The sequence below is a fragment of the Benincasa hispida genome, chromosome 3, assembly GCF_027475165.1.
Source record: "Benincasa hispida cultivar pf3 chromosome 3, pf3_genome.v1.1, whole genome shotgun sequence".
Lineage (NCBI taxonomy): Eukaryota > Viridiplantae > Streptophyta > Magnoliopsida > Cucurbitales > Cucurbitaceae > Benincasa > Benincasa hispida.
In genome coordinates, this window is record NC_143480.1 from 1,342,787 (window position 1) to 1,414,875 (window position 72,089).

Consider the following 72,089-nt stretch of genomic DNA (forward strand, 5'->3'; position numbering starts at 1 on the left):
TATCTCCATATTTTTCCCTAGATCTAATGAGTATTTTGTGGGTTTTTTGTCCCTGAGGTCTAGCAAGGTTCTTGAGAATTTTTTCAGATTTCGTCGCTTCAAAGGTAAAAATCTTTAGCCATTCTTGTTTATTATTGCATATTTATAGTGAATGGTTGTAAGAAATCTGTTTTTGCCTAAATTGTTGCTTGAATCTTGTACGGGTTTGGAGATTTGGATGTGGATAATATTGAATATCATGAGAATTATTGGGTTTTTCTACGTGCAGGTTGAAACTTGGAAGAGTTGTTGAAAGTTGGGGGTAGGTTTGGTATGTTGGGATTAAAAGAAGAGTGTTGGGAATTTACCTAGGAATCCAAATTTTGTGAGCCCAACCTTTTGTCTTGAAAAAAATTTAGAATGGGTCCTAAGAGGGTAGGAAGAAATGAAGCGAGCACTAGTGGGCAGAACCCCGAGCCAGAATTTGAACATCCTAGGTTTAGTTCTAGGGAAGCCCTAGATAAATACAACTTCATTGTTTCTTCTAGGAGGTTAGTCCCCAAAAGAGCCCTAAACCTAGAGGCGAACTACTACCCCCACTTTACCGAGCAGATCCATGAGCGAGGGTGGGAGTCTTTAGCTAGCCGTCCTGGCGAGGCGGTTATACCAGTAGTCAAGGAGTTCTACGCTAACATCAACAAGAGTAGGGATATCTTGTTGGTTAGAGGTGTTAGGGTCCCCCCCCCCCCCCCCCCCCCCCTTTTTTTTAAGAAATGTAAGAATTTGCTTTTCTTTTTTTTTTCTTCTTCTTCTTCTTCTTTTCTCTACATACATAGGCCATTTTTTTTATATCCACTTTGTCTAATTTTTCTTTAAAACAAGGATAGTTACTTTTAAGCCAAAGGTGGACCTTTTGGGGTGACAACAGAAATATAAACCAGATAACCCAATTCTAAGTATGCAAGGCTTTAATGTCGCAAAACAATGATTTAAAGATGCAAATGATAAGAAAAAAATAATAAATTTGGGCTAAAAATCTTGATCATGCTATCCTAACATTCTTTCATGCAAATTTCATTATAGAAAGAGTGCATCATAGACTATCATGATAACAACAGAGCAAATAGGCTAGCAAGGCAATAAAAGCACACAACATAGTCTAAGCACAACGCTCAAGGACCCCAAGCTAATATATAGAAAAACTACCCAACGGGTACCCCACCCCCAACTTAAAATCATACATTGTCCCAAATGTATCACAAGTAAGGTAAAAAAGAATAAAGACAAGGGAATAGAAAACCTCCCTTGATACAATGTCACGCGTGGGATGGCAGTGGCATTGGGCTCTCTTGTTTGCTCAAAAATAGATAAGGCTCTGAAGAGGCCTACAAAAAAGAAAAGAAAACAAAAGGAAAACTACGAAAGAAAACCTACAAAACTAACAAAAAAAAGTTAACAAAACAAAAAAAGGAAGAAAAATAACTATACAACCTAGGGCATAAAAATAAAATAGAGTAGGAAGGAAGAAGAAACAAGGCCCAGTCGAAATCGGGAGAATCGAGGTCCCTCTGAAGGCCACTTTGGAAACCGATGCTGACATCGTAGAGACGGTTCTCTTTAGCAATGAAGTTCACCGTTCTCTCCATACGCCTCACTCGTGGGCGGTCTCCTGACTCATTCTAAGTGACTTAGCTGACATCATGTATGCTTGCTCTGCGTAGGACTCCCCTGCCACTAGAACGTCGTACGGATCCTATGGATCAACACGGGGAACCTTTTTTACTGCTACAGGAATCTGATCCTCATCTCTGTCATCCTCGTCGTCATCATCATCAAGCTGGTCCACTCCTCTCCCTCGGAAGGCTGAGATCGATGACCTACAAATGGGAGTACAACGCCTCATATTTTCCTCGTTGTTGGGAATCTCCACTCTGGGCCTCCGGCATAATTCAGTAATCAGGCTCAGGTGACCTAAACTACCAATGGTGGAACATCGCCCATAATGACAGATCGACGCCCTAATTACTCGACCGACGTTAATGGATATCCCTTGAAAAAGGCAATAAAGAAGTTTGGCTCAGTCCTTCGTGACGTCTGTGAGACACAGCACTGGCATCAATCTGGAGCATAAAACTGCGTGCCAAATCTAACCAGAGAGGAAAATATCTATGCTTCTGAATCTCACAATGACCTAGACTTGGCCCACCGAACTCCTAGCCCACATAAGGTCTGAATAACCTCTTCTTCCGAGAACTACCCGGAGCAAAACCTGTCATACTCATCAGTGAAGTCATGTAAACTACAGACTTCGTTGATGTGGGACAATGAAAAGGGGACACTAACACCTCTAACCAACGAGATATCCCTACTCTCGTCGATGTTAGCGTAGAACTCCCTAATTACTGGTATAACCACCTCACGAAGATGGCCAGCTAAAGACTCCCACCCTCACTTATGGATCTACTCGGTATTGTGGGGGTAGTAGTTAGCCTCTAGGTTCAAGGCTCTCTCGAGAACTAACCTCCTAGAAGAAACAATGAAGTTGTATATATCTAGGGCTTCCCTAGAACTAAACCTAGGATGGTTAAATTCTGGCTCGGGGTTCTGCCCACTAGTACTCGCTTCATTTCTTCCTACCCTCTTAGGCCCCATTCTAAATTTTTCAAGACAAAAGGTTGGGCTCACAAAATTTGGATTCCTAGATGAATTCCCAAAACTCTTCTTCTAATCCCAACATACTTACAAACCACCAACTTTCAAAAACTTCTCCAAGTTTCAACCTGCATGTAGAAAAACCCAAACATTCTCATGATATTCAATATTATCCACATCCAAATCTCAAACCCATACAAGATTCAAGCAACAATTGGGCAAAAATAGATTTCATACAACCATTCACTATAAATATGAAATAATAAACACAAATGACTAAAGGTTTTTTATCTTTGAAGCGACAAAATCTGAAAAAATGCTCAAGAACCTTGCTAGACCTCAAATGGAAAAAAAAACCCACAAAATACTCACTAGATCTAAGGGAAAATTTGGAGAGATGGACGAAATAGGGTGACAAATCATGCGAATGATGAGAAACGGTGAAGAAAATTGAAGAAATCGAGAAAATATGGCTCGAGTTTGAGAGAAATCGGTGATAAGATGAAGAAAAATGGGACAGACGCAACGTTTTAACCCTGTTCTGTCTCGCAGCGTTGTAACACTACGATTGCAGCGTTGAGACATTGTGCCCTAATTTCGGTTTTTTTTTTTCGAAAATTAACCTAAAATTAAAAAAACAAAAATAAAATAAAAATATAATCTAATAAAATAAAACAAAAAAAAAGGAAAATATTTTTGAAACCTGGCTACCTCCAGGAAACACAAATTTTTAACGTTGATTGCTCAACGTGACCTGTCCCCTGTTAAGGAACAATGAAATTCTCGTATTTCTCCGTTCCTTTCTTGGATGAGTCGATATGGCCGAGTAGGGCCACAAGGGTTCCCATCTTCTAAAAAGAACCAGACAGGTCGAATTTTTTATTTTTTATTTTTGAAAATGGCAATAAAATAAAAGACTCTAAAACCGACTTAACTAAAAAGAAAGACTCTGACTCAACTGACTCGTGAGGTGAAGGCAAGCAAAATTCAAAAATAAGAGGAATATCGGTACAAAGAACAGGGCGAGGCTTGGGAGCCTCTAACTATTTTACCTGTAATTCTTCCAAATTAAGCCCATACTCATACTTAACCTCACTGACTCGTTACTCATATCTTCGCTGCTCACCTCGGCATCCTCAGAGAGTGATTCACAAGATTCCTTCAGTTTCCTAACTAATTCAGAAATTTGAGTGATTTGGTCACTCAAATTCTGAATTTCAGCTCTGACCTCACGTTCAAAATAGAGGTCGTTCTGCTGGAAATTGATGGGTTCTTGATAATAGTAGGAGCGTTCCTGCACAAACTCACTAGAGTGATTAGAAAGTTCTCTAACTATATCCTCCAAAGAAATACCTATGTGGGAAGACTGATATAATATTGGCAATGGTGCTTGGCCAACCAACTCCCAAGGAGAATAATATATGTACTTAGGGCCGTGCGAATTCTGAACCTGCATATTTGCCAAAGCTCGCACAAAATAGGTTAGTTCAGAAATTTGATCTCTAAGGCCACCAATCTCCCTTACCTCTGGTGATTCTCCTTGCTCCGTATATTGAAAACCATACTTGTTGATATTTCCTACCATAAAAGAACAAATAGACACAAAAAAGGAAAATATACACATACACACACCCACACACACACATATCTGTGTATGTGTGTGCGTGTGTGTGTATATATATATATATATATATATATATATATATTTTTAAAGTTTAACAGTCAACTCTAACTAAAAGATATTAATTGGCTTGCCTCCCTGGCAATGGCGCCATTTTGGTCAGATCGAAAATCGATGTCGTTAATTCGACTCCAAACCGAAGCAAAAGAAAAATTTGTAAATCACCGAACTACTCTTATCACTACTAAAAGGTAGCAACAGTGGTAAGTGTGGTGTCGAACCACAAAGAAGCGAAGAATTAATTTCTTTTTGTGTTAGATTTAACTACGGGAAAAACAGTAAAAACGGATTTTGGTTTTGATTTAGGAAAATGCAAGAAACCTTGTGACAGGAGTAGTTGGTTTATAGACTATTTGTACTATTTTTGCATATATCCCTTGCAATTTACCTTTCTTGCATCTTCCTAAATCGAAACCAAAATCCCATTTGTACTATTTTTCCCGTAGTCAAATCCAACACAAAATGAAAATAATCAAAGTATTCTTTAAATCTAGATTAAACGTGCAATGCAAAGATTCAAGGTCAGCCTATACATCTAAGCATGCTCATCTAATCTATGCTACAGGGATAAATTCAAAGCATGGACGATTACAAGGATATGTGCGAGCCTAAATTTAACTAGCAAAGACATGCAATTTTGATAGGGTCGTCAGTCCAACATACAAAAGCAAATCTAAATCATTCAAGATTAAAGAAAAAACATAATTCTAGATTGAAGCACAAAATTGAACATATAACTCATTAAATTGCAAAGAACACTCAATCCAAGAACTAATCGAAAATTATCTCATTGATTCATAGACAAACCAATGGGATACAATCCAATACAAATCCATAATCCAGAAAAGTAAATCTAACCTATGATACTGAAAACATAAGGGAAAAGAAGAAATCAAGACCTCTCCTCGGCCTCCATGAAGAGTGTCGGTTTTTTTTATGGGGAGGCCTTTTTAGTCTTTCATATCTAGTATATTTTTTACCTAGCAAAAGAAGATATTTATAGAAAATCATAGGGTAGCAATGTAAAGCTCACTCGCGCGTGCACCTCTCCTCTGTCCGTCAAATGTCGTAGCATTGCAACGCTGCGCAACTATCTTATAGCATCAAGTTGGAGCGTTACGCGACATTGTAACGCTAACGATGGGTGATATCCAAAATGTTGCCACATTGTGGCCAGCATTGCAATGCTCCCCTGTGCTTCGATCCACAGCCTTCAAGCGTCAGGTTAGCGTTGGACTTGGCCAATCTCGAGCATTGTGACAGGAGTCCTTTACCATTCCATATATCCCTTGCAATTTACCTATCTTACATCTTCCTAAATCGAAACCAAAACCCCATTTGTACTATTTTTCCCGCAGTCAAATCCAACACAAAAAGAAATGTATTCTTCGCTTCTTTGTGGTTCAACCCTGCACTTACCACTATTGCTACATTTTAGTAGTGACAGGAGTAGTTCGGTGATTTACAAATTTTTCTTTTACTTCATTTTGGAATCGAATTAACGACATCGATTTTTTATCCGACCATACATCAAACTGCCCACGGAAATTGCAAAGGAGACTCGTCTCATTTCCTCAACCTCTTGAGGTGTCTTAGGATACTGTTCCTTAGACAATGTAAGTCCATGTCGAAAAGGCAAAGGGCCTATTTTGGAGTTCTACATCGAGTACTTGATCAACATCTTGTCAATGTATGATGCCTTAGACAGTGATAACGTTTCGTTCTTTCGATCCCGAAAGATTTGAATCCCAAGAATAAACTGAGCCTTTCCCAAATCTTTCATTTGGAATTGGGTCGCTAGCTAGTGCTTAGCTGAAGTTAGTAAACCTACGTCATTCCTGATGAGTAGGATATCGTCTACATACAACACTAGAAAAACTATTAAATTGTTAATGATTTTCTTATAGACACAAGGCTCATCAACGTTTTGGTCAAAGCCATAAGATTTGATCACAGTATCAAACCTTATGTTCCAAGATCGAGATGCCAGTTTTAGTCCATAAATGGACCAATTCAGCTTGCAAACCTTTTGCTCTTGACCTTGGGCTATGAATCCCTCGGTTGCACCATATAAATGGTCCCCTCAAGATTTTCATTCAGAAAAGCAGTCTTGACATCCATTTGCCATAACTCATAGTCATAATATGAGGCACTGGATAGGAGGATGTGGATAGACTGGAGCATGGCAACATGTGAGAAAGTCTCCTCATAGTCAATTCCGTCTACCTGGGTATAATATTTTGCCACAAATCTAGCCTTGAAGGTTTTCACCTTCCCAGCAGCACCCCGTTTCCTCTTGTAGATCCATTTACAAACTGAGTTGAAGTACAACCATGGATTTACAAAAGGAAATGGGGTGCTGATGGGAAGGTGAAAACCTTCAAGGCTAGACTTGTGGCAAAAGGTTGATCTACAAGATGATCTACAAGATCCCAAACTGAGTTGAAGTACATAGACTCCATCTCGAAATCCATGGCTTTGACCCATTCATCTCTGTCAACATCCTCCATTGCCTTCTTATAAGACAATGCATCCTCAACCTTGCCGTAAGCTACCATAGCTAGGATTTATGTTAAACCCATATAGCGAATAAGTGGGTTAACAACCCTCCCACTACATCGAGGTTCCCTTAACTCTTGCAGTGGATTTAACCTACTAGATGAACTTCCATCAACAACTCTTGCTGAGGTAGCAGGCTTTTCAACTACTCTTGTTGAAGTTTCAGTAGTTTCTTTGGAAAGTTCACTCAACACAACTTGACTTCTTGGACTGTGCTCCCTCATATGATCATCCTCAAAGAAAGTAACATTTTTCAACACAAACACCTTGTTTTCCTTAAGATCACAAAAGTAACCCCCTTGTGTCCCATTGGGGTAGCCTACAAATAGGCATATGGTTCCAGTTTCTTAGGATTAGCCTCAAGCATATGTGCTGGGCAACCCCAGATGTGGAAGTGACGTAAACTAGTGATGCGTTGTGAATGTGATGAAATAATGGTGTACATTGCGATGGTGGTGTATACGTTGCACATGCAAGTTTTCCTATTAAAATCCAAGTATAAATTCTACTAGGTTGCCTGGTAAGCCCAAAGTCGAAGACAAGGACTACTAAGTTACTTATGCAACGGTAAATTCTGATTCCTTTGCGGTGACAAAAACAATAAGTTGGTTGGTATATTGTGTAAAGTATAAATCTTATGCGGCAGAATTGAGTAAAGAGTTAATGACAGCAAAAGTTACAATGAGTATCCGGGAAACGGGTTGAAAAGGGATTTAGCTAACACTTCCTAAGATTGCGTTCAAGTTATGCAATCATGCTACACGCACACAACAGCATGTCATCTCTCAATGCAAATGCCATAGTTCCTAACTTTAGGACACATGCGATGTATACGATAATGTCTATAGGACTTATGTCTAAGCCTCTATTCTTGTCTATGCGATGATGAATGATACACACATACACAAGGCGACTGCATACTATTATATCCTATTTCTAGGGTGCATGGATGCATGACAGCAAACAGAACTTATCTCTAAGTCTCTATCTCTCGCTTATGCAGTTCTAATCTGACCTTCTCAAGCCTAGATTCTAACCTGACTCTCTCATGTCTAGGTTCTTTCTTTAGACTACTCTCTCAAGTATCTCTAAAGGGTGAAGGACGCATACATAATATAAGATGATCACATAAAATGAAGAGCTTAGGTCATGCTAGCTAAGTGCTTCTCAAACCATTCGGAAGTTTAGTTACTCATGCACAATGTGAAGAGATTGAACAGATGTATAGATGAAAATTCCATTTTATAAATAAAATCAGAATACAGAACGATAATGGAAAGTAGGGATAGGACGCCAGGTAGCAATGTCTTGCTCCCCGAGGCTTTTACACTGTATTTTACTTTACTCTGCCCAAAAGAATATTTTTGTTTTCGCAAGAGTCGACCCGCTCTCCGTTCTCAGCGCTTCCCAACGGTCTCTCGAGCTAACCAGAAGTGATCTTTTGGTGTAGTGTCTTTTCCTCGCCTCCGCCTTCTAAGTATATAAACACTACAGACTAACGACTATCTATGATTTATCTTCTACGTATATGGAGAACTATGTATATATCGAACTAGAACTATTTTTGAACTCCAAAGCTTCAAACTCCTTTATCAGTGGTGGCCTTCGGTAATTATAGAGCTTCAAGGTGAAAAAGCTTTTCTCTTAAATGATTGCAATGATGGGAGGTCATTAAATCTTTGTCTGATGCGCCGATTAATGGTCACCGAAAAGTTGAATGTACTTTCTACAGTGTGTCGTTAACGGCTTGTCAACTATATTCGGACTCGACACATCAGCTTTTCGTCCCATCATGATTTATTATGCTTTCCCCTTGATTCGTCGTCTTTATGCAACCATCTTCTTGAGCAGATCTTCGCGAGCGCATACGATCGCATAGCTTTACAGTCACAATCTTCAAATGCGATCGGGCGACGAATTCCTTGGATCGTAATTTGCTTTGCACCAATGCATTTTCCTACAAAAAATAAATAAATTAGCTGCTTTAATGCGATGGGCACATGCGATCACAATGTTCTCAACTTAATGTTTTTGGACACGATTTTATATGTTTTTATCGTCGCATTCCCACATTTTTTTATATCTTTACGTTGTAATAACGTTAATTTATGCCCGTTATCACACCCCCAAATTTAAAACAATGCTTGTCCTCAAGTATAAACTAAAGAGTTTCTTTAGAGAGTCAGCCACCTTCTCCTTACCTAGATTTCTCGAGGTGCCTTATTCAATTCTTATGAACCAAAATCTCCTTAATTTCTATTCTGGTCTCTTCTTAAAATATTTCTAAGACTTAAAAAAGACTTTACTTGTTTCCAGGACATCGCATGATTTATTTCAAGAACTTCTTCCAAACAGGGTGTTTCTAAATGATTTTTATTATTGTGTAGTTTAGATATTCTTTTTATGACCTTGCGCTGATCCAAGTGCATAGCCTTTGTTTTGGCTTGCTCCCACGGGTGTCATGCGAGCATCCAATTACAAGCACGACGCTCTTTCTCAGTCTAAACTCATGCCCATTTAGCAGCGGAGTTGCGATCATTTTATTATGCATTGATCACAATTTCTACCTTCGTTTTGGCTTGCCCCCAAGGCTTTCATGCGGACATCCAACTACGAGTAGGATCCGATCTTAACGTAATGTTTTTTCTTTATTAGAGATGTCTAAAAGTAGCAAGGTTGAAAATAAATACTGACCCTTAAATTTAAAAGCAGCAATGTCCTCATTGTTGATAGACTGAAAAAATTCATGCGATGCTCTTAGGAAGTTTCGTAAAAGTCGGTTTGAAAAAAAGTTGGTGAACCACTAACTTCTATAAATGTTTCATGAAGTGACTGTCCTGAAATTGAGTTGATTCTAGTACATGCGATAAGAAATGGAGGCATGCATTTCATAATTGAAATCATAATTGGTACAGAAAAAAATGTGGTGACTAACTAAAGTAATCAACATTTAATGATTGCATCAACTAAAGAGGATGCGATGATAAAATTATCAAAGTTAAAAATGAGATGCAAGGATGCAAATTTTGGAATAAACAAAGTCAAAGAAAGATACAACCCCAAATTTCTATTGCCCGCATCATCTGTGATCGCATCCTTCTTTGCAGTGAGCCGATTTCTTGTGATGGCTAGGGTTGGCAAAAAAACCTGGAGACCCACCCCGTTCGAGTCGGGGATTCCCCAGTTTGACCGGGGATGCGGTCAAACCAGGGAATTTATTTGGGGCTCTATCCGAGGATGGGGCGAGGACGGGGACAATATCCCCGCCCCGACCCCGACCCCGAATTTATATATATATATATATTATAAATTTTATAAACTTATATATAAAAAGACCCAAAAATGTAAAAGCCCAAAACTCAAAAGCCCAAACCCAAAAATCCCTAAATCCCTAAACTTATTACTGAAAATTGAAATGAAAAAAAATAAAAATTCCTAAAATCCCATCCCTCCCCTCTCTATCTCTTCTACAGCCGACTCACTGCCTCCCCTCTCTGTCTCTGTCTCTATACTCTACAGCCGAAGTTGCCGACTCACTGGTGCCTGCCGACTGCCGAGCCTCAGCCTACATCCACTGCCTCTGTGCCTCAGCTCCACTCCACAGACCATAGCGACAGCCTCCGGCTTTCCATCCACTGCCTCTGTGCCTCAGCTCCACTCCACAAACCATAGCGACAGCCTCCGGCTTTCCATCCACTGCCTCTGTGCCTCAGCCGACTCACTGTCGAACCCACGTCTCACACACGTGAAACCGCACCCTATCCACTGCTTCAAAAACTGCGCCCCGACTCCATCCTCTGTTGAAGTCTTTTAGCTCTAGTTGAGAAGTCCGTCCGGCGGCGTTTCATGTGAAGATCTAACTTCTGTGTTTGGCCGTTTGATAACGAGTCTTTGTTTTTTATACCTATTTGATTGTTCTAACTTCTATGTTGTTTTTCTATTGAAAAAAACAGATTTCTGCTATTTCGAGATCTATCCATTCAACTTTCAAGACTTCAAAGTTCAAGCCGGTGCCGGTAAAAATTTCCTTTCATTCTCTTGTTTGGCCATTTGATATTTCTGAAAAGTATGCTTGAAATTAGTAAATAATATGTTTGAGATTCTGAGAAATATGTTTTTTGTATGTTTGATATTTGAATGTTTTGATCTTTAGGCTTGAATATGTTTGAAAAATATGTTCGTGTATATATGATATTTCAATGTTTTAAATTTTAGGCTTGAATATGTTTGGAAAATATGTTTGTGTATGTTTAAAATTTGAATGCTTTCAATTTTGGGCTTGAACCGTTGAATGCTTTGAATATGTTTGAATACTTTAAAAATGAAGTCCAAGTCTGAAGAGGGGTTTTTAAAATTTAAATTAAATTTTTGGTAGGTTGAAAACAATGTCGTCATCACCTTCTACAAATAAAGATTCTTCAAATCCAATTCTAAGTCCAATCCCAAATCCAACCCCAGATTCAACCCCAAATTTAACTCCATTCTCATCGAATGATGATAATTTGAATGTTGATAATTGTGTTGTTCTTGATGATGATATTGAGAAGGGATCTTTAAAGAGGAGATTGACATCGGTTGTTTGGAACCATTTTAAGAAACAAAAAATAGATGAAGTAGACAAGGCGATTTGTAATTATTGAAAACGAAAATTAGGGGGTTGAAAGTAAAAATGGAACCAAACATTTACATGATCATATTAAGATATGCCCATATAAAGGACAAAAGGACATACAACAATCCCTATTGAATCCTAATAGAGAGAAGAACAATACATTGGGCTTATACAACTTCGATCAGGAAGCTGCAAAGAAAGCATTAGCTAGGATGATAATAAGATATGAATATCCTCTCTATATAGTTGAGCATGAAGGTTTTAGGGAATTTTGTAATGTCATCCAACCATTATTTAAGATGGTGTCAAGAAACATAATAAAGAAGGAGATTTTGAAAACTTATGAGTCTAAAAGTTGAAAACCATGGCATTGTTGAATGAGATCAAAGGAAAGATTGCCCTAACAACGGATATGTGGACTTCCAACCACCAAACAAAAGGTTATATGGCTGTCACTGCTCATTTTGTTGATGATAGTTGGGTTTTGCAAAACAAAATAATCAGGTTTATATATATCCCTTCTCCACACACTTCTGAGATGCTTCATGAAGAAATAATGGAATGTCTGTTAGATTGGAATATTGATCGAAAATTGTCATCAGTAACTGTAGATAATTGTAGTACCAATGACTCTATGGTTAATATGCTTGTTGACAGTTTGGGTGGAAACTTAATATTGGATGAGAGTTTATTTCATATGTGGTGTTGTGCTCATATTCTGAACTTGATTGTGAAAGATGGGTTGGCAGTGATAGGAGATGGAATCGAAAGAGTATGTAGTAGTGTGTCTTTTTGGATGCATACATAAAAAAAAGAAAGAGAAATTTAAGGAAACTGCTCGAAAATTGAATGTTTATGATGGTACGATGTTGAGTCTTGATTGTTGTACTAGGTGGAATTCTACCTATTTTATGTTAGCCACTGCATTAAAGTACAAAGTGGTTTTTTATCGATTAAAACATCGAGAACCAAAGTACAAGTGTTTTCCTTTGGATCAAGATTGGGCATTAGCAAAAGAGATATGTGAGAAACTGAAAATATTTCATCACGTGACTAAAATATTTTCTGGATCCAAATATCCTACCACTAATCTTTTTTTCCCAAAAATTTGTAAGTTGAAATTGGCTATTTCTGAGTGGACTAATTCTGGCATTCAAGAGATTAAAAACATGACTTCAAATATGATATCAAAGTTTGATAAGTATTGGAAGACAATTCATGGAGTAATGGCCATAGCTGCAATTTTAGATCCACGTTATAAATTAAAGTTGATTGAGTTTTACTTCCCTAGAATTTATGGAGATGGTTTTTTTCTTGAAATGGAAAGGATTAAAAAAATTTGTTCAGATTTGGAAACAGAATATCAGCTGAAGCATGAAGGTGAAAGTGATGATTATGCTAGAAATTTAGATGGAACCTCACAGAATATCAAATTTGATGATTTTAATGATTATGACTTGTTTGTATCAAATTCTAATAATATGAATCAGAAGCAACAGTTTGATGCATATTTGGATGAACCTGTCTTACCTCGAACATCCAATTTTGACATTTTGAGTTGGTGGAAATTGAATGGTGTCAAGTATCCAATTTTACAAGAAATTGCAAGAGACATACTAGTCATCCCATTATCTAGTGTTGCATCAGAGTCTGCTTTTAGTACCTGTGGTAGGATTGTAAGCCCACATCATAACAAACTTCATCCAAAGACGATAGAGGTTTTGATGTGCACTCAAAATTGGATTGCAACTGAAGTTTTGTCAGGTTAGTTTGTTTATTTTGTTTTACATCTTTCTATCATTTAATAAATTAATAAATATTTTCTTTTATTACAAATATTTGACAATGTAAGGTACTAGCACGGGAAAAGAAATGGTTACACATTTAGCAACTGTTCTAGAAGATGCAGACGATTCTGATGAAGTTGGCGTGGTGACTAAGGCATATGTTCAAGGATTAACATTATTTTATGGTCTAGTTTTTTTTTTTTTTTTTGTGACATTATTTGTTTATTACATTTTAAATGTAGGAATGAATACAACTAAGGATGGGAAGGTGATGGTGAAAGATTTGATTGTGAAGTCGTTGAAGAGAGAAGGACGAGTTTTATTGAATTTTAAGTTGTATACTTATTTGAATGTATAAGACGTTTGCCTTTAATTGACTTCCTTATTCAAACTTTATTGAATTTTAAGTTTTAAAGTTATCTAATGGATTTGTTAGCTTTTAAATTGTCAATTGTGTTTATTTCATAGAATAGTCAATTGTTTTTGTTCATTTGTTGTGCATTAGTCAAATTTCAAATAAAATCACTTGAATTAAAAAACAAGGAATTCGATAAACTTTTTTAATGAATTTTTCGTGGACTAATAAAATTTTAACTAAAAAAAATGAGGAATTGAGGATTGGGGACGAGGGACGCCCCCCCGCCCCACCCCGGCCCCATTGCCAACCCTAGTGATGGCTTAACGAACTAGTCGTGTTTTTTGGTTATCGCGTAGCTCCACCGCAATTATTTACCACGATCATTGCTAAAAACATCGAGAGGGTCAAAAATATAAAAGACAGAGTTAAAAACTTTTTTTTTTTGTAGAGATTTTGTAAAAAGGATATAAAAGGTAGAATTAGTTCATGAAATGAAGATTTAAAAGGATACTTCAAAAAGATTGTCTCCCTGATGAGTTTGAATCCTATGATTGCGTAGGGACTACCCACTTCTTCCTTAGTCGGAATTCCTCAGGTACACAGAGGTTTTCTCGTGATGCAAGTCTTCCCCGTGATATATCTTGACTCTTTGGTCGTTGACTTTGAATTCGTTGGTCCCGTCCTCATTGGATAACTCAACCGCTCCATGCAGAAATACCTCTTTGATTATAAATGGACTAGACCATCGTGATTTTAATTTTTCGGGAAAAACTCGTAGCTGAGAATTATACAACAAGACCTTCTGACCGACTTGGAGATTCTTCTCGCATAGTTGTTTGTCATGCCAACGTTTTGCGCGCTCCTTGTAGATTTTGGCATTCTCATATGCTTGAGTTCTCCATTCATCAAGCTTGACCAACTGAAGTTTCCTTGCCTCCCCTGTGGTTTTTAAATCAAAATTGAGCTTTTTCACTGCCCATAATGCTTTATGCACTAATTCAAGTGGTAAGTGGCACGCCTTTCCAAACACCAGCGCATACGGGGCATGCTTATAGGTGTTTTATAGGCAGTCCTGTATGCCCACAAGGCATCGTCCAGCTTCGTGGCCTAATCTTTGCGCGAAGGCTTCACCACATTCTCTAGGATCAGCTTGATTTCCCTATTGGACAACTCAGCTTGGCCGTTTGTTTGTGGATGGTATGTGGTGGCGACCTTATGGTGGATATTATACTTGAGCAGCAATTTGTTGATGATGTTATTAACAAAGTGGGAGCCTTCATCACTTATTATGGCATGTGGGGTGCCAAAACAAGTGAAGATATTTTTCCACAAGAACTTGGAGACTACCACCGCATCGCTTGCGACGCACGATACCGCTTCTACCCATTTGGAAACATAATCGATGGCCAATAGAATTCATTTGTGACCATTTGATGGTGGAAATGGCCCCATGAAATCTATGCCCTAGACGTCGAATAGCTCTAATTCTAAGATGATATTCATGGGCATCGCATTCTTCCATGAAATGTTTCCCGTGTGTTGGCACCAGTCACATTTCATTGAGTAGTCTCTTGCGTCCTTAGCCAAAAAATGTCCACCATATGGTGAGTCATGGCATTGGGATAATATGTGCTGGTGAGCAGCTTCTGGTACGCATAGGTGCAAAATCTGGTCTGACCCTCTTTTGTAAAGATTTGGCTCGTCCCAATAATATGATTTACATTCGTGTCTAAGCTGCCTCTTTTGGTGGGCTGTGTAGTTCTTAGGAAATTGTTCACAAACCAGAAAATTGACCACGTATACATACCATGGTAACTCTTCAATTTTAAACAACTGCTCATCTGAGAAAGATGTGTTCACCTCCGACTGGTTTCGGTCGACTTCAGGATTTTCTAGTCTTGATAGGTGGTCTGTAACCTAGTTTTCCGTCCCCTTGCAATCAATGATTTCCATGTTGAATTCTTGAAGGAGGAGAACCCATCGAATCAAACTCGGTTTTGCATCTTTCTTTGTCATTAAATGTTTAATTGTCGAGTGTTCGGTGTGCACGATCACTTTGGATCCTAGCAAGTAAGCTCTGAATTTCTCCATCGAAAAGATCACCGCAAGAAGTTCTTTTTCAGTGGTAGTGTAATTTTTTTAGGCAGGGTTCAAGGTTCTACTCGCATATGCGATGGGGCGTAGCATTGTTTTCTTCTTTTACGCTAGCACCTTCCCATCGCATAACCGCTAGCATCACACATTAGTTCAAAGGGCTGTGTCCAGTCTGATGTGATCAACACAGGTGTGCTTATTAATGCGTGCTTCAGTATCTCGAATGCGTTAAGGCATTGTTCATCAAAGTTAAAAGTTCTCTCGGCCTCCAGCAACGCACTCAATGCTCGAGTAATCTTCAAAAAGTCCTTCACAAAACATCGATAAACTCCTGCATGCCTCAGGAAGCTCCTGACAGCCTTCACATTTGTTGGGGGTGGGAGCTTTTCAATGGCCTCAATCTTTGCCATATCTACCTCCAGCCCGTCCTTGGAGACTTTGTGCCCAAACACAATACCTTCCTTCACCATGAAGTGGCACTTTTCCCAGTTTAGCACAAGCTTCGTTTCTTCACATCTTCTCAATATCTTTTCCAAATTTTTTAGACAGACTTCGTATGTTTTCCCGTACACCGAGGAGTCGTCCATAAAAATTTCCACCAAATCTTCAAGATACTCAGAGAATATGCCATCATACACCTCTTAAGCATGCTCGGCGCATTGCATAATTCGAACGGCATGCGTCGAAAAGCAAACGTTCCATAGGGGCAAGTGAATATGATTTTCTCTTGGTCTTCAGGAGTAATCATGATTTGGTTGTAACCTACATATCCGTCCAAAAAGCAGAAGTACTTATTTCCTACTAGGCGATCTAGCATCTGGTCAATAAAAGGAAAGGGAAATGATCCTTCTTCATCGCCGCATTCAGTTTGCGGTAGTCCATGAAGATCTGCCAGCCATTGACGGTCCTCATTGGTATTAATTCATTATTTGCATTTAGAACTACCATCATCCCTCCCTTCTCGGGCACACATTGCACGGGGCTGACCCACGTGCTGTCGGCGATTGGATAAATAATGTATGTGTCCAATCATTTGATTATCTCTTTTTTCACGACTTCCTTCATCGCAGGGTTTAGTCTGCGTTGATGTTCAATCGACCCTTTTTTATTTTCCTTAAGACGTATCCTGTGCATGCAATATGCGAGGCTGATTCCTCTAATGTCTGCTAGCGTCCATCCTATTGCTTTTATGTACTTTTTCAGAATGCTCAGCAGCGCATGCTCTTATTTCTCTTAAAGTGCAAAGGAAATTATTACTGGTAGAGTTCATTTTGCCCCAGAAAAGTATACTTCAGGTGGCTTGGTAAGGTTTTTAATTCCATAGTGGGTGGTTGTTCCAAGGATGGTTGTTGTGCTTTTCTCTCTTCATTCAACATTAGTTTTTCTTCTTTGGTTGTTGTTTCCACGATCACATTGCAGGTTACTATGGATGCGGTCGCATCCTTTCTTTCATTTTTATCTTCAGATTTTTCTTCTTCATAACAACTAGGTTCATTGTCAAAATCTATTAGGTCTTCTTCTTCCAGATACTTCATGGCTTTAATAATGTCAAACCTGAGCTTCCTTCCATTCACGCTCAGTGTGATCTCTCCCTTGTACACATCAATCTAAGCATGACAAGTGGATAAAAATGGTTGTCCCAAAATGATGGGTACATTCTTGTTCGCTTCATAATCTAGGATGATGAAGTCTACCGGTAAGATAAATTCGTCAATCGAGACTAGGACATCCTTCACTTTCCCTTTTGGATGAACAAGGGACCTGTCAGCTAGATAGAGAGTCACCGTCATGGGCGCCAACTGTTGTAACGGTAAATTAATGTATCTTATGCGCTATGTAATCGCTTATGCACACTACTTCTAAATATGCGTTGTTAACTATATACTTGTAGTATGCGATAGAGTAATGCGTGTCACCAGTTTCCTTGCGCTGAAACAAGTATAATTCCAACGCAAGTTTCTCAGAGTAATCTGAGGTCGAACATAGGGATTGTTTTCATTAATGTGTTACTTTTTTTATACATGCGACCGGTTTTTACAATTAATAAAGAATTTGGTTTGTACATGAATTTAAAGTGTGATAAACATAAATTACGTTGATAAAATAAAAGTGCATTAAAAGTAAAACCTAAACTATTATGATACAAGAAACAAGATACATGATACATGATACTGAGTTCGAGACTGACTGTGAAGTTTATACAAAGGATCGTGGTATGCGATGGCAAGTCTTTATGGATGAATCAGAAATAGAAAGAATAATTAGTAAAAACATCGCAAGTTTGTTAATTGCATTAAAGATACAACTAAGGTTCCGCTTTTCCTTAGTGTACACCTCTCGGTGATCGGCCGCGCTCCCATATCTCTATGGTGAAACAAGGATGAACATGATGAACGCAAGGTTGCTTCCATCTCTGGAAATACTTCTCGCTTTAGTTAACGCATTCTTCCAACCCTCTCTTGATAGGCGAAATAACATCTTCACTTCTGCTCTCACAGATGAAGATGCCATCGAGCATGCTTTAGCTAAACATAATTATTTCCTTAACCCAATTAATTTACTTGTTTAATTCTTGCTAATTATCCAGGGGATTAGAAAAACATCATGGAGAAAATGGATCATGGATGAACGGAAATAGGCAGAGAGATGATAATGGAAATGATCATACATTTAATACTAAGACTAAGCGTTCGATACATGGTGTGAATCATAGAGGAAAGAAGATGAATACAAGTGATGAAAATAGAGTTAAGAAACAAATACAGAAGAGTGTCAACATCTTGACACAGATCTGAATGGAGGTTTGCTTGCCGGCGTGTGGAATGGATGAAGAGGAGAGCTTCCCTCTCAGGCTTGCTCTTCTGGAAGAAGTGACCTTCTGATAACGGGCATAAATGCATGTTATTATAGTGCTAAGTTCTTAAACAATGTTGGATTGCGTTGATAGAATACGTTAAATTGTGTCCATTAAGAATAAATTCTATACTTTTGCGGTCGCATGTGTCCAACGCATTAGAACAGTTGATCTTTATGTTTTTTATGCAGAATAATGTGTTAACATAATGCAAAGGAGGTGATCATAGGAATACATCGGTTGAGCGCAGCTTCACCGCAAGAATTTTTGTTGATCGTGCTTGCAAACATCCACCCAAGAAGAATCACCGCAACTTGGTCGGCACAAATGGTGGGCGCATCCGACGAAAGGACAATTAAGATCGATGGGACAGAAAGCTGACGACAGTCGGATCCTAATTAGGTTGACAACCGATAATGGTCACAGGTACATCTAGCTTTATTAGTGACAAATATCGGGCGCGTCAGTCCGGAATTAAAGTTGTCCCATCTGTACAGCTAGGAGAGAGAAGTCACCTTTCACTTTTGATGCCTTATAAATACCAAGTGCATTCTTCAGTTAAGGGGTTAAGCAGTCAATTACTTCAACTCTTTACAAGTTCACACCTCTATGCATAGTTTTCTTTACCATTTTATGGCAGATCTAGAGAAGAGTGATGACGTTAGAGATCGTCCAAGGCAGCTCAAGAGAGAACCTTGAGGCATAAGAGTAGAGAGCGGGCTGACTCTCTCGAAAGCGAGAATATCTTTAGAGCACAAGTAGAAAAAGTGTAACGCTTGGTGGCAAGAAATTGCTTCAGGCTCTTTACTTTATTTGCACTGTTATTTTGTACTTCATCTTATATTTATTCAATGGAAGTTCTATCTCACATCTTCTCACTCTCTTAATACGCATGAGTAGCTAAACTAGCTGAATGGGTTGAGAGGAACTAAGCTAACATGATCTAGGAAGTTCATTACCTGCGATTGTCTTGTTTTATGTTGTGCAAAATACCCCTTTAGAATTACTCGAGAGAGAATCTAAAGAAAGAACCTAATGTCTCGAGAAAGCTAGGTTAGAATCTAGACTCGAAAGAGCAAGATTAGGCTTGCATAAACAAGAGATAGGGACTTAGAGATAAGCTCTATTTGCCAAATTGCATCGCATGCATCCTAGGAATAGGAGTGATATTATATGGTCGCATATTTGTGTGAATGTCATGTTGTCATCATAGAATTAGAGATAGAGGTTTATGTGTAAACCCTGTAGACTTATCGTATATTTATCGCATGCGTTCTAGCCTTAGAAGTCGTGGCATTCACGCCGAGAGGCTGTTTACTATTGTATGTATGTTGCATGATCACAAAGCATGAACGCATCTTAGGGAGTGTTAGCCGAATTCCTTCTCAACCCGTTCACCGCATATTCATCGTATTTCCCGTTTACCATCTCTTTTCGAACTCTGCCACATTTGTTATTATTTTCATTGACGCAATAACAACCCAACACTTATTTATTTAAACCGGTTACCGCAAGTTTTCATAAAAATCTCCAACACAACTATTTTCACAAGTTACTGTGTTCGACCCTAGACTTACCAGGAAACTAAAAGGAATTTACACTTGGATTCCGCTGAGGAAACTTGAGTGCACAACGCTATCCATCACATATCTCATCCATTATTCACCCATTCATAAAAATAAGCATCAAGTTTTTGGCACCGTTGCCGAGGACTTCGGCAAAATAGTTGTTAACGGTAATTTTTGTGAATTCCTTGCAAAACTCTCAATCTCTGGCGAACTACGACCTGGAGATTGAGAGAACGTTCCGAAGGAGACTGAGAGAACGCCAATAGTAACCACAATCTGATAAAAAAGAAATGGCGAACAGCCTAGGAATGAAGCACCAAATAACAACAATGTCATGGCAAATCCAATTCTGTTGGCAAACGATCGCAATAGACCCATTAGGGACTATGCATCACCAAACCACTATGATTTCTCTCTGGGAATCATGACGCCTACCTTAAACGGAAGTAGATTTGAAATGAAACCGTTGATGCTACAGATGATCCAGGTTATAGGTCAATTCGGAGGAAGGCGTTGCGAAGATCCGCATGCCCACCTCTGAAGTTTAATTGAAATCTGCAATACTTTTGTGTTCCCGAACATCTCTACTAAGGAGGTTCGACTAACGTTGTTTCTATTTTCTCTTTTTGATCAGGTGAGAAAATGGGCTTATTCACTCAAACCAGAAGAGATCACTTCTTGGGAGTAGTTGGTGGAGAAGTTTATGAAGAAGTATTTCTCACCTACAGAGAATGCCAGACGAAGAAAGCTTATTACTAATTTTGAACAAGATATGGACGAATCGCTCAGCGATGCCTGGTCGAGGTTTAAGAGGTTGGTCCGAGATTGTTCGCATAATGGGCTACCAGATTGCCTACAACTGGAAATTTTCTACCACAGTTTGAACCCTACTTCACAGACTGCTGCCAATGCGACAGCAGCTAGTGGTCTGCTTGACAAGACTTATGATGAGGCGAAGAATATCCTGGATCGCATCTCCAAGAATCATGAAAACTGGAGGGAGAGTGACCAGAGTCAGCGTTACTGATGAATTTGATTCAAGAAATTGCAGAACCAAATGACCGTAATGATGAATTTGATTCAAGGAATGACGATCAGCAGCCTAACATCACAAGATGGGCAAATCAACGCAATAAGTCAAAACACCGCAAGGTGTGCGACTTGCGGTGACGGGGATGTGATGGAGGATTGCCCACAGAACCCACAGTCTGTATATTTTATAAAGAACAACCCTTTTTCCAACACTTACAACTCCGGGTGGAAAAACCACCCAAATTTTGCTTGGAAGAATCAATAACAAAATTTTCAATTTGTGCCACAAAAAGAAGGGCCACCAAGGTTCTTTCAATGCAGCAACGGTCAACAGAGCAACCAAGCAAGCAGCTCACAACAACCACTGCAATCTTCTTCCCTAGAAAGCCTATTGAAGCAATATATAGAGAAAAATGAGACAGTGCTTCAAAGTCGGCTACGTCCATCCGCAATCTTGAATTGCAAATGGGACAGATTGCAAATAAGCTTAAAAGTAGACCACAAGAGGCGCTTCCAAGTTCAACCGGGCTTCCACGCAACCCAGGGGGTTCAGGTAAGGAGCAATGTCAGGTTGTGACATTGCGCAGTGGAAAAACTGTGGAAGGAAAAAAGAAGGAGCAGAACAAATCAACCTCCATCGTAGCTGAACCCGAGATTACGGCAACGCAAGAAGGAGAAAAAGAGAATGAAGCAGTAGAACCTGAGGTTGCGTCAACCTCAAAGTCAAATGAAACGGGAACCGTGAAAGTCTAGTTACCACCTTTCCCTCAAAGGCTAAAGAAGAAGAAAAACGAAGAGGTACAATACCGACGCTTCTTGTCTATGCTTAAACAATTACATGTGAATATCCCTTTCGGTGAAGCAATTGAGGAAATGTCTGCCTATGCTAAGTTTCTGAAGGACATGGTAACCAAGAAAAGAGGCGCTGGAAAATTTGCCATAGTGGCACTAACGTGGAGTTCATAATATATTATCCCACCAAAGATGAGCAATCCTAGGAGCTTCACCATTCCTTACTCCATAGGAGGACTCTATATTAGGCAAGCCCTATGTGACCTGGGGGCCAGCATAAATTTGATGTCGCTATCAATCTTTCGACAATTGAATGTGGGGAAACTTGTGTCCACATCCGTGACTCTTCAGTTGGCTGACAGATCTCTAGTTCATCCAGAAGGTAAGGTGAAGAACGTGCTGATCACAATTGATAAATTTATTTTGCCAGCCGACTTCATCATCCTGGATTATGAGGCCGATAAAGACATGCCCATCATTTTGGGGCGACCTTTCCTATCAATGGGTCATGCTCAAATTGATGTGCACAAGGGAGAGATCACTTTGAGCATAAATGGAGAGAAGCTCATATTTAACATCATTCGTGCCATGAAATTTCCTGATGAGGAAGACCTGCCAGATTCGATGGATGAATTGAATTTAATTGAAGAAGAAAAGTCTGATGAAGAGTATGAAGAAAAGGATGCCAATGCATCTGTAGCTGCCTGCAATGTGATCGTAGCAAAGACAAACAAAGAAGAAGAATCGATCGTAATGCAAGAAGAAGAGCTAAAGGAAGAAAGAAAAATAGCGCAACCTTCTCTCATGGAGCCACCAACCCTTGAATTAAAAACCCTACCAACACATTTGAAGTACGCATTCCTGGGGTAGAATGAGAAGCTGCCAGTGATAATTTCCTCCGCGCTTAATGTAGAACAAGAGAATGCGTTGATGAGCATTCTCAAAAAGCATGTGCGAGCAATCGGCTGGACGCTCGATGACATCAGAGGAATTAGCCCCACATACTACATACACCACATTTGTCTTGAAGACGACCACAAAGCATCCATTGAAAATCAACGCAGACTTAACCCTGTGATGAAAGAGGTCGTCAAGAAGGAGATTATCAAATGGCTGGATGCGGGCATTATCTATCCCATTGCTGATAGCACATGGGTCAACCCCATGCAATGTGTGCCGAAGAAGGGCGGAATGACGGTAGTCCCTAATGAAAACAATGAACTAATACCACCGAAGACCATCATCAGATGACATATCTGTATGGACTACCGCAAACTGACTGCGGCCATAAAGAAAGATCACTTCCACTGTCATTCATCGACCAAATGCTGGACAGATTAGCAGGGAATGATTTTTACTATTTCTTGGATGGATATGTCGGGTACAACCAGATCATGATAGCTCTTGAAGACCAAGACAAGACCACATTCACCTGCCCATATGGGACATTTTCTTTTCGCCGCATGTCGTTCGGCCTATGTAATGCGCCAAGCACATTCCAGAGGTGCATGATGGCGATCTTTTTAGATTATCTCGAAGACTCAGTAGAAATATTTATGGATAACTTCTCCATTTATGGGAACACTTATAAAGTCTGCCTGGCCAATCTGGAGAAAATTCTGAAAAGATGTAAAGAGATGAACCTGGTGCTCAACTGGGAAAAATGTCACTTCATGGTGACAGAGTGTATAGTGTTAGGACACAAGGTCTCCCGAGAAGAGTTGGAGGTGGACAAGGTTAAGATTGACGCAATTGAAAAGCTTTCACCTCCAACCAACGTGAAGGCAGTGCGAAGCTTCTTGAGGCATGTTGGATTCTACAGACGAGTTAAAGACTTTTCTAGAATAGCAAGACCATTGACTACGTTACTGGAGGCAGACAGAAAGTTTGAATTTGACAACAATTGCCTCAACGCATTTCGAATTTTAAAAGATGCACTGATTACCGCACCCATCTTAATTACGCCGGATTGGACACTCCCATTCGAACTCATGTGTGACACAAGCGGATATGCGATGGGAGCTGCATTAGCACAAAAGAAGAAAACAATTTTGCACCCTATCGCATATGCGAGTAAAACTTTGAACCCTGCTCAACTTAATTATACCACCACTGAAAAGGAGCTCATGGTTGTGCTTTTTGCGTTGGAAAAATTCCGGGCATACTTATTGGGAACCAAGGTACTCAATCATACTGATCACTTGGCAATCAAATATTTAATGACAAAGAAGGACGCAAAGCTGAGATTGATCAGATGGGTTCTCCTCCTTCAAGAATTTGATATCCAGATAATTGATTGGAAGGGGAAAGAGAATCAAGTTGCGGATCACATATCCAGGCTGGAAAATCCCGAGGTTGACCGCAATGAATCTGAAGTGAGTGCTATATTCCCGAACGAGTAGCTATTTCATATAGAAGAACTACCATGGTATGCGAACAGCGTTAATTATTTGATATGTGAAAAATTTCCTAAAGATTACACCTACCATCAAAAGAAGAAGCTCAAGAATGAATGCAGACACTACTACTGGGATGAGCCGAATCTGTATAAAAGAGGTGCAGACCAAATCATTTGATTATACATACCAGATTCTGCTCAACAACGCATATTATCACAGTGCCATGATTCACCTTATGGAGGGCACTTTGGAGGACAACGTACTGCAGCCAAAGTTCTACAAAGTGGATTCTTTTGGCTTTCATTATTTAAGGATGCTGCTGACTACACAATGAAATATGATCGGTGTCAATGCATCGGAAACATTTCATGGAAGAACGCAATGCCAATGAACACTATCTTGAAGCTGGAACTATTTGACATATGGGAGATTGATTTCATGGAACCATTTCTTCCTTCGAACGGTAAGCATTATATCCTATTAGTTGTTGACTATGTCTCTAAGTGGGTAGAGGCAAATGCATGCGCCGCAAGTGATGCGACAGTAGTCTCCTAGTTCCTAAAAAAAATATTTTCACTCGTTTTGGCACTCATCGTGCCATTATAAGTGATGAAGGATCCCACTTTGTCAACCACAATATAAAGGAGTTGCTGCGCAAGTACAACATCCTCCATAAAGTGGCCACCGCATACCATCCGCAAACAAATGGCCAAGCCGAGGTGTCCAATCGTGAAATTAAATTGATACTTGAGAAGGTAGTCAAACCTTCGCGGAAAAATTGGGATATGAAGCTTGATGATGCGTTGTGGGCATACGAGACCGCATTTAAAACACCTATAGGTATGTCCCCTATGCGTTGGTATTCGGCAAGGCGTGTCACTTGCCCTTGGAGCTAGAATATAAAGCTTTATGGGCGGTTAAGAAACTGAATTTCGATTTAAAGAAAGCAGGGGAAGCGCGGAAGATGCAATTGGTCGAGCTAGAAGAATGGAGGAACAATGCATATGAAAATGCGAAAATTTACAAAGAGCGCATCAAGCGCTGGCATAATCAATGCATATACAGTAAGAACCTCCAAGTCAGGCAAAAGGTCTTGCTCTTCAATTCACGTCTGCGACTCTTCCCAGGAAAGCTAAAGTCTCGTTGGTCCAGACCATTCATAATCCAACAAATGCTTCTGCATGGCGCGGTAGAAATATCAAATGACGACAGTACCAACATATTCAAAGTTAATAGGCAGCGCGTAAAGATATACCATGGAGAATACTGGCATTACCAAGTCGACTCCATGGAACTAAGAAACTTTGAATGAAGAAGGAAATAGGTGGTCCCTGCGTTATCAAATGATCACAATTTATCAGGGACGCAAGTTTTGGGAACCTTCAAGTCTTCAACTTTTTTTCTCCACGACTCAGAATTTTCACTATCTCTTCAGCTATCTTTTCACTCTTCAGTCCTAATCTCTAAAAAAAAAACGGAGAGAGATAAAGAGAGAGAATAATGCCTTTTTATTTTGTTTGAAATAATTTGACCCTATCTCTATTTTCCTTACAACGATCGAGGCGTTGGATTGCGGGAACGTGCGCAAAGTAACACTTATCTTATTCTATTTCCGCAACCCAATGAAGAATGATTACCGCAAGATGGATATGTCAGTACAATGCAGGCGACAGCGCTAAATTTGGGGGTGTACTTTTCCTTATCTTTACTTCAAATTTTGCTCTATCACATTGCATATTACTTTTCAAAGTTTTATCACCACATCCTCCTTGACTACCGCAATCATATAACAACTAGATAACTTTAGTAGTTACCGCATGTTGTTCTCTACCAAGTATGATTTCAATGATGAAAAATATGCTTCTATCTCTTTCGTATATACTAGAGTCAGCGTAAATCTTAAGATAGTCACCTCATGAAATATTTCTAGCAGTTAGAGGTTTGCTAGCTTTCTCTCAAACTCTCTTTACAATGCATTATTTGACCATCACATGACTTGTTCTACTCCTTTGGCAATGAGGACATTGCCGTATTTTAAATTTGGGGGTGGGGTATTTGTTTCCGACCTTGCTACATATAAAAAAAATTAAATAAGAAAAAAAAGTGAGAATAACAACTTCACTATCAACGCAATGGGAAACCCATGTTGATAAGAGTTGAGTTGTGAAAGGCACTTACCCGTAGTTGGATGTGTGCATGACACACATGGGGGCAAGCCAAAACGAAAGTAAGTCAATAGGATCAACACACAAATAAATGACCGCAACTCCACTACAAAATTGGTATGAGTTCAATCTGAGAAAGAGTGCATTGCCCGTAGTTGGATGTCCGCATGACATACGTGGGGGCAAGCCAAAACGAAGGCAAGGCACTCAAATCAGCGCAAGGTCAGAAAAAAAAATAGAAATGAAGAAAATTTTTGTGCAAGGATAAACCATTTGACACCCCAGTGAAAAATTTTCTCTTAAAATAAATCATGCGATGTTCCGGAATTAAGTAAAGTCCTTTTAAAAGTTAAACTTGCAATCCCTAAATCCTAGAAATATTTTAGGAAGAGATTCGAATAAGATTTAAGGAAATTCTAGCATATAGAACTTGAATGAAGTATCCTTGAGAAATCTACGAAAAGAACTTTGCAGTTAACTTGCTAAAGAAACCTTTAGCTTATGCTTGAGGACAAGCATTGTTTAAATTTGGGGGTGTGATAACGGGCAGAAATGCACGTTATCATAGTGCTAAGTTCTTAAACAATTTTGGATTGCGTTGATAGAATACGTTAAATTGTGTTCATTAAGCATAAATTCTATACTTTTGCGGTCATATGCGTCCAACGCATTAAAGCAGTTGATCTTTATGTTTTTTATGTAGAATAATGCGTTAACATAATGAAAAGGACGCGATCATAGGAATACACCGGTCGAGCGCAACTTCACCGCAAGACTTTGCGTTGATCGTGCTCGCAAACATCCACCCAAGAAGAATCACCATAACTTGGTCGGCGCATCCAGACGAAAGGAAAATTAAGGTCGATGGGACAGAAAGCTAACGACAATCGAATCCTAATTAAGTTGACAGCCGATAACGGTCACAGGTACATCCAGCTTTATTGGTGACAAATATCCGGCGCGTCAGTCAGGAATTAAAGTCGTTTCATCTGTACAACCAGGAGAGAGAAGCCGTCTTTCAATTTTGATACCCTATAAATACCAAGTGCATTCTTCAGTTAAGGGGTTAAGCAGTCAACTATTTCAACTCTTTACAAGTTCACGCCTCTGTGCATAGTTTTCTTTACCATTTTATGGCGGAGCTAGAGAAAAGTGGTGATGCCGGAGATCGTCCAAGGCAGCTCGAGAGAGAACCTTGGGGCGTAAGAGCAGAGAGCGAGCTGACTCTCACGAAAGTGAGAATATCTTTAGAGCACGAGTAGAAACAGTGTAACGTCTAGTTGTAAGAAATTTCTTCAAGCTCCTTACTTTACTTGCATTGTTATTTTGTACTTCATCTTATATCTATTCAATGGAAGTTCTATCACTACATCTGCTCACTCTCTTAATATGCATGAGTAGCTAAACTAGTTGAATGGGTTGAGAGGAACTAAGCTAACATGATCTAGGAAGTTCATTACCTGCGATTGTCTTGTTTTATGTTGTGCAAAATACCCCTTCAGAGTTACTCGAGAGAGAATCTAAAGAAAGAACCTAATGTCTCGAGAGAGCTAGGTTAGAATCTAGACTTGAAAGAGCAAGATTAGGCTTGCATAAACAAGAGATAGGGACTTAGAGATAAGCTCTATTTGCCAACTTGCATCGCATGCATCCTAGGAATAGGAGTGATATTATATGGTCGCATATTTGTGTGAATGTCATGTTGTCATCGTAGAATTAGAGATAGAGGTTTATGTGTAAACCCTGTAGACTTATCGTATATTTATCGCATGCGTTCTAGCCTTAGAAGTCGTGGCATTCACGCCGAGAGGCTGTTTACTATTGTATGTATGTTGCATGATCACAAAGCATGAACGCATCTTAGGGAGTGTTAGCCGAATTCCTTCTCAACCCGTTCACCGCATATTCATCGTATTTCCCGTTTACCATCTCTTTTCGAACTCTGCCGCATTTTTTATTATTTTCATTAATGCAACAAAAACCCAACACTTATTTATTTAAACCGGTTACTGCAAGTTTTCATAAAAATCTCCAACGCAACTATTTTCACAAGTCCCTGTGCTCGACCCTGGACTTACCAGGAAACTCTGAGGAATTAAAACTTGGATTCCGCTGGGGAGACTTGAGTGCACAACGCTATCCATCATACATCTCATCCATTATTCACCCATTCATACAAATAAGCATCACCTTCGTACAGAGCTTCAACAGTAGGGATTCAAAGGATTCTTTGCCCGGAGATTCACCTCTCGGCCTTGTCTTTTGATTCTTCCCGGATCTACTCAGATTAGCAAATCAACCAGTCTCTCTCTCAGTATATACACCTTTCTATGTATTCCAGTATTCAAGTATCGAGTATTCCTGTATATCTTTCAATGGAATTGCAGAAGCTATTTATAGGCGAAGCTTTGACTCTTTGCATTGCGGTCCCCACTTTATTGTTAAGGCAGTTCCTAAAATAGTGGAGTGAATATTCCTTCTGTTACGCAATCAATCCTGTCAGAAATGCACAACTGAGAGTTGTATATGTGTCTGAATTCTCCGCAATTGCGTTGCTCTTTTACATCTTCGATCGTTTGCCCGCATGCGTTGTTATTTTTTATTACCACATACAGTTGAGAGTGCGTTGATTGCAAAGCTCTTGATCGATTGTCGCCTGCGTCGTCATTGCATTGATCGTCTCTTCGTTCTCGTTTGACGGGCGCAATGTGACGTAGATGCGTTGTTCAGTTTATCTTTAAGCCATGAACGCAAGCAGTGACTTGATTTCCTACAAAACAGAACTGAAACATTCTTTTCTACCATCGCATTGGTGTTAGTGAGTGTATTTACGATAATTTATAATTCTCGCATTTCTTAGTCAATTTCTATACTTTCGACGCAACTTTTCTTCCTTAGCGCAATATCAAAATAAAACAGTATAAATAACTTGTATTTCTACAAGTTATCAGTTGCCCCACATTCAACTGTTTAAAAATCGAAAGGGGCATTAGGTTGATAATGGCCCTGACATCGCAAAGCGCTTGACCTATATATATCCTGCCAATTGAGCAGGGTATTGTGAAACTTTTGGGGTCACATATTTTCGATGGAATTATGGTTTTTTGAACTTTGCGTTAATGCCACCGTTGCGAACTTACCTGTGCTCCTTTTCTTTGTCACCATGTTCTTAAGAAACTTCGCATATTTTGGCATTTGTTCAATCGCTTCAGTGAAAGGGATGTTGATATGTAACTGTTTCAGCATGTTCATGAAGCGATGATACTGCACTTCATCATTTTTCTTCTTCTTAAATCTCTGACGAAATGGTGGCAGCTGAATTTTCACGGTTTCTCGTTCCATAGGTTTAGAAGTGGACGAAACTTTCAGTTCCATCGTCTCATTTTCTTCTGGTTCCTCTTGAGTCAACAAGGTCTAGGGTTCCATCGCGACTGAAATAGTCCAACTGGGCTCCTAATTCTCTTCCACTACTATTTTTCCGCTTCGCAACGTTACAACTTGACACTGCTTCTTTCCTGTATTTCCCGAGTTGCACGGGAGGTCAGTTGAACTCAGCAACGCCCCTTACGGTCTGCTTTTGAGCTCACCTACAATCTGTCCTATTTGAATTTTGAGATTGCAGATAGACGTTGCCTGATTCTGGAGTACTATTTCATTCTTGTCATATACTACTTTAGTAAGCTCTCCAGAGACGAAGATTGTGGCGCCTGTGAGCTGCTAGCTTGATTCTACGATTGACCGTTTGTGCGTGGAAAAAATCCTTGCGGCCCTTCTTTTTGCACCATGGGTTGAAAATTTTTTTGTTGATTTTTCCACTTAAAATTTGGGTGGTTTCTCCACCCAGAAGTTGTAAGTATTGGAGAAAGGCTTATTCTTTATGAAGTAAACAGATTGTGGATTCCTTGGACACTCATCCATTGGATGGGCTTCTCCACAAGTGGCACAACTTGCGCTCGTTTGATTGATTGCGAGCCCTCTATGCGTTCCTGGGCTATTGATTGTGATGCCTTGTATTAGATTCATCATCGCATTCATTTGGTTTTGTAGGGATGCAATGGCCCCATTACTTGCGTCACCTTCTTTAATTCTCAGTCGTTGATCGCTTTCCCTCCAGTCTTCATGATTCTTCGAAATGCGATCAAGTATATTTTTCGCCTCGTCATATGTTTTGTTAAGCAGACCTTCAGCTGCTGCCGCGTTACCAGCCGTCTACGATACAGGGTTCAAACCGTGATAGAAATTTTCCATTTGGAGACAATCGGGTAAGCCATTGTGCGGACAATCTCACACCAGTCATTTAAACCTCGCCCAGGCATCACTGAGCGATTCGTCAATATCTTGTTCAAAATTAGTAATCAACTTCCTCCTTCTTGCGTTCTTTGTCGAGGGTAAGTATATCTTCATAAACTTCTCTACTACTTGTTCCCAAGACGTGATCTCCCCTGGTTCGAGAGAATATGCCCATTTCCTTGCTTGGTCGTATAATGAAAATGGGAACAACGTTAGTCAAACCTCCTCAGCTGAGATGTTTGGAAATACAAAAGTATTGCAGATTTCAATAAAACTCCGGAGATGGGCGTGCGGATCCTCGCCACATCTTCCACCAAACTGTCCGACTGTCTGAATCATCTGCAGCATAACCGGCTTCATCTTGAACCTCAATCCGTCCAAGGATGGCGTCATGATTCCTAGTGAGAAATCATAGAGGTTGGGCGACGCATAGTCCTAGATGGGCCTATTGTGGTCGTTAGCCAGGAGAATGGGGTTTTCCATGATATTATTTGCATTTGGTGCTCTATCTTCCGGTTGTTCCGCCATGTTAGGATTTCTCTCTTGTTGTTGTCAGTGGTTGTTTCTTCTTCTTCTTCGAAAAGTTCTTTGAATCCCTGGGTCATAATTGGGCTCAGGAACTTTTCCTTCGCTCATACGATGCCCGCTTCTTCCCTTACCAAAGGAGAAGCAGTGCACAAAGGTTGAAAACGGCAAAGAAAATCAAAAAGTTACCATTAGCATGATATGTATTGTTGTAGTCCCCGAAAATGGTGCCGAAAACTTGATGCATTGTGAATTTGATGAAATAATGGTGTATATTGTGATGGTGGTGTATATGTTGCACATGCAAGTTTTCCTAGTAAAATCCAAGTATAAATCCTACTAGGTTGCCTGGTAAGCTCAGAGTCGAACATAGGGACTACTAAGTTACTTATGCGATGGTAAATTTTGATTCCTTTGCGGTGACAAAAACAATAAGTTAGTTGGTATGTTGTGTAAAGTATAAATCCTATGCGGCAAAATTGAGTAAAGAGTTAATGACAGCGAAAGTTACAATGAGTATGCAGGAAACGGGTTGAGAAGGGATTTAGCTAACACTTCCTAAGATTGCATTCAAGTTAGGCGATCATGCTACACACACACAACAACATGTCATCTCTCAATGCAAATGCCATAGATCCTAACTTTAGAACGCATGCGATGTATACGATAATGTCTATAGGACTTATGTCTAAGCCTCTATTCTTCTCTATGCGATGATGAATGATACACACATACACAAGGCAACTGCATACTATCATATTCTATTTCTAGGTTGCATGGATGCATGAAAGCAAACAGAACTTATCTCTAAGTCTCTATCTCTCGCTTATGTGGTTCTAATCTTACTTTCTCAAGCCTAGATTCTAACCTGACTCTCCCAAGTCTAGGTTCTTTCTTTAGACTACTCTCTCAAGTATCTCTAAAGAGTGAAGGATTCATACATAAGACAAGATGATCGCATAAAATGAAGATCTTAGGTCATGCTAGCTAAGTGCTTCTCAACCCATTCCGAAGTTTAGTTACTCATGTGCAATGTGAAGAGATTGAACAGATGTAGAGATGCAAATTCCATTTTATAAATAAAATCAGAATACATAACGACAATGGAAAGTAGGGATAGGACGCCCAGTAACAATGTCTTGCTCCCCGTGGCTTTTACACTGTGTTTTACTCTACTCTGCCCAAAAGAATGTTCTTGTTTTCGCAAGAGTCAGCCCTCTCTCCATTCTCAGCACTTCCCGAGAGTCTCTCGAGCTAACCAGGAGTGATCTTTTGGTGTCTTCTTTCTTCGCTCGCCTCCGCCTTCTAAGTATATGAACACTACAAACTAACGACTATCTATGATCTATCTTCTATGTATATGGCGAACTGTGTATATATCGAACTAGAACTATTTTCGAACTCCAAAGCTCTAAACTCCTTTATCAATGGTGGCCTTCGGTATTTATAGAGCTTCAAGGTGAAGAAGTTTTTCTCTCAAATGATTGCAATGATGGGAGGTCATTAAATCTCTGTCTGATGCGCCGATTAATGGTCACCGAAAAGTTGAATGTACTTGCTACAGTGTATCGTTAATGGCTTGTCAACTAAATTCGGATTCGACCATAATCAGTTTTCCGTTCCAACATGATTTATTATGATTTCACCTTGATCCGCTGTCTTTATGCGACCACCTTCTTGAGCAGATCTTCGCGAGCGCATACGATCGCATAGCTTTGCAGCGCAAACTTCTAATGCGGTCGGGCGCCAAATTCCTTGGATCGCAATTTGCTTTGCGCCAACGCATTGTCCTGCACAAAAAAAATAAATTATATGCTTTAATGCGATGGGCACATGCGATCACAATGTTCTCAACTTAATGCTTTTGGACACGATTCTATATGTTTTTATCATCGCATTCCCACATTGTTTTATATCTTTGCATTGTAATAACATGCATTTCTGCACGTTATCAACTAGCTTGATGCCCGTTCCACAACTCCAAAGGTGTCCTGGAAACACTCTTGGAGGGAAAACAGTTGAGGATGTATGTTGCAGTCTCTACTGTAAAACCCCAAAATGAGTCTGGTATAGAAGCATAACTCATCATCAACCAAACCATGTCCAACAGGGTTCTGTTTCTCCTCTCTAATACACCATTCTGCTGAGGTGTATTAGGTGTTGAGAGTCGGGAAACGATTCCATGTTCTATCAAATAGTTCAGGAACTCAAAATCCAAAAACTCTCCACCCCGCTCTGATCGAAGTGTTTTAATCCATTTACTTAATGCGTTTTCAACTTCAGCCTTAAACTCTTTGAACTTTTCAAAGGATTCTGACTTATGTTGCATTAAATAAACATACCCATACCTCAAATAATTATCAGTAAAAGTGATGAAGTACTCGTAGCCTCCCCTTGCTCGTACATTCATCAAACCACAAAGGTCTAAATGCACTAATTCTAGAGACGCTTTGGACCTATAACCTTTTCCAGTAAAAGGTCTTTTAGTTATCTTGCCTTCAAGGCATGACTCGCACACAAGTAAAGAATTTTCTTCTAACTCGTTTAGAAGTCCATTCTTCACCAACCTCTCAATCCTATTGAGACTAATGTGCCCCAAACAAAGGTACCAAAGTTGGGCATTTTCCTTAGGAGAAACCTTAAGTCGTTTGTTGCTAACGACCTTAGCACATACAAATTATTTTCCAGTTTAGCTAAACATATTTCAACACCATTTTTCAGAATAAACGCTTTATTAACCGAAAAATTTAAGGTATATTTACATTCAAGCAACGAATTTACAGAAATTAAGTTCCTCCTTAACTCGGGAACAACGTATACAGCATTCAAAATGATAAACCTATTCTGTACAGTCAACTGGAGACATCCCAATGCCACAGCTGAGACAACGTGCCCGATGCCAACTCGCATCGTCATCCACCAGCCTCAAGCTGCCGCCAGGATCTAATCCTCTGAAATGAAGAACAAACATGGTTAGTGGCCCCATAGTCTATAATCCAGGCAGAATCATCATTCTCTACTAAACACATCTCTAAAACCAATAAATCGCATTTACCTTATTTGGCTTTCTTCTTTTCCTTCAAATATCGCGGGCAATTCCGCTTCCAATTCCTGTCCCGGTTGTAGTGGAAACACTTTCCTTTGTCAACCGACGCTGGTCGCCTACCCGTGGAGTGACAGGTTGTGGGTTAGCAGATACCTTCCCTTTCCCTTTACTACCCTTCTTCTTCTTCCACATGTTGGTGTTGGACGAAGAAAGTACAGACTTAGTTCTTAAATGATTGAACCTCGGTGGAACTTCTTAAATGATGAAGGAACATTTGCCTCACCAACCTTCTTCTCCTTGATTTTCAACAAGGATTGGAATGTCTGCAACTTGTTGAAGAGAGTTGTAAAGGTGTACTCAACCCTGTTCAGAATAGTGTTGCTAACAAAGTGTATGAAGCTTTCTGGCAACATCTCTAGAATTATGCTAACATGGCTGGCCTCATCGATGCGAGACCCGTTCATCTCCGTCACATTAAAGTGAACCATCATGTTCAAAACATGTTCATGAACAGAAGTCCCTTCCTACATTTTGGAGTTGAAGATGAACTTAAGAGCGTCATGTCTGAGTTACGCGGACGGTTGTCCGAACATTCCCCTCAGGGACTTCTTGATCTCACGTGCAGTGACCATGGGCTCATGCTTCTTGGCCAAAACGTCGTTCAGGCTGGCCAAGATATACGTTTGGGCCTTCTCATTCGCCCGTATCCATTTCTCATAAGCCTCTCGAACATTTTGAGCGGTGTTTTGAGGTGGAATAGGAGGACACTCTTCCAAAAGGATGAACCTGAGGTCATTGATGATAATTATCGTGTTTATAATGTTTTCTCAACTAGCGTAGTTATCATCAGTCAATTTGTCGGTGGCTAATAAAGCTAAAGTAGTGGTTGCCATTTTTAAAAGTTGCTGAAAACAAGAACAGGCTTAATGAGTCTACTTGCATTACCACTTTTAACACCAGTTTTAGGTTTTAGCAAAATAATTCTATTGTACCCTAAGTGATATCTATTTTGCAATGATGCCCCAGCGAGGCAGGACAAAAGTCCGATGGGGTGATCAAGTGCCCCTTCACTGGAATGAGACATTTTCAACTATTAGACAGAAACAACTCTTTGTAACTGATTCTAACTGTCATTATTGTTTGGTCAAGAATTTGTTACCAACCTTAACAATTCCACGTAAATGTAACTCCTCATTTTAGGCCCTAAAGTCCCACCCTAATGCGCCCACCGTAGGAAAAAAGCATATTAGGACAAGAGACTAAAGCAACCCAATCCTTTTTAGGAGATCGGATAAAGAGTTCTGCAAATACAGCCATCCTTTAGGGGGACACTCCCAAGGTGCCTTGAGGTGATGCACAAAAACGTTATCCAACCTAATGAGAGAGACCGTGGGATATATTGTCACACGTCCCGATCCCACTTACTATGAATATTCTCTCCATTCAGCTTGATATTGACCTACCCAAACACCATCCTTAAGGGGATACTTCTAAGGTGCCTCGAGGCCAAGGATAGATCTCACGGTGTGAACTTTTAGGGAGAAACGTGTAGAGGTTTAAGTGAAGTATCATATACCTCAAGTATCTCCAACTAAATGTTCTACCTAGGGATTCATTAACTTAGTAAATCCGGCAACTGATTTTAACTAAGTGTGTATTTAACTTGCTTAAAAACAACTCTTGCTTTTGATAATTAAACAAGCCTGATTCAAGTCTCATTAAACTCTTTAACAAACTTTAATCAAATTTGCATGCATGCAGCAAATCTATCTAATTCACCTTTCCAGTTAGGTTCCCAAGTAGGGATGTTCTATTTCCATCAGCTTAAATACCTCAACCTAGCCAGAACCCACCTTAGACAAAATGTCCCTTATAGATAGATTTGGTACATATTTACTCTTTTATTAGTCAATTTAATCCTATTAAGTCGAATTAAAAGATTAAACGTAGGTTTCTAATCTCATTGGAATTGTGATCTTAAGTCTATCTCAGTCAAATTTTAAAACTCTTTTAAAAAATGATTAAAGCCTAAGTTTGCATGCATGTCTTTCTTATTGATTTTAGTTCTAATTTTAACTCTTACAAAACATGAAACAACTAAAACCAACCACATTGCTAAGCTAGACTAGGTATTTATAACTTTTATAAATTAACCTAAGTGTCATACTTCATGCAATGTTCATTTATTATTATATATAACTCTTATATAACTTGTAATGAACTAAGCATACATGCTTTTATACACTCTTATACTATAATACTTATAATATAAAGATGATGCATGGATATGCTTAATATATGCATATATTATAACTCTTATATTATATGATGCATGAGCATGCTTTAATGTAATTTAATCATGCAAACTACTATATTATAACACTTATAATATAAAGATGATGCATGAAAAAAAATGCATAACCTATGGTAGGTTTTAAAACTATGTGACATACATTATGGCATATAATTAAACATACATCGCATTTACATTCATTAAAAAAAATTGATGGACCAAGATAATTGGCCTAAAAAATCAGAAATAAAAGCTATCTATTACATAAACCATCGAGTCAATTGGTTTAAACAGGCAAACTAGGTCTTGAACCGCCCAAACGAAGCCTCGTTCCTTAAACGTGCATCAGCTCCTTGTGATCGTTGAGTAACACTGATCGAGTATAAACGATCTGTAGCATGGATCGAGTGCCTTTGACTATGCGATGAAGCATGAAGGCCACGCGATCGTGCAGCGCACATCAAGAAATGCATGCTAAACGATCGAGTAGACGACAACTATGCGATGAAGCATGATCGTCTAAACGATCGAGGAGCAAGCGTCGAGTATCTTATACCGAGGATCGAGTAGCCAGTGACTATGCGATGAACATGCTGGCCTACTCGAGTGTTTAGTGCGTGTGCCTTGCCATGCTTTAAATATCACATATTCAATGATGGTTTAACCCCAGCGTCCATGCGTTCGAGTACCCAACGCAACATGATCGAGTAAACTCTTTACTCGATCGCATAGTATTAGCCATGTGATTGTTTAGCAAATACTACACGATTGAGTAGAACTTTTCTACATGATCGCATAGCCAAATCTAAACGACCATTTAGCCTGGGCTACATGCGACCAACCTTTGGTCTTCTTCCTCAAAGTGAACAACATCTCCATGCATTGAAGCTTCATCAAGAACGACTTAAACAAACTAAAAACATGAACACGGACTCGATAGCAAGTTAATTATGCCCAAAAACGCAAGGGCCCTTACAAATTAACTTTGAAATGTAAAAGAAAGCTTTAAAACATAGTCGATCATCCTGAAACATCTATCAATTCACATCCACAACTACATCTAACACTTAAACGCATAGATTACCTACTTCTGTTCTGAAAAACAAAAGTCCCATGGAGAATTTGTTTGGTCTTCAACCTAATTATCCTTCACTAAAGGTTTTTGGGTGTAAATGTTTGCCCAATCTTAGATCCTATAACAATCATAAACTTTCCTTTCGATCCAAACCATGTATTTTCATTGGGCATAACAATTCTCATAAGGGTTACAAATATTTTACTTTCGATGGTCAAATTTTTATATCAAGACGTTCTTTTTTATGAATCTTTCTTTCCTTTTGCTAAATCACGTAACAAAAAGTTGCATAACTCGAATACTAGACTGATTGATCCAATCTATCTTTTTTTCTCATGAGAACCATAATGACGGTAGACTTATTACTATTCCAGTTTCTGACAATCTTGATAATCCAAATCATGCTAATGTGTATCCTTTAAAAACATATTTTGTTAAAGATTTTTCACAGGATACTACGCAGAAATAGATTTTGTTGAAGATTTTTCATAGGAAACTATGTAGGATCAAGCCTCGCAAGACAATATTCAGTCTTCAGTCCCACATGAGAGCAATCAATCTTCAGTTCCCACTGCTGTATCTCTGACTACTACTCCTCCTCTTGCTTCTACTCACCTAATGATAACTCGAGGTAAGTGGTTTAAGCATATGTTTTATGTACTATACTTTCAAATATGTTTATGTTAATGAGGAAGTTTTATGATGATTAGGAGGAACATGATACCGAAGGACAATGAGAAGGTATCCGGGATGAATGTTTCAAAGTGAAACCCGATACTAAAGGACAATGAGAAGGTATTCAGGATTGATGTTCAATGTTAAGCCAATATTGAAGGACTTTGAGAAGGTATCTGGCCTAGAATGAGGGAACCGATGCTGAAGGACTATGAGAAGGCATTTGTCTCTGATATCTAAGTATGATGATATTCAGGGATTTACCATGTGCATGTAGGCAATGTTGATGTAGGTAGAGTCAACGTTGGATGTGTCGAAAGCACTCCACACCAAATAAGGTATGATGTTGAGGGATTGAGCAAAAGAATTCTTTCTTAACTAAGGTTTAGAATGTGTTATGTTTTAGTTATGTTATGTTTTAAGAAAAGTTTTAAGTATGAGTTTGCTTGACAGTTTCAGTTTAAAGCATGATGTTTATGTTTTAATGGTCACTCACTGGGCTAGTAACTCACTCTTTCAAATGTTTTCCTTTTCTTAGGTAGCGGTCATCTCCTCAAAAGCTAGCTGCCCTACTGCTCTGCCACTCAAGGACAGAGTCAAAGCTCAATTTTTCTCAGAGAAATTTTAGGTGTTTACTTTGTAAATGTCTATACATATGCATCATTCATATAGAGACTAGTATGAAGTGTTAGGACCCACTGAACTCTATGTTGTTAATACAATGTGAATGTATTGTGAGCTAACCCTAGTCTAGTTTTCTGAGTTTAAGTAACTTTAGGATGTTATATATGCCGTCACATTCTCTTCTGGAATAAGAGGGTAATCTGGGAGGGGGTATGGCAGTAGAGGTTATGTATCTTTTAGGATTTGTAGTCTCCCATATGGGAGAATAGGTATTTGTGTTAATAGTTTGATATGAAGGAGATGTAATGTTTTGAAAATAAGTCCTATATTTCATCTAATGGAAGAAATATATATTTATTTTGATTTTTTCCATTGTTTTGTAATATTCATCACGAATCTCACTTTGTTCAATTTTTTAAATGATTCAAAAAATATATTTCTTAAGAGTTTATTTTTGTCAGACCAAAATTTTGTATCTAGTTCTATTTTGTTAATTATAAAAGGTTTGGAAATAACATTTAATTGATTAATATTTTGCATATAAGAATGGGTTGGAGACAAAGTTGGATCCTTATCTTTTGTATAAAAAGGTTGTGGTATTGTATTATCAAATCGACTTCCTTGAGGGTTTATAGAAGTACTTGGTTAAGGAGGTTCATACATAGTAGAAAATCCAACTTGTAGAAGTACTTGGTTGAGGAGGTTCATACGTAGTAGAAAATCTAGGAAGTTCCATTCTTGAAGATTGAAATTGTATTTCTACACTTCCATCTTTATTTTCAATAATTTGGATTAATTTTGGATATTCAATCGATGGTTTAAAGGCGTCTTCTAAATTCCATATGAGATTATGAGTAATTTGATTCTAAGATAACATTTTTGGAGTAAAATTATCTGAGTACTCAATATTAGCTTCCATTAAAAGGGTTTGATCTTTAGGAGAAGTCCTAAGAGCATTAGGGGATAAATTTGTATGCATTAATTTATAATGTATTCGAAATATTCCTACAATGGATTCAATTTGTGGTTCCCAATCCATATTTAGAATTTTACTATCAAGCATTAAAGGTTGAAGTATATTTGGATCACTTAATGAAATTGAAAAGTTTGGATAACAATTGAAGTAAACTGACCCTCTTTCTAGATTTGATTCAACTATAGAGAGTACCAATTTTGAAAAGTTTATGTCTTTTATCACGTAATAGTAATAAAATAGGAGTATCTAATCCTATCCTATAAAGAGGTTTTATGGCAATTTGAACTAATCCTATATGAAGAAATTTATATTTTTCTTGGTGTTGGAGAATTGATTATCTTGAAAATAAACGAAGACTTTCTGAGAGTTTATTAATTGGGACTAATTGTTCTGTGGTCTTGATTCTATAATCTTGAAGAAAGTCAAATTTTTCTATTTGATAAATAGTTTTAATATCTACTTTTGGTATATTCAAATTATGGAGTTTTTTTTCTATTTTTGTTATCTGAAGCTCTTGACTATTGACTATGGAGAGTTGAGAATCATTTGTATAATCTTCAATTATGTTTGAGTCTTTTGTAATATGGGCTTTAGAGAGTATTTTTCTAATTAAATTATACATTAAGCTTAAAATCTTATTAAGATTCTAATTATCTGTTGTGACGAATAATCAAGATGCTAAAATTCTACAACACTAGAACACAAAGTTTACCAACAGTCTTATGATTCTACTGTCGGAACACAAGGTTTACCAAAGTGTTATTCAATAGAAGTAATTAGCAAAATGTAATTGTTATCATAAAGGATACTTAGAATAATATTAAGACAAAGACTAATAAATTTTTAATGCTAATTTAATTGAACTAATATACTCTACTAATAATGCTAGGCTCCGATACCATTTTGACATGACATGTGGACAATACGAGATGGATCATGAGTTGATGCAATACTAGTAATGCTAGGCTTTGATACCATTTCCGAACCTTGGAATGTGAATGTCAAAGTTTTATTATAGACATGTTTATATCATGAGTTAATGGAAGCATGTTTTCTTTAAGGAAGTCACTCACTGGCCATTTAGAGCTCACCTTTTTTAATGTTTTTCTCCCCAGCTAGTGATCGACGTCTCTAAGCCTAACAATTCTGTCAGTTAGTCATTGTTAAATTGGTAAGATTGGTGAAGTTAAACGCTTTAAGCCTTTTGGATTAAGGGTAATTGTAGAAATCAAGTTGTTAAATGTGGGTTTTGTTTTTATGTTCAGGTTGGCAAATTTAATTAAGTTTTGGAACTAATTTTGAACCAAGCCCTAGCCATTAAGTTAATTGGAGACATTAGGATTAACTTGGTTAATGGGATTTAGACCCTAAAAGATTAATGTAAAATTTGGACTTATTATTTTAGGTCTTGTTTCAAGGTTATTCTTGGAAAAGGGAAGATAAGCTTACATGGTTTTAATTTTGAGGTAAGTAATCTTACTACTGGAATCGCCTTCGTGTCGTGCAATAGATTTATGGATAATATTGTTGGTTATGAGATTTTATGAACTAATTAGAAAGGATAAATAGGAAAATGGTGAGTATGTCTGACGTACGTTATAAGTATGAGCATGATTTTGATTTTTATAAGATATACTAAAAGGATAATTGGGCATAGGCCTATTAAGAAGAGTTATATTACATACTGTTGGAGCTACCTTTGTGCTAGACAAAAATAGATTTAAACTATTATTCTTGGTTTTTCCCAATAGTTTCATAAAAGATATATTTTTATTGTTGAAAGGTATTTAGTTATGCATGCTATAAGTTAATGAGATATTACGCTATGAATTCATGAATTTATGTTATGTTATGATTTCATGATAAGGGATCATTTTATTGCATATTTCTTGAAAGACCAAATTAGTGACAATTGTCCTCCCATCCGTAGTTGTGTACACCTCAATTTCAGTTACATGCGCCTTCGGGTTCACTAGATTATGTGTGCTCTCATGTCCACCAGTTTATGTACGTCTTCGAGTTCACCAATTTATGTGCGCCTTCGAGTCCACCAGTTATGTGTTCCTTCGAGTTCACCAGCTAATATGAATACATCTCACCTATGGTAGGGCGGGTTAAATTGTCCATTCAGATAACAGTCCATGTACAACTTTATGACTTCAGATTAGCTCTCACCAGCTTAGGATGTTCAGTTCATGTTGCATTTATTGGACAAAAATGCTTATCCTGACCCCAGTAATGGGGTTACTTATTGAGTATTTTATACTCATTCTTTCTCATGTTTCTTTTTTAGGAAAAGGTAAGGGCACATCGACGAATGATAGACGAAATCCATGATCAAGCCACTGGGCCTAGTCATATGCTTCCGCTTGTGTTTTTAGGATTTATGTTTTTTTAAAAAAAATTCAGTCTTGATGTTTGAGCTTGAAGTTTTAGTACTTTTACTTTTAAACTTTTTATGAGAATTTTCTATGTTTTATGGTTTTAAAGGTACCCTGTTAAATGAATTTAAATTATTTGCTTTTAATAACGTTATTTATTTCATAGTATTTAGGTTCTTACCAAATCATGAAAAAATGTCGATTTCAAATGTATGCATGCATGTAGTAACGATCTAGTATAAGTCCTAGGGAGTCGAGTCGTTACATTATGAGTCTTGAACAATGAGACCCCAACCTTTTACTGGCCAGAGAGGTGTTAGTTTATAGTTGGACTACAAACTGTTTGTTTATTAGAGGAAACAGTGATACTTAAGAAATTAGATATAACTATAGGAGTAAAAAGATATTTTGATCCAACTGTAGTTATGAGCAATTTGTGAAGGGTCGACTGGTTATTGATTGGTTATATCCATGGACACAAAAATATATTTACAGTGCCAAGAGTGCAACTATCGGTATTTAGTGGAGTGACTAGTAATCAATGAATATTGATTATTTAATTAAAGAGTTTAATTAATTAATCTTATATCATTGGAGCTTCTAATCTGCACACCCATAAGGTCCCATTGTTAGCTCGCTAAGGATAGTAATGAGGAATGATTTGAATTGTTCAAATTACTTAAAGGAATTCTATACTGATATGATTAATATATAGTGTATTCTGATACATTATAGAATATAGTTAATTATAGATATGATCTATAATCCAAACTAGATAAGTGTGATATATTTGAATGAGATTCAATTATTAAATTCATATAAATTGGATTTATATAGAATTATAGCATAAGAGAGATGTATGCATATAAATATGTGATATTTATATGTTAATTAATTAACTCTAAATTAAATATGATTTGTTATTTAATTTATGTTAATGACTAATTAATTAAGTAATAAATAATGGAGAATGGAGGCTAGTATAAATATGTGATATTTATGTTAATTAATTAACTGTATATTAAATATGATTTAATAGATAGTTATTTAATTTATATGTTAATTAATTAATTAATAGTTAATTGATCAATTACCATGTGATGGAAAGTGAGAAAAACTTGGAGAGGGGGTTACCCTCTCCCTATAAATACAATATTATAACCCATTTAGGGTAAGGGTTTTTCATTTAGTGAAAAGAGAACCTAGCCTCCACTCTCATATTTTCTCTTTTCTCTCAAGAACATTATGAAGGAACCATTGAAGGTCCATGAGTGGAAGAGGATCGAACCAAATACCCAAAATTTATAGAACATAAATTTTACAGCAAAAACAAACAGATTATGCATTTAAAAGATAATTGCAACATGCTTTAAAAAAAAAATTACAGAAAAGAAAAAGGGTTTAAGAAATCTTACCCTTGAAGAACTCTTCTTCACGAAATTCCTTCTCCGAATGTTGTCACAAAAAGTCTCGAACCCTCTAACCATCAATGAGAACACTACCACAAAAGTTACCTCTGTATTCTCTAAATAAGAATCCAGGAGTTTTGTGGGCTCTGGGTGTTTTGGAAAAGATGGATCTTTTCTTTTCTTTTTTTTTTCCTTTTTAGAGAGATGAGAGGAAAAAATAAGATTCTGATTCTCCAGAACATTTCTCTGTATCTTTGTATTCCTTTTGTGAAAATCACACCATGAAGAAGAAGAACACTTTTCCTCTTCCTATTAGCACGTTTTTTAGAGAAAATATGAGGAGGAAGTTACAACTCTCTCCCAAAATGATTTTAAAATAAATTAAATTAATTTAATATATATATTTATGTGATAACTATCTTATCATATAATATATTTTAAACCATATGGTATATCAAATATAACACATAACCTATAGTTTCTATTCTCTCACCAGTGGCATTTAATATAAATCTCATTTATATTAAATTTAATTATGTGTATCAAATTCATATAATTAATATTTGAATCATATTCAAATATTTATTTCCTCTAAAATAAACTTTATATTATAATGTATCAAAATACATTATAGTAATTATATCATATATAAGTAGATTAAATTAATTATATCACATATAATTAATTCTCTCAATTAATTTGAACAATTCAAATTAATCTAAAAATTGATTCTCATTAAATCTCGTTGTGCTACAGAAGGGACCTCATGGACCTGTAGCTTGAAGCTCAAACGGTACGTGAATAATAAATTAAACTCTTTTAATTAAATTATTCACCATTCTTTAACTGTCGAACACTCCACTAAAGACCGACAACTACACTCTTTGCACTACAGATATATTTTTGTGTCCATTGCTTATAACCAGTCAACAGTACAATGACCCTTCACAAATTGTTCGTAAGTACAGTTGGGCTAAAATTATTGTTTTACCCTGTAGTTACATCTAACTCTTTAAGTACCATTGATCCCTCAAATGAATAATAAATCATAGTCCAACTATGACCAAACCCCTCATGGGCCAAGATAGGGTGTGGCGCCATATTGTTCAAGCCCCGAAATCAACCCTTAAGAGAGTAATTTATCTACTTACCCCGACATTGGGGAAGGAGTGAATTCCTTCTTGTGTAACTGTGTTCCCAGCTCCTCAATCAGACGAATCCTCAAAATGGTAGGCTTGTTGAGTTGGTGATATGGTCACTCTCACCTATACAAATCAAAAGATTGCTTTCATAAGCAGAAGTTCACAACTCACTCAAGATTCAGGTCATGTTACCTGTGGTCATCTTAGTGAAATGGAAGTCTTTATTATGAATGTCGTTATATAATGAGACTAAACATTTCATGGCCCGTTCTTATACAAACTCCTTTGTATAGAATATCCCCACTCACTGTCTCCACATGAATGATCAGGATCAGATCATTTGTAGTACTTTACAACAATTGTAACATCTACAAAGTGGGTCATACTCGTAATGTCACCAGGATAAGGTATCCAACCTTATCCATCTACTACAGACCATTTAGGTTATCACTTAAACATGATCCACCTGTATGTCTCTACATACATGTTTAACCTACAAGAATCGCAACGCCTACGCCACTACATGTTGAACTCTTATGGGTGTATATACTCCTGTGTAACCTTGGATGTTAGTTTATTGGTTTGTGGTAAATGCAACTAATTTGGAAATAAAAACATCACATATTTTATTACATAAATAAAATATTTGTACATTACAATTAAAAACTATAGGACCCTAGGAGATTTAGGGCATCAACCCCAACACATTCCTCTACCTTTCATTCCCTCTTCCAATGTGTTAGAGCCCACACATCTAGCTCCTTAGATTCCTAGAGCATAATGGGGAAGCTCTTGCGATGGTGTCTTTATTCTTTGAGAGATTCAAGTTTGTTTGATTGCGAAGGAGAGAAAAACGTGAAGAAAGGGGAATCTTCAAGGTTGAGTTTTCTTCTTCCATTTCTTCTCTTCTTCTTCATTAGAAGCATGCTTAGGCTTATTAGAATGTTTATCCTATTTTGTGATAATTAATTCACTATTTTTATTTTTTATAAAATCATTTTTCAAAATACAAGGTGATCACACGCTTCTGTGGGAATCAGATTCCCTTCAGGTACGCATTTCATTAATCGCATCATCAACAAATTACTGATAAAGTATGGTGTACATCATAGGGCGAAAATGGCACATACAAATGGACAAGCTAAAATTATCAACTGCGAGATCAAAACTATTCTTGTGAAAGTTGTCAACACAACTCACAAATATTAGGCACAGAAGCTAGATGAAGCGCTTTAAGCCTACCGAACCACATATAAGACACTTATTGGGATGTCTCTTTATGCGTTGGTATTTGGAAAAGCCTATCATTTGCCATTAGTGCTGGAGCATAGAGCCCATTGGACCACCAAGAAGCTGAACCTTAATCTAAATGCAGCCAGAGATGTGAGGAAAATGCAATTGAATGAATTGGACGAGTGGAGATTTCAAACTTATGAAAATGCAAAAATATACAAAGAAAGAAAAAATCGTTAGCATGATCAACGCATCAGTAAGAAAACTTTCTTTGTAGGTCAAAAAGTTCTTCTATTTAACTCTCATTTGCGTTTGTTTCCAGACAAATGGAAGTCGATATGGTAAAGACCTTTTATAATCAAGGAAATCTACCCTCATAGAAATGTTGAACTAACAAATGAATATGGCACAAATGCGTTCAAAGTTAATGGGTAAAGAATCAAACCATATTATGGACGCAACGTTGATTGTGAAAAAGTCTCAATTGATCTTAGAAAGCTCGAATGAAGGAGAAGGGATAGTCCCTGCAGCGACAATGATAACATCTCACTAAGGATGCGTCCTAACTTTTTGTCTTTACTTTATTGCTTTGTTTTCTTAGTTTCATGCTTTTTTTAATATATTTGAATTCCTTGAGTTTTGTGGATTTTGGTTGGTGTTGAATTGATTGCGATGAGTTGTGATTAGTATCTTTACACTTAGAATTTTTGGAAAAAATGAAGGAGAGTTGCAATGAGTGTAGGGTGCACTGAGTGATGCCTCATCTCATCCAAAACACTCATCGTAGGTGAGGGTGCCCAAAGGTTTTCTAATCATTAATGGAATTTGAAGTGATAGCCATGCGCTGCCTGACACACATTCCATCAAGCACTATTAATGTTGGGATTGGTGTCCTAATTCTCCCGCAGTCTCGTAGTTTATAAACTGTACACATTGTTATAAATAAAATAAGAGTTATTTTATTTGGTATTTACTCATATCCAATAAACAAAGCTCCATGGTTATTGTATGTAAACTTAAGCATGTATATGAGATATATAAGTGGATCATGCCTTAAGTGATAACCTAAAAAGATCTGTAGTATAAGGATTAAGAAGGGATATCTGATCCTAGTGACACTACGGATACGGCCCGCTTTGTAGAGTTTTACAAGTGTTGTGAATTACTACAGATGGTTGATCCTGACCATTCATGTGGAGACATGTGAGCGGGGATGTCCTATACAAAGAGTTTGTATAAGACCGGACCACGAGATGACTAGTCTCTTTATATAACGTCGTTGATACTTGAGACTTACATCTCACCTAAACGACCATAGATGACATGACCACAAGCTTGAGTGTTTTGGGAACTCCTGCCTTGAGGGCGGTCCTTTGATTAGTATGGGTGAGAGTGGCCTTGCCAACTCAACATGCCTACCTTTTTGGGGACCTGTCTGATCTGGAAGCTAGGAACTCAGTTACACAAGATAGAATTCACTCCTTCCTCGAAGCAGAGGTAAGTAGATAGATTGCTCCCTTAAGGGCTGATTCTGGGTCTTAAACATAATGGACATAGCATCTCTTTGGAAGAGAGGATTCAGTCATAGTAAGACTATGACTTCTGTTCATTAGAGGGATCAGTGGTACTTAAGGAGTTAGATGTATCTACAGGGGCATAACAGTTATTAGCCCAGCTATACGTACAAGCGATCTGTGAAGGGTTATCGCGTTGTTGATTGGTTGATATGGACACAAAATATATTTGTAGTAAGGAGAGTGCAGCTGTCGGTCTTTAGTGTAGTGCTCAACAGTTAATGGCTGATGGATCCCGTGACTAAAGAGTTTATTTAGTGATTCACGTACCCTTGGAGCTTCAAGCTACAAGTCCATAAGGTCCCCTTGGTAGCTCAATGGATTCAAGTTGAGAATCAGTTCTTGTGGTTGATTTGAAATGTTCAAATTGACAAGAGGAAATTCGATTATATATGATATGATCGGTATGATGTATGAGATACATCAAATGGAGGATTAATGTAAATGAGATTTACATTAAGTACCATAAAATAGAAAAATAACTATGGATTATATGTTTCATGAGATGAAATATTAAAACTATAGGTTATAAATATAATATGGTAAGCTAGTTATCATATATATTTATAATAATATTAATTATTGGATAATTATCTCTTTCTCTCTAATAACCAATTAAGTGGGAGGTTATTGATGGTTTTATGGTAACCTTGAGATTAAAGGAAAAATGTTTTCCTAAATTTAAAAGAGTTTCTATTCTCGGAAAGAACTCACGGAATGTTGTCATGTGAATTGGTTTCACTAAACGATAGCTTAAAGAGAGACTAAACGATCATGGAGTGTTACTACAGATAGTTCACCAAGTTGGTCGTAGCTAAACGATCGCAGGGCATTTTCTATACAATAGGTTGCCTTCTTCCACACGATTGAGCATTCGTCTATACGATAGACACTTCTCATCTCCCACTTGCTCAATCGTCTACACGATTGTTATTTCTCCAGTATCTTCCTCTAACTAAGTCCACACAGAGCCCACACTTCTGGATTCTCACATCGAGAATACCAAGGTAGCCATTGTGGTGGTGTTCTCACTCAACTCAGCTGAATTTGATGTTTTGGAGGCCGTTCATTGGGTTCGTGATCTTGGAGATCGTTGAGTTCATGTTGGCTATTGATCGTGTTGTGTTACGGTCATTGTGTTCGAGCATTCGTGTATCGCTGTCTTGGAGGCTGATCGAGCGTTCATGATCGAGGGAGTTTGGAGAATGAGTCTTCAAAGGTATGTATTTATTATCCCTTGATTATCTAAAGCATGCTGTAATTTCGTATTGTGCATGACCTGTTAGTTTCCGTTTCTTGATTGTAATTGTGTATATTCAATATCGAATGGAATTTGGAACTATCATTCCGCTGCTCATGGAAATCCTCATGTCTGATTTCCTTCAATTAATGCACCATCATGATGTTGATTTCATCACCCACAATCATGTGCCCACTAACCCCTATAAAACCCCTTCCATTCAACTTCTTCCTCTTTTGTTTTCCTTCAAATTTTGATTAAGCTCTCTTAAAAATCTCCCATTCTCACTGTTTTCTGGTGAAGCTCCGACAAAGCTTTTAACCTTTCCTTTTGATCATCCTACCTTGCACATACTTCAGAACAATCAATGGAGGGTCAAGGAAAAAGCACCAAGTCGTCCTCTGTCTAGAGGATGAACTTTTATGAAACTGTTTGGAATAGGAAACATTTGTCTATCCTTCTACTAGTCCCTTAACTTTCATAAGGAACTGAAAATTCTGTAACTCGTTTAGAAGGGTAGTCAGATTGTACTGTATTTTTTTCATTATTGCATTGCTACAAAATTGAAGAAAACTCTTCGAAAGAGATTCCAAAATAAAGGACACCAGACTCTACTCGTCTATGACCGCATTGTTCATTTTGGCGACATTAAAGTGGACCATCAGGTCGAGAACATGTTCTCTCACTGATTGGCTCTCTTTCATGCACACATAGTAAATATACTTGAGGGTTTCGGGCCAAATCTTAGCAGACGGTTGTCCAAACATCTCTTGGAGTGACTCCATGATCTGATATGCAGTCATCATGGCCTCATGCTTCTTGGTAAGAACGTCGGACAGACTTGTCAAGATGTAGACTCGAGCCTTACCATTGGCCTTTGTCCAACGGTCATAAGCATCCTTCAACGCTTGAGATGAATTTCGAGCGGGGACTGGAGGACATTCCTCCGTCAAGACAAACCGCAGATCATCAATAACCAGAATCGTATTCAGGTTAGATTTCCACATCACATAGTTTTCATCAGTTAATTCTCATTTTTAAGCAAAGATATGATTGTGGAAGACATGTTGAAACAATAAAAATCAATTGACCTTATTAGTTATCTTTGTCATAACCTATTACATAATTATCCAATCAATTAAGCAAAAACACATTTAACCATAGAACCCTAATTAAACTAGTGATTTTAGTTTTTGCAACGATACTTCAGAGGTTTAGAGCAACAGCCACCTAACGGTGATCAGCCACTCCTCCCCTGAATTGAGACAATCTTAGCCAATCACTAATACCAAAAAAACTCTTATTCCTCTAGTTTTTAGCTATCGTTGTTTTGATCAAGATTCATTAACTAACTTAACTCCTCTCATAAGTGTGACCCTCCATTTTTGGATCCTAGAGGTACGTTTTAATAGGCTACCGAAGGGAAAAACAACTATTGAAAATGAACCTAAGAAACATTATTCATTGTTGAAGTTTGTGTTGTTCTGACCCCTATGATGAGGCCCTTCAAAGGGATGGTCGCTCTATGACAACACGCAGGCAGATCATAGAAATCTCACGATACAATCTAATGGAGGAGAATGTGGGATACGTTGACACACGTCCCTCTCCCACTTGAATATTGTCCCCCATTCACCTTGTTATTGACCCATACAAACACTTTCTGAAGGGAGGCCGCACCCAGGGTGACACGAAGCCGAGCATGAATCTCACAGTGTGAACTCTTGGGGACGTGAGAGCTGAATATTTGATATATCATATATGCCAACTTCCTCCCATTAAAGTATTCTAATTTTTTATTAGGATTTTATTATACTTAGTTAAAACCTTGGCTAATGAATTTTTCTGATTCCTTTAAATTTGCTCAATCTAACATTTATATTGAATAATTTAACAATACTTAATTTCATTTATTAAACTCTTTTAGTAAAATCAAGCATCATGCTTATAAAATATTTGCTCAATTCACCTTCTAGGTCGGTTCCCAGGTAGAGATATTTCGTTTTCGTCAGTTTAAATACCCACTCCTAGACAGAACCTTCCTTAGACAAAGGTGTTGAACGCTGAAGGATATATAAGCTATGCAATGTGATGCACGCAAGATGATGTGATACTACGTCTAGATATGCGTTAATTATGAAAGTTCTTATAGTATGTTATGTGTTGTCACAAGTTTCCTTGCATTGGAACCAAGTATAATTCCACCACAAGTTTCTCGGTGTGATCCGAGGTCGAACACAGGGACTGTTTGAGGTTATTACGGTATGTTTGTGATATATGCGACCAGGTTTTTCAATCTTTAAAAATGTTTGTGTACAAGTATATAAAATTGCGGTAAAGTAAAGTAAAGCAGTAAAAATGCAATAATAAAAATAAAGTGCAGTAAACCTAAGCTAGATGATACAAGATACAGGTTTCATGATACAAGATGTTGGGGTCCAGGCTAGCTGTGAAGATTATGCAAAGAACATGTAATGCGGCGGCAAGTCTTATATACAACGCAGAAAGAGAAAGATAACTAATATAAACATCGCAAGTTTTTTTATTGCGTTAAAGCTATAAGTATGGTTCCGCTTTTCTCTTGGCGTACACCTCTCAGTGATCGGTCGCGCTCCCACATGTCTGTGGTGAAACAGAGACGAACGTAATGAACGCAAGGTTACTTCCATCTCTAGAAGTACTACTCGCCTTAGTTAACGCATTCTTCTAACCTTCTCTCGATAAATCACATCTTCACTTCTGCTCTCACAAGTAAAGATGTCATCTAGCATACCTTAGCTAAACATATTTATCTCTTTAACATAGATTAAGTTACTTGTTTAATTCATACTAACTATCAGGGGATTAAAAAGACATCATGGAGAAAGTGATTAACGAGGGAACGAAAGTAGACAGAGAATGGAATATGAAAGTGATCGAGACATTCAAGATATCTATTAAGCGTCTGATACATGGTGTGTGAATGAAAAGATAAAGAAGATGGAATACAATGATGAAAAGAGATAGAAACAAATACAAACAATGTCAACAACTAGGCATCGATTCGGATGGAGATCTGTTTGCCAGATTGGATGGATCGGATGATAGGATGAGCTTCCCTCTCAGCCTTGCTCAACCGTTAGCAGGGATCTGAGCACAGAGCTTCTCGGTGAGGATTTGGCAGAATAGAACTGAGACTCACCTCTCGGACTTGTCTCTTCTTCTTCCTAGATTTCTTCAGTTTAGCACTCAGCTCAGCCTTTCTCTCAACACTTTAGCATCAATTAGCCCCGTATCCAGTAGCATATTTTCTCTGAAATCTATGGAGGTATTTATAGGTGAAGATCTTTGACTTCGACCTTGTGGTCTCTACTTTTTGTTATGGTAATTTCGAAGATGGAGGAATAATTATTCCTTATGTTATGCAATCAGACCGTCAAATCTGCACAACCGTTAGTTGTACACGTGTCACAATCTTCCACTTTTGCATTGCTCAGCTGCATCTTTCGACCGGGTGTTCGCATGCGGTGTTGTTTTTATTACCGCATGCGGTTGAAATATAGCTCTGGATCGACTGTCGCAATGTGCCGTCATTGCGGTAATCGTCTCTTCATTGTTGATTGATGGGCGCAATGTGACAAAGATGCGTTGATCAGTTCGTCTTGAGCCTTAATCGCAAACGGTGACTTGGTTTCCTGCAAAATAGAGTAAAAATCTTCTTTTCTTTCATCTTAATGATGTTAGTGGATGTAATTGCGATAATTTATAATTATTGTATTTCTGAGCTAATTTTCATACAATTGATGCATATTCACTATCTTTTGGCTGCAATATCTAGATAAGGTGGCATAAATAACTTGTATTTCTACAAGTTATCAAAAGGTCCCTTATGGAAAATTATTTTATAAATTTAATCTTTTATTGAAATTCATTTTAGTCCTATTATAACAAATTAAAAGATTAATCTATTTCTAATCCCATTACAATTAACATAAGTCAATTTTAAACAATTCAAAAATAATTAGGACCTATGTTTGCATGCAATCTAGATTATAGATTTTAATCAATCTCATTAATACTATAACTCTTTACAAAATAATGAATTATTAAATCTATAAACATATCAAGCATTCACATACAGCATTCCACTATTTATTAGAACAATTTTAATATATAGTTTAATGCATGGACATGCTTAGGTCAATCAAACATCACTAATATAACTCTTATATTATGATGCATGAGCATGTTAATTCAATCATGCATCTATATAACTCTTTATATTTAATCATGATACATGTACATGTTTATCCTCAGGTAAGTAGTTTTTTAGTCTATATGACATACAATATGTAATATGAATTCAAAAATAATAATTTAAAACATACATCTAATGCATAATTAAATTAAATAGAAAAAATTGGATCGATTTTGGCACCCTAATGCAAAATTAATTGATTAAATTAATATAAATATTTTATTAATTTAATTAATTAAAAATACAAATGAAAATTAGGTTAAAACGCAGCTTCAGTTGAACCATGTGCGTCGCATCTCTCTATCAAGAATTCGAAGTGTTGCAACGCTATGACTGCTGCTCAATGCCACTTACCTTTCAGCATTACAACACTACAATAGCAGTGTCAAGACATTTATCGGCAGATTAGTCTCATTCTGTACGAATTCAAGTTCGAACTTGCCCCAAACACCTCCGTTTGATCCTGATCTCTTCAGCAATCATTGCTCTATCGATCGACACGAACTTACAAACTCAAAGCATGAACTAAATTGCCCAAAAGTACAACGGGCCCTTAAAATTTAATCAAATTAAAACGTAATCTAGGCCCAAAATAAAAAAAAAAACATCCAATTTGTAAAACAACATTCAAACATTCATAATGCAGAATATGAAAACCCACCTTTAAAACGATTTTGTTTCGAAAAATAAGAAGATCAAAGATACAAGGAATTGGCTCTGATACCAATTGAAGGGATCGAATCCCGCAGCGGAAGCGTTGTGTTAGAATACTTGCATCCTACAAATCGATTTTACATTAAACAAAATCATTATACAAAGCCTCTCCAAGGTTCCAACGAACAAGATTAAAATGATTCTTACCTTTTTAGATTCCCTAATATCACGAACAAGCCTCTCCAAGGTTCCAACGAACGGATCTCCAAACAATCTTGATCACGAACAACTTCTTGAGCGATCTCGAACAGTACCACGAGAGTAACCACGTTATTCTCTAGGATTCCAATAGAGGAATAGGTGGTATTCAACTATTAGGGGGGGAGAGGAGAATAGGGATTTTAGAGAGTAGAGAGGCTTAAAGAAAATTCTGCACAATAACACTAGGGAGTTGTATATTGTTAGGGTTTTTTCACAATGAGAAGTATGTATTCAATGCATTCCCAAAGGGTCATGGTGAGGTCTTTATATAGAGAATGGTCAAGCCCTTATCCCAATATAATTCTTTTCTATAATTAATTAAATAACATTTATTTAATTAATTAGCCCATTTAATTAAACAACGTTTATTTAATTAATTAGCCCAATTAAATAACACTTATTTAATTTTAATTTGCACAACAATTAAATAACTATTTATACATTAAACCCAATTTAATGTATATATTTAATTATCATATACATCCCATGTATATGTGCAAAACCTCTCTATTAATTAATTCCTTGTGAATTTAATTCACTTGAATTAATTAATTTGAATCTTATTCAAATATTGCTCTCCAATTTAATTATAGATCATATTCATAATTAATTATATAGTAATCTCATTAATATATAGTTTCTTAAAATTAATTTGAACAATTCAAATTATCCCTTCCAATTATCCTCTGATGAGCTAACGAAGGGGCCTGGTAGACCTATAGATCAGAAGCTCCAACAATATGAGATTACTTGGTCAAACTTATTAACCAAGTTAATCAATATTCGTTAACTGTGGGTACACTCTACTAATGACCCACAGTTGCACTCTTCTCACTACATATATATTTCTATATCCACGGATATAGACCAATACCAAAAAGTTAGCCCTTCACGAGTGTTCGTAACTCAATTGGGTCAAATTATCGTTTTACCCTTGGTTTACCTCTAGCTTCTTAAGTACCAGTCCTCCTCTAATGAACAACCTATTTATGGCCCAACCAATAAACAGAAACCCCTCTTGGGCCAATGAAAGGGTAGGGCCCTTTGCCCAAGTCTCGGACACACCACTTAAGGAAACACTCATCTACTTACCCTCAAAGAGGGAAAGATTGAATTTCATATTTTATTATTATGTTCTCAGCTCCCCACTCGGTCTCGTCCTCAAAATGATAAGCATATTGGGTCGGTGAACTAGCCACCCTCGCCCATGCAAATTAAAGGAAAAATCCCTCATGAACACGAGTTCATAATATACTCGGGGATTAAGACTAAGTCACCTAGATCATCCTATTGAAATAGAAACCTAACTAGTCAATAGTGTTACATCGAGTGGTTACTATTTCGTAGTCCAGTCTTATACAAACTCATTGCATAGGATACCCACACTCTCGTGTCACCTACACGAACGTGTTGGATTATTACATTTGTACCAATTACAGAGTGGACCGCATACATAGTGTTACCAGGATAAGGTACTCAACCTTCTCCCTTTAGGTTGTATCTTGAAAATTGATCTCTGTATGTCTCCACATACAGTTCAAGACTCATGAGACAGTCTTGGATGTTAGTTTATTGAATTTAGGGTTATGAAGACAAAATAGATAACAATACAAACAATAAAATTTATTGATTTAACATCCATAACTCTTTAGTGATGATGATCAATTAATAACATTTACTATCTACGAGTTTTAGGGCATAAAACCTGACAAACTTCGTCCATTTTCTTCCCAAACAAACCACCCAATGGATTTGCTCTTCCATTCACCCTAACCCTATTCGTTGGATATTCCACCCATTCGGCCTTTTACCTTTTTATTAGATATCCAACCCCTTCTCTAAATCGGCCCATCTCATGCCCTACAACCAACTCTCCCTATTAGCCCTGAACCATCAACGGTGGTTTTCTCTCATGAACCAACCATGTCGAGTTCTTCATTGCTGCATAAGGGCAAAGCTCAAACTAAGTCATCCTCCGCGAGACTCGCCACAGGACCAAGCAAGGAGAAGGTCCGCACTGACAGCACTGAGTTGGGTGTGTGTCCACTTCCGCCAGCCACTAGTGACCTAGAGGGCTCCAGCAAAGCGAGGAAAAGAAATGAAAGGGAGAGTTTTGGAAACGTCCTCACAATTATGAAGTCGCTGGAGAGTTTGGATGATGAAGAAGTTGTGAATCAATTGAGCAAGGGGATGGCTAAAAAGGAAGAAGAAGGTCGTCGTAAGGGTCTATCCCTACAATGAGTGGCCCTAAAGCGCTCACATCGAGTAAATGGAGCCCACTTCGTGCTCAAAATGGCCCTAAGGAAGCAAGAAGCGAAGAAGAAGAATGTTGAAGAAAAGAAGAAAGAAGACAAGGCAATTGCATTTGGCGTTGGCCTTATAAATTTGGAAAAGGAGGAAGAGGTAGGGCACACTTCAAGAACATAAGAAAAGGTATTTCTTCCCATATCCTCTGTGGAGCGGATTGTAGCCAAGCTAGCTGAGAAGAAAGAGAAGGTGAAAGCGAACATACAAAAGTTGAAGGGCGATGCCCAAATTCTCATCCCATCAACCAAATTTCAAAGAGAGATCTGCGAGGAAGAAATTCAAGAAGCATGCGTTGTGGCTAGACTAGGCTTTATGTGTCTATAGTGAAATATACGATGGATATAGCCGTAGAGGAACTAGAACGAGAAATGTTGAGAAGAAAGTGATACAGAAAGGCGGTAAAAAACTTAGTGCATTAAGAAAAAAACATTAAAAAGATAAGAGAGGAGAAGAGGAAGAAAAAAAAAGCCAGGCTGATGAGAAAAAAAAAATAGCCTAAGAAAGGTGTTGAAAAGCAAGCGATGGGAAAGAAGCCTATGGAAAAAAAGAAAAAAAAAATGAAGAAGGAGAAGCAAGCAGGGTGCCTGCTAACCTGAGAGAAAAATAAAAGAAAATGGTAGGAAAAAGTAGAAGAAGAGGAGGCACCGAAGGAGAAGTCACCACTTAATTCATTGTTGATGGGAGTGGGATTCTTCCCCGAACACACCCCGTTGCCCTCCTTCATTACAGACACCATCAACACTTTGTGATAGCGAGAATTTTGTGAAGGCCCCCAAACGCTTAAACCAACAGCAATGCGCGCTTTCGACGATGGTATGCCACATAGAGTGGATCACCATGTCATTAATAGCACCGAAGTGTCTTTCGATGCTAAGAAGTTGAATGCCCTGTTCAATCTACCCGATAACTTAAAGGCTAAAGGAAATAGAGTTATCGATGAGCCAACACCCGAGTAAATGGAGGATGCATTGATGGAGTAGGCCAAGCCTGGTCAAGGTGGAATACCTTTCCTAAGGGAATAAAAAATTGGCCCCAAATTGTCTAACATTTTCCCAATCGATAGGCATTATGAGATAAGATGATATTGTTGATTCCATGTTATATGAAAATTTTGATTGTTCGGTTGCTCTTTCCATTAATTATGACTTTGATTGGATTTTTCATAATTCTTCTCATGCACCTCTTAATCTTTGCAATCATGATAATTCGAACAAAAAGCATGTTTCTAATTCTTCTCTTGAAATTTGCAAAATTAATACATCTTCTTCAAAAGATGATTATTTGAATTCCTCCAATAATTTTTTGCCAAAATGTTGATACTTTAAAAGTAGATTTATAATCTCAAAATAAAGTTTGTTTAGAAGAAAAACTTTCAACTGATGATTCTAATTCTAAATTTGTTTGTAATAACAAAAACAAAAATAAGGCTTCTAACTTTTGCTCTGTTTATAAAATGCAGGAAAAGGGATTGAGCCCAAAGCTCTTCCATCTCCTAAGAAGATCAAATTCTTGGGTAGTTGTTTCAAGATTCCCAAGAAGAAAGGGCCTAAAAAGATTGAAGATTTTGATGTTCCCTAAAACAGGAAAAATCTTCAAGGTGAACGGACATAGGTTCAAAGTCTACAACAAAAGGCATGTAACCAAGTTCAATTGGACTTGAGTTTGACTAATCCCTCATACACATGATACCCCTCTTCACCAACGTCGAGCAAGCGGCGCTAAAAATTTGCAAAAACAAGACAAATTTTCTTTCTTTTCATTTTCAATTTTTTTTCTTTTTCATTTTTTTTTCTTTCTTTCTTATTTTTACATTTTAAATAAATAATAATAATTTATTCTTCTTTTTCTTTGTAGGCAAACTCAAGAAAAAGGAAAGCTCAAAGAAAAACAAAACAAAAGCAAGAAATTCTCTCTTAAGCAAATAAACGATCAATCCCAAAAACTAGGGAAGTTTCTCTCTACATCCCTTATTTTTTGTTCTTGAACTCATTTACATATTTTAAACATTGAGGACAATGTTCAATCTTTATATTGGGGGTGGGAAACATTGCATGCTTTTTACATTCTTTGATTAAATTTTTTTAGGATTGTAAAAAAGAGCCTTACTGAAAATATTTGCTCTATATATAGATGATATATAATAATACATGTCTAGAACCCTTAAGCATCTGAGCTCGGGTTAGATTTTGATTTTGATATTTTGATTTCTTGATTAGATTTTGTGATTCTGAATTGACATATCTTGATATATTTAAGCCTCTTATACATTTTGATAACATAACTTTGATTCTCTGAGAATATAAACTTTGATTTCTTAATGCTCCAAAAGACTATTCTTTGACTCTTTACTCATTTTGCTTTAAAGGAAGAAATCCATGAATGATTGAATGCATAAAAACACAACATTTAAGAATCACATTCATTTTGTTTTATGTGTCATTTGATTTACACAATCATTTATTTCTTATCAATGAAATTTTGATGACGCACTATTTCAAGTAAAGGTACAAGCAAAATTTTAGACATCTTAAAATTTGCAAACAAATTTTTGAAACCATTTTTTCGAAAGAAAAATTACTTTCCTTTTAATTTCATAAAAATTCGAATACTTAGCATTTACATTTATTTAGAATCTTAATATTTTCATAAATGCAACATCTACTTAATTTTTTTTGTCACCCCGATAGGACAACTTTTGGTCTAAGAAAAAACTAACTTGTTTTAGAAGTAAGTCTAGATAAAGAAGATAAAATAGGGCCTACTAAAAAGATGCTAAAAAAACAAAGCAAGCTTGGAAAATAACATGACTTTCGCTAACGTGTGTGTGTGCATGGATAGAGGTGAAAAGAACTACCTCCATCATGTCTTGTTACAGCTCGCGAGAAAAGAATGATAGGTTCTCGACAGTGTGAGTATGAAAGCTATCTCTCTAGGTAAAATAAATGCCAATTAAGTTTTGTGTGCACGAGTTTAAAAAGGCACCCTTTTCTTAGAATTGTTTCTCTTTTTTGAAAGTTAGGTATATCTTAGACCAATAACAGGGCCAATGTAGGGCAAAGAAAAATTGAGAGGACTGAGAGTTACATATCACCTTTCCACTAGTTTTGACCTTTAAATAAACTAAAAACTTTGTAGTCTTTTCTTTTATGACTTTGCAAGAAAAATAAATTTTCTCTTCAAAAATAAGTTTCAACTCTTTGTTAGCAAAATTTTAAATTCTAAATGCTTATTTGTATTATTACTTCCTTGATTGTTGAGAAAAGAGATTTGAATCAAATTTTTGTGTAAGACAACTAGACTTATAAACAACATGAATAAGTGAAATAAAGTTTTGAAAAGTCTCAATAAACATTAAACAAATTCACATTTTGTTTGAACGAATGCATATTTTAGTTTTTAACTTGCCGAGACGACCAAGAGCTAAGTGGGGGTATTTTGATAGGTCTTGAAAAGAGCTATGTTCTTAATGTTAAATCCATCAATTCTATATTAATTGTTTGCTTAAAATGTCTATTTTATAGGTAAAAATCCAATCCCGACCGCTGGAGTCATCACGAGAAATATGGAGTTACATGGTATCAAATTGAACAAAAGAATCAACTTAGAAGAATAACAAATACAAATTACCATTCTATCCCTCAATTGAACCAATTCAACATGCTTCAGCACCACTCAGAGCGTTGCAACGCTTTCTCCATAACATGGTCCAACGCTAGCTCAACGTTGTAAGACAAAATGCACCAAATTGCTGCAAAAATAGGACAGCGTCGTAATGTTATACCCATCGTTGCAACACTCCGGAGATTGAAGAAAAAATAAAACGTGTGTGCGCGCCTTTGCGCAACACAGTATCGGATCAATGTCATCATTGGAGCTAATTAAACTTCAATTTCCAAAATTCTTCAGAAAAGGGAGAAAACCCTTTTTTTTTTTTTTAATAGAGAGAAAAAATTAGAACGAACTTAAACAAATAAACCCACAAAATTCTTTTGTTTTGAAAGAGTTATTGTAAAATTCACAAGTCTTTTTTGTGAATTTCTTCATGGATTCTATCAATTCTTCAACGGATTCCTCCAAGACTTCTCAATTTTATGGCTAGGTAAGTAATTTTCATGGGAAATCTTTAATCTAGGTTTAATTTCTTGAGATATTTTGTATAATTTTTTGGAATTTTCTGCATTTTTGAATGTTCTTGTGTTGAATTTGAATAGAAACTAATGGAAAATAGTTGACGCCTTGATTCTATTGAGTTCTTGTATGCAAATATTGCTTGGCACTGTTGCATAATAGTAAGATAGGTTGCAAAAATTAAGATTTCTTGTTTTAATTAGGACTTTCTTTCCGAAATTAATTCTTGAACTTCTTAATTTAGAGCATTCAATCAAATCGCTCTTGAAATTAACTCGTAGTGTTTCTCAAATGTCATAATCACGAGAACCCTAGTTTCTAAAGCAATCTAAGAAAAGAACATGAATTTGCTAAATTGAAGTATTTTTTACTTAGATTGGGGCTAATTAGTGTGGTACACAACTAATTGGGTCTTTAGGGTTTTTACCCTATTGGATTATGGGATGTTGAATTTTTATATGTTCAAGATCAATGATAGAATTAACCTAGCTAATAAAGATTTTTCAAGAATTTCTCCCTATTGAATCTTTACTATTAAAAAAAAAAAGAAAAAAAGAAAAAAAGAAAGAAAGTTTGTGTTACAATTCTTGTTACAATTGCATTTTGATTTTACTTAGTTTCTTTAAAACCAACCCCCCCCCCCCCTTTCTCCCCCTTATTTCAAAAGTAAAATCTTGCCAATTAATAGAGGTTCCTTGTGGATCAACCTCTTACTTCCGCTATAACTACTTGTTAGAAGTTGAACTAACGACACCGATTTTAGCCCGAACACACGACCACTCCTTCTCAAGGGACAGAGTTATGGCAATCTTCTTTATTATGCAATGTATCCATATGGATGTTGACTGCATCATTATTGTCCAAAGGTGTTCTTTAGGCCAAGAGGTCAGCTCTTCTTCCCTTTCATGGTGACAAGATTATGCACAGGGAAAGGTTTAATGAAAAATAAGCAGGAGGTGCCGGTCAAGGGAATTATCACTAACAACATCCTCTGACAATTGTTGAGGAATTCATCACTTCAACTTGATGCAATTAAGACTGTAAATCCCAAAAAACGACCCTCTCAATCGCAAACCTCTTCCTCACCTTAACCCCCGTAGCAAAAAAGGAGAAGATCGATGAAGAATGATTTGAGATTAGAGTGTCAATCATTGAATAAAAAATAGTAAAAGAACAACTTGGCGCCTCCTCTTCAATAAAAGAGGCAGGTCACAAACCAAGTTCACCGCTTAAAGAAAGGACACCTTCTCTGCAACCTAAGGATTTGAGTGATCAAGAATCTATCTCCCCTACATGATAAAGGGAGAAGGATGTCCCTGTCTATACCTGTTGACCTAAATAGAACACCCTTCACTCCTTTAGAAGAATTAAGAGAAAAGATTCTATCTTCACCTCCCAAAAAAGAAATATCTCAACTGCTTCCTCCCTCCGAAATCAAAAATGAGATAACTCTAAATACTGAGGAATCAACTCAATGCGAGCACCCCTCCCTGCACATGTTCACTACAATTGGACGTAGAGTACAAGAGACTCCTACCACACAGTTCGTTGACATCGATATGACTGACCTCGAGATATTTTGGAGATAGAAAAGTCTTCACTTGATCAGTCAATCAATCGATCAACTGGCCAGACAACAAGAAAGCATCCTTAGCCAGCAAAATGAGATGTGGAAGTCTTGGCTGCATCAAGAGCAGAAGCTTGAAGCCCAGGCCTCTCTAGGGGAAACTAGTACAAGGTTGAGCAGCCTTCCTCAAGAGCCTGGTAAAGAAAAAGATGAGGGATTGGAGGAGCTCCTCAAGCACTTAGATGATGGGGTTTTGCTTCCGATAATGGACTCGTTGGACAACCTTTCAAGCCAGCAAGATGAGCTTCAATGCCAACACGATGACTTGAAAGAAATTTTTCAGCACCAAGTTCATCAGCAAGAGCAACTTCTTCGCCATCAAGCTGAGCTCTATGATTTCATGCAGAGGAAGACTCGACGCCAAGACGACCAGTTCCACGCGTGATGAATTATATTCATGATGCTTTTGTTCAACGCATGTCAGCTCCCATTATTCCACCAACACTTCATCAACCCCTTCGCTTTTCCAATTATGAGAATCCTCCCGCTGCACCCAATGATCACAACAATGTGGGAAGAACCTAAATTTGATGGTGTTGTTATTTTTTGTCAATTTCATTCAAAGTTTTGTAAACATTTCATCGCATTGTATGAATTTTATGGTTTGAATGAATTATCTATGTTATCCATTTTCTCATAATTGTCCCTGCGTTTGTTTCTAATGTGTATTTACGACCTTAATATTTCTCCTTATTTTGTTGTGTTTGCGCACGACCTCAATGATGATACTTATGCTCTCCAACATTTAGATTTGTTAAAATAAGTGTTTGGGACTCAGTTTTAGGAACTTTGTCTTAGGAAACATTTCTTAAACTTAGTATGCGTGGAAGTTTTACCTCAGACCTCTTTTGCAAGAATTTTCTAAGGATATCTCATAACTTGATTTCAACAACGAGGACCTTGTTGCCTTCAAAATTTAGGGGTAGGAGAGGTTTGAGCTAATGCATTAAAACTTATAAATTTCTTTTTTTATTTCTATAAAAAAAAATTATATATATATCATGGGAATAACAACTCCACTGTCAGTGCAAACTTGCCTATTAAGAATTGGTTGAGATTGGCACCAGCTCGTAATTAGATGTTCGCATGACACCCATGGAGATAGGCTAACAAAGGTGGGTAACCATGATCAATGCAAACTCCAATGCTTATTCAAAATGAAAAGAAAATGTAACTAAGGTAGGAGTAAAGTTAAGAAGGGCATTTGCTCGTAGTTGGATGTTCGCATGACACCCGTGCAGACAAGCCAAAACAAAATGAGAGGTCCAGATCAATGCATAAGTCAATAAAAATTGTAAAATAAAAAGGTAATAAAGAGAGATTTCATATTTTTGAAACATGAGCATATTTCTGATAGTAGAATAAGAAATTCTGGAAATGAGTAAGAAAATTTTGAGGAATAAGCTTGTTGCATATAAGGTTAAGAAATATTTCTGTAGAGAGATGAATAAAACTTTGAGGAGAACTACTGGTCAGATAAATCTTAAGCAAGGAAGCATGTTGAGAGGTCTAGTTATTGCGCCGAATTGAGTATGAGATTTATGTTAAGACTAAAATTTGGAGGTCTGATAACTTATAGTAATACAAGTTATTGTATCTCTTTCTTTAGAATAATTAGGAAATTTAGAGGAAAATGTGTAGAGTTGATATGAAATTCATAGCAAATAATCTTACTCTGCGTTCATATGCTTCCAAAACTCATAATCTTGAAAATTATGAATTTGATCATTTTTTAATGCGGGATTTGAAGAAAAATGGCCAAGGGAGCAAAAGCTGCAACTTGAACACATAGAAGAGATCAGCTCAACCCCTAACTTTGCAACAAAAAAAACTATGTGATGAGATGAAACATGAAGAGATAAAATGACAAACGCATAGGCGGTGAACGCCACATCAAGATGCAAGTTGGTAACTGATTTGAGACATCCGCAATGGAGCCAATGAATCTGTGACGCGAATAGTTTGGCGTAGCAAAACATGAAATTAAATGCAAGGTTCTGGTAGAGAGAGGTAAAGAACCTTTTTTTATGCTATAAATAGCACATTGAAGACTTGTCTAAGTGTCAAACTTCTTACCAAGAAATTTGTCGAAGTTCTGTCCATTCTTCATCTGAAACCCGCCATTACCACCACTCTTTCAAGCTTTTCTTTGGAGAATTTTGAGTGATAGCTTAGTTTTCTTCTCTGGAAAATAAGAAGAGAGGCTACCATCACCATACAACCACATTGAAGCATCACCATTAAAGCCAAAGGGAACAAGAAATTGTGACCAGCTGCTTGACATTTTTATTTCTTGCTTTTCATTACATTTTTTTCAACTCCCTCATTTGTATTAAGTTGTAGAGATTGAAAGACTCTTTAATATTAATATGACCACAACGTCTTTCATATTCTATCCATCCATATTTCTTTTCGTAAACATGTGCCGCTAAATTCTTAATGGGTTGAGAAAGACAAGCTAACCTTTTTACTAAGTTGTGCATAAATAGACATTCATCTAGTTTAATGCATACATAGTGAGTAGCTAAGAACAAATTGAAAGATTAGTCTAGGTAGAAAACAATCAATTGCTTGAGAAAGAATGTGGTAATGGAATTTGTTAAACAAGGATAGAAGTGGCTTTGAGATAAAATTAACTTGTTGCAATTAAAACTCATCACATGCATCCTAGAAAAAATACATTGTGGCTTAAAACACTGAGGTATGAAGTTCATTACTTTATGTGGTGTCAAATCAAATCTAAATTTTTTTATCAAAATGAATCTCTTCCTCCATTGAGGGGAGGGAAGCCTTTATTGATAGGTAAACAGAGTATAGGTTATGCTTACATAACAGAATTACAAACAAAACTAACAAATTTAAAACAATAATCAATTCATAACAAACAACTATTAAACTAACAAACTATCCTTTAAAGTTAAAGCTTCTAATTACACCATATTCCACCCCCTAAAATTAGACTCGTCTCGAGGATGACAATTAGGACGCCAACTGGAAGTCATCAGGAGGAAAATAAGGCTTGAGATAAAAGACATTGAATATTGGATTAATATGTAGGTCACAGGGCAACTCAATGTGATAAATTGGTTTGGTCATCGGTCTGTGAATGAGAAGTAGGGCTTAAGTGCAATCTTCCATTCATCCTCGACCTTATTAGAATCCGGTGGTATTCATTCTTTAAGTCCACTTTTGAGAATTAAGGCTCCTCGAAGTTGGTCAAGCAAATTTCTTATTCAAGGTATTGAAAAGTAGTATTTCACTGTGATTTGATTGATAGCGCTACTATTCATTCACATCCTCCAACTACCATCCTTTTTTGGTATAAGTAGGGTGGCACTACACATGGGCTCAAGCTTGGTTGAATATGTCTGTTTTTTTTAGTAACTCCTCCATGTGTTGGTGAAGGATTTCATACTTCTTAAGACTCATCTTATAATGAGGTAAATATGGTAGTGTAGTTCCTGAAATTAAATCGATATGATGTTGGATGTCTCGCAATAGATGTAGTCCCTCCGGTTCCTCTTTAAGTTGAGGGAATTCCTCAAACAATCTTTGCACTTTTGGAGGAGCTTCATTCTTGAGTTTGTTGGTCTTTTCAACAACAAGAAGTCCTAGAATATTAACCTCTCTTTCCTTCATCAAAATATAGTCACTGATTGTAGTAAACAAGTGGTTGCTGTCTTTTTTTCTTTGAATTTACTCCTTCCTCATTCTTCTTGTGCAATGGGAGTAACACCACTTTCTTGCCCATCCAATGGAATTCGTATGTATTCTCTCTCCCCTTGTGCAAGGTTTAAGTGTCATATTGCCATGGTTGTCCCAGCATTATGTGACATACATACATTTCTAGCACATCATATACTATTTGGTCTTTATAACTATAGTCAATTGACCAAAAAAATGGTGCAAATTTCACTTACTTGTGTCTCGCCACTTTCTTCACCTAACCGATCTTGTAAGGGCATGGATGAACTTCTACCTTGAGGTTCAAGGCTGGCACTAGCTTCTTGAAGGCGAAGTGCTCACTATTTCCACTTTTTATAGTCACATTGCACACCTTCCTATTAATTGTACATCTTGTCTTGAAAAGACAATGTCGTTGAGGGTTGAGGTTTCCTTTAGGAGCAATTAGCACCCTTTGGAGAACACAATATACCCTATCACCATCATCTGGTTCAATGAATCCAACTTCTTCTTCAATTTCATCACTATTTTCAGTTTAGATTTCTTCTTCATCTTCCATGTAAGCTACTATCTTCCTTTGAGGGCACTCATTGGACAAATGTCCAGCTTGGCCACATCGAAATCATTTGTCCAATGAAGGTCGGTTGTAAGGATTTTAGGACTTCTTTTTGTTTGCTGCTTTAGTGCTTTTCTCCATGGTTCCTTCAGGGTTTTCTTTATCTTTTTCTTTTGCTAAGGGTGCGGATGTTGGTTGGTTTATGATTTTATTTGAGGAATTCGTTCTCCAACTTGTGATGCATCCCATAAACTCTTTCATGAAGCTTTCTTGGAGCGAACTTCAATGAGTTCCTCCATAGTTTTAACAAAATAAATCACATCAGCTAATAAATAGAATTGTTGAAGCTTTACTTTCTCTTTGATGTCCATTTTCAACCCTCCAATGAACTGTGCAATTAGGTGTTGCTCGTTCTCGGCCAAATTAGTTCTTGCTCCTAAGCGATGAAACTCTTCTATAAAATCTGATATTGTTCGTAGGCCTTGTCTGAAACTTTGATATTGGTTATATAATGTTTGCTCACAATTGGGAGGAAGGAACCTTTCTTTCATCAGTCTTTTCATTTTTTTTCCCTCGTTCGGATAGGCCTCTTACCTTGTCTTTGCCAATTGACTTTCAATTGATTCCACCAAGCAAAAACTCTCCCTTTCAACTTGAATACTACTAGTCGTACTTTTTTGTGATCTGGTACGCCCATGTAATCAAAATCTTGGTGTTCTTGATCCAATCAAGAAACATTTCGATACTTGTCATTATTAAAAAAAAAAAAAAAAAAGTAAGTCAATCTTTATTTTGTAATCATGTAGATCACCTCTAGATTCATATCTTCCTTCTCTTCCTCTTCATAGAGCATAAAACTCTTCTCCTTGGTCACGCTCACTAGAAGAATCCCAATCTTGGAATTTTTGCTACCTTTTTGCCTATTCAAACGTCTTCTTGGATTTTCTTGGAGCTGCCTATTCAATCTTTGAGGCTCTTCTTGATGAATTCTTGCTGAAATTGAATATTTCTTGGTTGTCTAACACCACATCTACCCCTTCTCCCCCACACTTGATTGAACGTCGGGGTATCTTCCTCGCATTGGATTAGTGCTGTCAAAGCATCCAACTTTCTCATGACCGTGGCTACCGTTTCTTGAAGATTATTCAATGATCTGTAAATTCCCTCTAAGAAATCTTCAACGAATAGCAAGCCTACCGTTTTCGTTCTTGGAGAGAGGGTGGAGGTTTCTTCCACCTCTTGGTCTTGCACTTGAACGTCTCCTTCTATCGGGTGAGTAACCCTTAACCCCACCATCATCCTAGATTCTTGAACACTCTAATACCACTTTTGGTGTCAAACCAAATCTGCATCTTTTATCAAAATGAATCTCTTCCTCCATTGAGGGATGGAATCATTTATTTATTTATAAAAAAAAAATATAGAGTATAGGTTCTATTTACATAACAGAACTACTAACAAAACCAACTTATTTTTAAAAAAAAAAACAAAAAAAAAAACAATCAATTCATAACAAACAATTATTAAACTAACTAACTATCCTTCAAAGATAAAGCTTCTAATTACACCATTGTGAGTTTATAGCGTGAACGCATGATTTGTGTACTGCTTAGGAAAATGTTAGTGAACCTTTCTCAAATCCTGTCTTGTTATTGATATTCTCTCCATTTTCAACACATGTTGTTTCATCTTATGAGCGTACTTGTTGATGGTGTTGACATTCAACATTCGAAATTAATCATAATCTTAAGCATTCTAACTACATTAGTTTTAAGATACAAACATGCATGTTCATAGTTTTCCAGAATTTAGGGTTAGAAAAGAACAACCTTTGAATAATCCCTTAATAGCTCCAATCCACTACAAATTTCTTCTTGGAATCTTGGTATAGACTATTATAAGGACTTCTCTACTATATTCTTGGCCTTAGATCGGGTGGTGGAACCCAAATTGAGAGAAAATTTGATGGATTTTTTAATTTGGAGAGAAAAACACAAAATTTCAAAACTGAAACAATTCCTTCAAGTTCAGAATTTTGCATGAAAATTTTAGTCAAACTAATACTCCTATTTTATACCAAAAAAAAAAAATTACATGCAAATGGAGTTGACCAAAAAATGACACCCAATTTTGCATTATCAAGTTGGATTAGGCGGATTTGATAGTGGAATTTTCCCAAAAAATTCCACTATCAAAACTAAATGTTTATTTATCTAAAATTAAATTAATTTAAATCAAAATCAAATTAATTTAAATACTAAATTTGAATTTCACAATTTCAAATTTTATGAAATTAGTTTTAAATAAACAAATAATCAATTAATTAAAAATTTTAATTAATTTAATTTAATATCAGATATTAAATTAATAAAATACCTTATCCAAATATGAATCCATACTCATATATGTATATAATATTTAAATAAAATTTAAAAATTTTAACTCTCCAATTTTACTTAATTCGATAATTGAACATTTATTATATCAAATATAATAATTCAAACCCTAATATGACTTTGAACATTTCAAATTCTCTCAACACACTATTATAAGGTTTAATCTATTTACGAGCTAGTAAAGGGACCTAATGGACCTACAAATCATGAGCTCCAATGATCTGAGATTGACTGACTAAACTCGTCTATTCCAAATTAACCAATATATTCATTAGCTACCGAGACACTCCACTAAAACCCAGTAGTTGCGCTCTCCACATTGTAGATATATTTATGTCCACTTGATTTAAACATGATCAGTAAGTCAATCATTCACAAATTGTTTGTATTGACAGTCGGGTCAAAATTACCATTTTTTCCCTATAATACACCTTGCTCCTTAGTCTCTACTGATCCATTAATGAATAATTGGTTTATGGTTCTACCGATAAACCATGTCCCTCTCAGTCATAGAGAAGGTGGGACCCCTTGTTTAAGACTAAGAGTCAGTACTTAAGGGAACAATCTATCTACTACCGATAAACCCAACACTTGTCATCACACATTCATCATCATTCATTGCATCACCATCATCCACGCCACCATATTTGTAAGTGGATTGATCCTTGTGATTGTGAAGCTTTTGTTAATATTGATCTTGATGTGGTCTCTACTACATCTTGAGAAGGGATTCTCACATTAGGGGGAGCCTAAGTTTTCCAAGTGAATTGGTTTTCATTTGAAGGTGGAAAGATAAAAGTTTTTTGTGAGAGGGAGTCTCACATATATGGGAAGTTAGATTATTTGTGTGTCGTTGTAATTTTCGTTTATTTACAAATAAGTACAACATTGTAATTGCTTTACTTTATATTAGTGAAACTATTTCTCCTACGCACACTGCTCCAGATGTAGCATCGAATTTGGTTACAAAACCTTGTGTTCTATCTTTCAATATTTGTATATGTGCTTTATTAATTGTCTTTGAGATCGTTGTAACATTATGAGTAATGTGTTGCATTGTTTGTCAAATAATCCTTCTTTCAATGATAAAAATATTGTCCGGTAGAACTTTAGTTATTTTTTTCATGGATTAATTAAACATTAAATTATAGAAGTTCGACTAACAAAATACTTCAAAGTAAGTGTTAATATAAATACCTAACCAAAAAACCAAGTATGGAAAATTCCGCCTCAAACTTAATAACAAAATACCCCACCTACATATAAAGAATTTAATGACTAAAATTACAAATATTAGTTTCATCCAATATATAAAAATTAGATATATATGCCAAACTTGAACACAAAACATAGGCTCTCCACTCCACTTGTTATCCAAAAGATAATAATAATAATAATAAATTTAAACTTTTTATATTTTACTTTTTTAAAAAGATCCAGTTGAATGATTAATTGTACCTTTTTGGGTATTCAAATAATATTTATAGGCGTAGTCAAAACTTTTTAAAGCCTATTATCATTATATCCCAAAACAAGATAGCAATTGGCACTTTACATTAACATAACATTATTTTCTCTATTTCATATTTTTTTTAAAATAATATAAACATCTCCGACTAGTTTAGAAATAACTTTTTCTAAACTTCCTGACAACCTAACTTTAATTTAAATAAATAAATCGATTATCATCATAAAAGTCCATAGTTTAATCTCTATAAAAAAAATAATAAAAAAAAAAAGTAAAATAAAATATCCTTTAAAAATAGAAAATCTATTTCCCATTATTACTAGAGTAAAAATTACAAAAGAGATATATTACGAGAACAAAATTTATATATTTTTTAAAAGTTTATTACTAAGAATTTTTTTAATATAAATAGCTGTATGGATCTTTCATTTCGAACAAATTTTGTCCTTTTTCAAAGTTGAATTTAAAAAATCATCATTATAAATAAGTTAACCAATAAAATTAGTTAAAAGAAAAAAATATATGGTAGGTGTTTTTAAATGTATCATGATTTGAATTCGGTGAATCGATAGTTTTTTCATTTATTAATTATTTCCTTAATCTAAATTGGTTCATGCTATAAGGAATTCGTTGGACCTTATTGGTCATGATCATTTAGTTGTATACTTTCGTGACTAGTTGGTATTCGTGTTTTGTGTGAATTCGGGTTATGAGCTTGATTCTTTTTTTCCTCTTATTATTTCCTTTTGTCTTGATTTTTGGTTGGGAGAACCTCCTTTAAAAAATAATAATAATAATAATAATTACCAGTTTTGAAGTGTTTTACGTTTTTCAACTTTTATAAATTTTGGATTAAAATACTATTTTTCATTTTTTATATTTTGAATCTTATTTCATTTTAGTTTTATAGTTTTAAATGTCCAAATAATCCGAATCAATTATTTACTCATTTATATGCCCATATCACAATAAAATTTTAATGTGGATACTTAACATTACATCTTTGAAAGACAAACAAAAAAAATAAATTGGTACAAAACAATAAGAGCCGTTTGTTGTTTTTTTTTTTTTTTTTTAAAGTAAATAATCAGAATTATTGATATACAGAATTTTAGATGGCTAACATCTTTAAATGACCAAATTTATAGTTTATAAATAATTTTGCATATAGCTTTGAATGTTTTGATAATTGTGTTTATTTTGTAAGATTTCTACTTAAAAATATATTGAACTTATAGATCTTCCAAAAATATCATTAAAACTATTTATTAATTTATAATTAATTTAATATAATTTGAACTTATATAACATAGTTATTTTTATCAATTTGAATTTCTTTTTAAATTAACAATTTATGTTATTTTTCTCAATAAAATAATACATCATAGTTTAACATTTTTTTATAAAATAAATGTTAATTTAAATTTGAAGTTGGATATCTTGCAAACAAAAAAAATAACAAGAACTACGATATAATCAAAACGATGATACATGTGGTTGACAATATACACTTGGCGGATCTAAAGATTTTGTTGATGTGGGGCTTTATATAATTTAGTAAAAATAAATATAATAGAGTAAAGCTTAAACTTGGATCTAAAGAGGGTTGATAAATAGATTAACCACTAGCATAACCAATGATTTTGATACTATGCTAGTTTTATACATATATATAATGTTTCAAAAGTGCATCCAACACTCTCGAGATGTCTAAGAGCATCATAAGATGTCCGAGAATCTCGAGATCTCAAGACAT

General features: G+C 36.7%; 1 protein-coding gene and 1 non-coding gene across 2 annotated transcripts; one reads left to right on the forward strand and one right to left on the reverse strand.

Moving 5' to 3' along the window:
- Positions 1 to 30,796: 30,796 nt before the first annotated feature.
- LOC120074813 (small nucleolar RNA R71) lies at positions 30,797 to 30,903 on the forward strand. The gene has a single exon (XR_005481094.1). It is a non-coding gene; the product is annotated as a small nucleolar RNA R71 (small nucleolar RNA).
- Positions 30,904 to 49,626: 18,723 nt separating this feature from the next.
- LOC120073091 (uncharacterized) lies at positions 49,627 to 50,022 on the reverse strand. Its single transcript, XM_039025699.2, has one exon. It carries the CDS (start codon positions 50,020 to 50,022, stop codon positions 49,627 to 49,629), a length of 396 nt encoding a protein of 131 aa, XP_038881627.2.
- Positions 50,023 to 72,089: the final 22,067 nt, after the last annotated feature.

Bases quoted from the DNA above. Each gene is read 5' to 3' on its own strand.
- LOC120073091 (XM_039025699.2), bottom strand. From the start codon at position 50,022: ATGTGGAAATCTAACCTGAATACGATTCTGGTTATTGATGATCTGCGG.